This window comes from Polypterus senegalus, chromosome 6 (genome assembly GCF_016835505.1).
Source record: "Polypterus senegalus isolate Bchr_013 chromosome 6, ASM1683550v1, whole genome shotgun sequence".
Lineage (NCBI taxonomy): Eukaryota > Metazoa > Chordata > Cladistia > Polypteriformes > Polypteridae > Polypterus > Polypterus senegalus.
The window spans coordinates 103,375,628-103,447,716 of NC_053159.1; the positions used below are offsets into that span (position 1 = coordinate 103,375,628).

Below are 72,089 nucleotides of genomic sequence, written 5' to 3' on the forward strand. Positions count from 1 at the left end.
GCCCACTATATCCTAACTACAGGGTCACGGGGATCTGCTGGAGCCAATCCCAGCCAGCACAGGGTGCAAGGCAGGAAACAACCCCCGGGCAAGGCGCCAGCCCACCACAACATTACAATTATTACTTTTATTATTTTTCTTCTGTAGGTACTCATGTAAAAAAATACAATAACAACCCAATGTGCAAAGAAGTAGAACTGGCACACGAAAACAAAAACTGAGTTAGTAGGCCATAACAGGAAACTCCTCCTTAATTTAAATGTCTGCAATTATATCTTTGGAAGGTGCGCTAAGGAAACTCAACATAAACCCAGAGCGAATAGAATGTTGTCAGACTCAAACAACTCCTCAGTCTCTTTCTGTGTTGCAGGCCAATTCTCACAATGTTACTCTAGGAGCTACCATGCTGGCTCAAAGTACCGGATCAGAGCAGGAAGTGCTGTAGACATAAAAGATGTTATCACCTGCAGGAGAGTCAGATAAGGCGCCCTGTGGTTGGTGTCTTAACAGACGTTTCATTTGGCCATATCAGTAAGAAAATTTGTCTACGAAAGAAGACTAGCCCATGGACCATACCTTGAGAACCACTTCTGTATCGGACAGGTGGGGTGCGGACCTCCTGCTAAAACTCCCTGCCCGCTTTCTCACTTTGGGTACCAGGTGTGCTGGCACTGGTTGATCCTCCTACCCTCCCCACTACCCACTTCTATCTCTCTCACTCTGTCCCTTATGGGTTTTGCTGGACCCTGTCTCTGTTCCCGTCCTGTGCCAGTACTCCCTGCTAAGCACTGCCTTGTCTACTGGGCAACCAATCACACACTTCTCAGTTGTGTCTTGTGGCAGATGCCTGGGGGGGCAACAGGCCCGAATGCCTTGAAGGACCAGAAGAAGGCGTACGCTCACCTCAGACCACGTGGGGGCGACCACCTGATTGCTATGGGGACCACGGGTACAGAGCTTTGAAGCTCAACCCTGTAGGGGCCTGTGGTTGCCGCCAGGGGGCGCCCCAGTGCCTTGGAGACCCTGGACCTCTGCACTTCCGCCACACGCTGGGGGAAGAGCAGGGACACCTGGAGTGCTTCCGGGGATGCAGCCGGCACTTCCGCCACACTGGGACATGTCGGTGGAAGATTGCCGGGAGACACCTGGAGCACATCCGGGTGCTTATAAATGGGGCCACCTCCCTCCATTCGATGGCTGCAGTCTGGTGGAAGAAAGACAAAGTCTTGGAGGAGAGGAGTGGAGGCGGACCAGAGAACTGAAGGCATTGTGAGAAGGCCTGGACTTAAAGGGGTGATTGGTGCTGCGGCACTGGTTTTGTGCCCTCTATTGTTGAGATTATTGTAAATAAACGTGTGTGGTGCTAAAAACATCATGTCTACCTGTCTGTGTCCAGGCTGTACCCCACAAATCTACAAATCTTGTAATGGCTGCCACCTCTTCTTGGGACTCGGTGTGAAGTCAATTTGTAGTGCCGTATTTCTATTCCGCAGCAGGGAGGTGACTAGAAAGTCTAAGTAGGGGACTTCTATCAAACTATGTTCATTAGCCATCAAAATTTTCAAAAATGAAGGTATACATTAAAATGTCTCTCACCATTCTCCTTTAATGTACAGGCAGTCAGCCATAGAGGGACAAACATAGAAATATGAATGTCAGGTAAGGTGTAAGGCAATTCAACGGCTGACTTTTTCTCTTTGGTCCTGCACAATGATACCGGAGTAGATACCATCTCACAGACTGGACTCAGGCACAGGACATGAAAGTGTGTGCGATTTTACAAAATCTGTGTCAGTGTGAAATATTTGGGATTCAACTGAGATACTCAGCTTTGAAATCCCTTAATCCTTTTTGACAGCCTGAGCTGCTGATCTCTTTTATCTTGGCGGCCTTGTAAACTGAAGTGTAAAAAAAAATGTTATACAAATACAAAGTGCTCTATTTAAATAATTTTACTACAACACATTCACCTTGTAAAAGGCCTGCCGTATTTACTCCTACCCACAAGACACTGCTCTTCAGGGCTGGTTATTGTCAAAACTCATTGTGTTCATTTCCTTGTAACCTTATTCCATGACACAATCTCTCCATCACGTGGGCACAGCCCACAGAAATCCAAATGCTGGTGCCCCCTAGTGGTCTTTGTTAACCTGCACTGTTTTCATCTACTGTAGTTCAGAGTCATCACTGGCTACAAAGCAGGAGCAACTGCTGGATAGACTGCCAGTCCACTGTAGACCAAGGCAGAGCTGCTAATTTTGCTCAGGAACGTGCAAAACATCATGCCAACAATGATTTTAAGTTGAACCCAGTCTGCCTTGACCTGTGAGAGACTAGCACCACTGTGCCACCCCCACCCACAAATGTAAGAAAACCAAACGTCCTTAAAACACTGGGTGTGAGGCAGGACCATACCTGGCAGTCCATCCCAAGGCCAATTTAGCAATGCCAGTTAACTTAACCTGCACAAGCTTGGTATCATGAGAAGAAACCTCACATGCAAGTTTCACACAGAAAGCAACTGGCTGCAGAATATGAATTCAGGAGATTGGATTCATGAAGCTGTAGTGCTAACCACTGTGCCATGGTGCTGCTTTTCATTTTTAATGAAACTGAACCCGGACTTTCCTTTATTCGTTTTTCTTCCTACAAACCTGTCACTTGCAGAAAAGAAGATAAATAAAAAAATAAAGGTGGCTTGAAGAGGAGTGCATTGGTTTATCAGCTTGATATTCTCAACTCTCAACATAATCCACATTAGAACGCAAATGAAAATGAAAAACAGAAAGTAAGTTAAAGGTCAATGGGAGGAGAAGCTTTAAATGTTTAGTAATCTTTCCCGAGGGTCTCCCTGTCAGGCACAACAAGATTTTCAGGATCCAAGCACTCCAAAAATCTGCATTGAACTATAAACACTTGTTTCGTTTATTTTGTGCATTAAGAAAACACAGCAAAGTATTAACAAAGGGTTTCTTTTTAATGAAAATCTGAAACATTGAGAAAATACTTCTGCTAATGCCATTTCAGAGATTTAAAAGTGGCCATGACCCTCATTGATAAACCATTTTATACAGAATCTGAAACAAATTCACTTTTCACATTAAAACAGTCTGATTACAGCTGGGGTTAACTTGAAATCTTGTGAGACATGGTTGGAATTTAAGCACCCAGGTAGCCACAGAGGGGCACCTACCATTTTGCTGCTACATTCACAGAAAAATAGAGAGCAGCCACACTCACACACACAGCATGAACAAGCAGAAGTAAAGGAAAGTGGAAGGCCGGTCCTGCTCATCTATGACTCCAAAGCCCGGTTTTCAGACCTGAACCCAGGTGAGACTAACATCCCCATCAATCTCAAGCACATCGATATCTTGAAGCTGGGAAACCCTGTGATTGAAGGTGATAGCGTGCTTGCCATTGAGCACAATGTTAAAACGGGAACTCTCGCATTGAATCAAGATCTGCAGACAGAGAAGAGAAAACAAAAAAGTCACATTTAGGGTTGTACCAATCATGGATCCTGAAGATTGCTCACTTTGTCCCTGGACCAACATAAACTCATCTGTAAAGAATAAGCCTCAGAATTCCTGGTCCCAGTGTCAATGTGTTCAGTCTGCCTGTGTCCCATTGCAAACTGAAATGGTCCAGACTGAGGATCAACACGCCACCATAAACAGACATAACGTTACCGTGAAGCTTTGGCCGCGCATTAAGGGCATCATCGCGAGGTGTCTCTCCTCTGGACCCCAGCTTTCATTCAAGAAACTGTTCCGCACCACAGCATTCTCATTGAACCTTGGATTTAGATGAAGTGCAATTCCAGAATGGAACCTCAGATTAATATGAAACCTGTGAATGAAGGAAGAAATCTAGATAATATCTAGATAACCCAAAGAGTCCAACAAAGAAAGCCTCCATATGAAAGACACAAGGAGACTTGCATCAAATTCTATAAGAAACTCAAGGCCTTTCAAACACAAGCAAATGGCCAGAGCACTGGGGCAGGAGACTGTGAAACTTTGCCAAAGTGCTCCTTGTGAACTTCACTACTTGCGAAGTTACAGAATTACTGTGTACAGTCATTTATTAATATCTGCATCCTAAGTGTGGACAAAGCAAGCCTGAGGTCTGGGCAGTATGTGCTTCTCTACATATATAGTGACAAATTTTATGCACGATGTTTGCAAGGGTACAAATGTAGGGCAAAAGATACAGTAGATGCAATACAGAGAACAGACAGAATGTTTAGGATGTACCTTCTGCTTTTGCAGTGCCTCAAGACAGAATGAAAAATGTGTGGGATAAGAAAAGAAAAGGGAACAATCGATTAACAATTGTCATGCCTTGTAAATGTAAGAAATATCTAAACCAGCAACTCTTTAAACTGAGCAACAGCCAGGATACAGAGGCCAAGGCAGCCTTCAGCTTTGAGAAAATGGGCAGAATGTGTCGGTCAGGGATACTCAAGCCTCCATTTCTCATACCTTGTTGCATAGTTTGGAATACTGCCGTTGATCATAATCCTCCTTGATGGGTAGCAACCTCCATTAATAATGGTTTTGTACGGTACTGCCTAAAAAAGACCCAAATATTTAAAAGGTTACCCATCTATCTTGTTTGATGTTACAAAATAGTTCTTCATTTTTTGGTTGACTATTTTATAATATAATAAAGCTCTGGCAGAATATGAAATATATCAACCTTAAAAAACAAAAGTGATATGATCTCCTGAGGTGGTAGGAGTATTAATGAAACATTTACTAAGTACAGTAAGATTCTTATTGATAAGCCCAACCAACATGCAACACATCACCACTTTTCGATGCCATGGTTGTTAGTATTACCAATCACCAGCCACAGCATATAGTAAGTAGTTTTAACATTTAATGTTTTACCATTTAATATTTGTCTTGTGCAAGATGTGACTCTACAGTATATAAAGTATTCGTCTCCATTAAGCATTGCCAGATTTTATTATTATACAACACTGAATCACAATTTAGCTTTTTGTTGCCACTTATTACTGTATATACTCATGTACAAGTTGGGTCTTGAAACCTGAAAAATCGATCATAAATTCAGACCCCAACTTATACGCCTGTTCAAAAATGCAACAGTTAAATGTTTTTGCCTCTTCCAATCTCGCATCAGGTTCTCAGATACATCGAATTTTGTTGCAGCAGCGCAGTTACCAATTTCTTTCGCTACTTCAACGACATTTAATTTAAAACCACCTTCATATTTTCTTCTTATCGAACACTCCATTGTAGATAAGGGATGCCCTTACGATAAATGTGTATGAGGATGTGAGATACAAAAAGCACAAAACAGTTCAACCGTTATTTCGGAATAGTTTCGGTATTAACATGTGGTCACGTGGGCACAACAGAGAGCGAGAGAGAGAGGTCAGGAGCACACGCTGATTCAGTGCATTGCTGCACCCACATAGAAAAAAAAGGCCGTGTGCTCCGTGGTTACTCTCTCAGGTGGGCGTTAGCATATCATAATCTCTTGGACCAATAGTGTGAGTTTTCTGCATTAGACTTATACGACCAACATTATAAAATACTAGAAATTAAACGATAAAATCAAGTCACAACTTATCCGTGGGAGAACTTATCCCCGAGTATATATGGTAACCAAAAAGACTCTTTAATGTCAAAGTGAAAACAAATCTCGGCAAAATCGTCTAAATCAATTACTAAAATTAATCTAAAACACAAATTAACTGATCACATAAGTATTCACCCCCTTTAGTATGACACACCTAAATCATAAGTGGTGCGGCTAGCTAGTCCCATTAGTACATTAGTACACCTATCTGTAGTCTGGTGATGGGGTTCCATTTGATTGTTGTCTAAACGTACCTTAACTGTAAGGTCCAGTTTCTGGTGAGTCAGTATCATAGCCTAACCTACACAATCAAGACAAAATGAACACCCCAAGCAACTCCATGAAAAGATGATTGAAAAGCACAAGTCAGAGGATGGAAACAAGAAAATATTCAAATCACTGAATATCCCTTGAAGTCCAGTTAAGTCAATCATTAAGAAATTGGAAGAGTGTGGCACTGCTGGAAATCTGCCTGGAGCAGGCCATCTACAAAAACTGAGATGATTGTGCAAGAAGAGGAGTAGTGAGGGAGGCCACTAACAGACCTCTTGCAGTGAATGAGATTGGAACGACTGTTGTGAGGGAATAAAGGGAACCATCACAGGGCTAACATAGCACTTGTAAATGAAGAGTTTAATGCAACAGTTGGGTAAACGGATAAAATGCCTTAGGTGGTTTAAGTGACTAAGTCTCATGGGCACAGGAAGACTTGCCAGTTGTCATGTACACAGTTTTCCATAAAAGAGATATTTTAAGACAAGAATGTAGTAGAAATAAGACTTTTATTTGGGAGTGTCTATTTGGGTATTTAGCTATTGAACCAATCAGAGTGTATGCAAGCAAGTGAACCAATCAGAGTAAGCATTAATTCAGCACTGTTATGCAAATTCGGTAATCTATCAGAATGATTCTCAATATTTCTTCTGTGACCACTTGCTGACAACCAAATAATTGTCCCTTTTCATGAAAAGAAATAAAAGATGAATGGATATGTTTCGTCGTGCTTGGTTCCTGACTCAAAGAGGTCCTATTCGAGGACAGGATTTCTTTCTTTAATGTATTTCCAATCTGTTTAATATGACTGTTTCTAAGTGCTTCACTAGTTACCAACTCACAGGCGGTTCACGAGTAGCAAAGAGGAAGCTTGTCACAAGGCACACGGGAGACTCTGAAGTCAGCTGGAAGAAGGTTCTATGATCTGATGAGACCAAAATTGAGATTTCTGGCCTTCAGACTAAACACCATGTTTGGCATAAGCCAAGCACTGCACGTTATCATAAACAGCATTATCAAAGCTGTGGTGATGCTTCTCTGCAGAAGGCCCAGGAAGGCAGAGGATAAAACTAATGCAGCAAATTACAGGGAAATCCTGGAGGAAAACCTGATAACAGTCTGCAAGACACCTGGGAGCAAAAAAGTATTATAGCAAGGCAGCAACCCCAATCTAAAAGCCAAAGCTGCTCAGGAATAGCTTAAATAACAAAAATGTTGATGTTCTAGAGCAGCCAAGTCAGAACCCAGATGTCAATCCAATTGAGAATTTGTGACTGGACCTGAAAAAGGCTCTTCACTCTTAGAACACCAAGCACCCTGACAGAGCTTGAGCAATTTTGCAAAGAAGAGTCAAGACTAATGGTAGAGTCTTGATGGGCAAAGCTGATATTATTATTTTTTATTAACTCCACAGGAAATTACTTGGTTTGTCACATACCCCTTGGGGTCAGAGCGCAGGGTCAGCCATTGTACAACGCCCCTGGAGCAATTGAAGGTTAAGAGCCCAGCAGAGTAGCATCTCTTTTTTTTTTTTGGCAGTGACGGGGATTCAAACCAGCAACCTTCGGGATACCAGCACAGATCCTTAGCCTCAGAGCCACCACTCCGCCCTTGATAAAGACCTGTGCTAACAGACTCAAGGCTGTCATGGACACCAAAAGATGCATCTACTAAATATAGGGTGGTCCAGATTTAATTATGCAATTTTCATTATGCTATAACAACGTGCAACGCAGGATGTTGGAGGAATTTGGACAACCTGCAGTGCATAGGAACACGATCTCCCAAATCAACGAAATGTTTGACCGGACTGGTAGTGCCAATCACCCGAAATTGTATTGTTTTCCTGCATTGCATTAAGAGTTGCATAATTAGATCTGGACCACCCTGTACTGAAATGAAGGGGGTGAATATTCATGCGATCAGTTATTTTGTGTTTTATCCTTGGAATTAATTTAGATCACTTTGACATTAAAGAGTCTTTTCTGTTGATCAGTTTCAAAAAAGTCAAATTAGATCCACTGTGATTCACTGTTACATAATAATAAAATGTAACAACTTTTTATAGGCAATGTAATCAACAAAATTCACCCATTTTCCATACCCAGTTTTGTGTAATTTAGGGTGACAGGTAATCTATTGCAGCATCATCAGATATGAACCATGGACAGGATGCCAGTTTCTCCTGGAATATTAAAGGTTAATAAACATTTTCTAACCTCTAACCAAAGATTGCACAGATGTTAAATTTATGTTGACACTATAAATTGTGAATCAAATCAGATAGGACAAACTTCCCTTTGAAGTGATGTCTCAGGTAATCTCCTGCTCATGTAAGCCATTTTATGATACCAATAAGTTACAAATTAACCAAACAGCAGGTGCCTGAACTTGTGGGAAAAAGAAGCCACAAGAATACGGCAAAAACACGTGGGAACCGAATATGGCTGAAAGCAGTGTGAGGTGCCATGCTGCCCGAAGTGCCAATGTGTCTCCCTTTCTTATGCCACTTGTTAAAATTAAGGAGATTCCTGGTGCTTCACTACAGAAAGAAAAAAACAACAGTGTTTGGTTACATGAAGTACTAATCTCATTCTCGCCATTAATGTCTTTCAAATAGAGCTACTGGTAGACTTTATATGATTTATTATACAGTGGTAGTAGATTTTAAGAAGCTAGTCTTTAATACGGACAAACTGGTAAAACTGTAAGGTGGCACAGCGGCTAGCACTGCTGCCTCTCTGATCCAGCGTCCAGTGTTCTAATCTCCTTGAATTGCTGGTGTGGAGTTTGATTGTTCTCTTTGTGTCTGTGTTGGTTTTTCTCCAGCTGCTCCAGTTACCTCCTACATCCACACAAAGATGCAAGGTTAGGTAAGCTGGCAATTCTGTAATTGGTCTTCTAGTGGGGCTGTGAACAGGTGGGCTCTGCAATGGGCTGTGGCCTTCTCCAAGGTTGTTTCTCGTCTTTCACCCACCGCTCTTAGTTTCCCTGGATTGTATTAAGGGGGTTTGAATATATATGTGAAATTACTGAAGAATCTTCATTATCATCTAGACGGGCGTTAGTGAGTTACAAAAGAATTGGACTACAAAAGTGAATGAAGCTTAATACTGCCTACGGTTAACAGTGCAGACAACAATCTAGACTGTAAGCCTGCCATCTTGATAGCTAGTAGTGGTGAACTTAAGCATTTCTACAAGTTTCATTGAATCAAATCTAATGACATGCCCAGTAAATAAAGATCCAGCCTACATTATTACATTTTCATTTAATTTCTTACTAAGCGATTAAAGTGCATTACATTTGAAACCAAATGAGATAATAAACCATCTGGCACACCTAACCTCACACTGCTTCTGTGCCTACCAGTCAGAAAGGCTCTTAATACTTACGTAACTTGGAGCAGGAGAGTATATAGGAGGTGTCTAAAAAATAAAAAAAACAAATAAGAAGTTGCATTAGTAACGCATGTTCTGAAAGACATCCTTTACATTCCTTTAGTTGCATTTTTCTACTACTAATATATGGAGTTGGGCGGCACGGTGGCGCAGTGGTAGCGCTGCTGCCTCGCAGTTAGGAGACCCGGGTTCACTTCCCGGGTCCTCCCTGCGTGGAGTTGCATGTTCTCCCGTGTCTGCGTGGGTTTCCTCCGGGCGCTCCGGTTTCCTCCCACAATCCAAAGACATGCAGGTTAGGTGGATTGGCGATTCTAGATTGGCCCTAGTGTGTGTTTGTGTGTGTCCTGCGGTGGGTTGGCGCCCTGCCCAGGATTGGTTCCTGCCTTGCGCCCTGTGTTGGCTGGGATTGGCTCCAGCAGACCCCCGTGACCCTATTCGGATTCAGCGGGTTAGGTAATGGATGGATATATGGAGTTAGTTGGGTCAAGGATGCTCTGGTCAGGTTTTTTAGGGACGATACCAATCACCGATTCCACGTTACTAGAACTGGCTGATACTGATAACGATTCAAATTTGTTTTCTCTTATCTTTTTCTTTTTCCACTAAGCCCCTTCATAATCAGCCATATAGAAACATTATATTCTACATTAAAGTGGCATTTTTATAATTCAACTGCAGACCACAAGGGTTACCTGTTCATTTTTATTAACAAATTGAAATTCAGTGATCACAAAAAATACTAAAATAAATAAACTCTTTTAAACTAATCTATACTAATAAAAGGCAAAGCCCTCACTCACTCACTCACTCACTCATCACTAATTCTCCAACTTCCCGTGTAGGTAGAAAGCTGAAATTTGGCAGGCTCATTCCTTACAGCTTACTTACAAAAGTTGGGCAGGTTTCATTTTGAAATTCTACGCCTAATGGTCATAACTAGAAGGTATTTTTCTCCATTAACTGTAATGGAGTTGAGCTGGAAAGACGTGGGGGGGCGGAGTTTCATGTGACATCATCACGCCTCCCACGTAATCACGTGAACTGACTGTCAACGCAGTGCGTAGAAAACCAGGAAGACCTCCAAAAAGCGCTTAAGAAAACATGCATTATATAATTGAGAAGGCAGCGAAAAACAATAAGAAGCGAGCGAGTGACATATACTACCATATTCATGAGTGCTGCTACCTCGGAAAGAAAGCAAGGTGTAAACCTAAACTTTAAATTAAGTTCATAGACAGGCTACCGCTGGCGTTTCACATGCCCACAGGTAATGCGGGATACAAGTTTAATGAGAGGACGCAGGATATAAACAAGAGTTTTGATCACTTTGTAACTAAGTTAAAATTGTAGGTGAAGGGTGTGCTTATGCAAATTCCGAGAGACTGTGTTTGTGGGGGATTGACAGTTAAGGCGGGTGGGGGAGTCACGTCATCATCACCCCTCCCATTCACCTCATTTCGCTCTGAGCTGAGCTCTGCGGCTAACGCCGTCTTCCGAAGCAACTTCGTCAGACTGCCACCAAATACTCACAGAAAAATCCACAAGTTAATACACACGCTGTCTGTAGAGTTTCTCCACACTGAATCCTCCAGGCACTACTTACAAAAGGTCACATTGACAATCATGTTACGTTATTTTTAAAATCTTTCCTTTTCTTAGCACAAGCACAGCTGAGAAGCTTCGATGCATGTGCTCCATAACGTTAAAAATAATGCATTTAATCACACTTTGCATTACAAGCAAAGGGGAACTTCTGTCAATGCATGATTTCCTGGTACACCGATTACATTGATCAGCGCATCCCGATTCATTTTACCCTCGCACCACCTTAGTTTGAGAAGAAGTATGAAAAAATATGAGGTTAACACAGAAAAACAGATCACCAATTCAAGCTTTATGAATAATCGATTCGCCATCAATAATTGATTTGGTAAAGCCATCCTCCTTCCATTTTATAATTTTTCCACCACTAGCCGTGATTAAATGAACGGTAAATAAAGTAAGAGCAAAGCGAGGGTGACTTATTTAGGCAGGCATATATATGACAGCAACACTCATGACAATGTCAATCATGTTACGTTATTATTAAAATGTTTCCTTTTCTTTTTTGTACCTTCTTTAACACACGACTTCTCCGCTGCAAAGCACGGGTATTCTGCTAGTAAAACATATAGAAAAACATTTATTTATAATACAAATGTCATACAAGAAAATATAAATTCTTGTTATAATTACAAGTCATAATCCTAATAGAATGTTAAATGTTATCGAGAAGATACAAGGCTAACATGCTGCCTGTTGTAACAGGCTAACAACCCTACTGTTTACTAATCAGTGAGGACAAATTCTTCTTTATCGGTTCTATTTCTAATTAAAAATGTGAGCTGCTGTACCAAACACAAGCTCACTCACCATCCACACTCAGACAAGATGTGACCGCTTTAAGCAGGGGTGGGCAAAGTCAGTCCCGGAGGGCCGCAGTGGCTGCAGGTTTTTGCTCCAACCCAGTTACTTAATTAGAAAACAATCCTTGCCAATAAATTAAATTGCATGGCTTGTTAGTGCTTTAACTCTGCCATTTCAGGCCATTCTCATATCCTAGATTTTTTTTTCCTTTCTAAGGATACTGTATCATCCAAATGATTTGAAGTCTAAAATGGACTCAATCTTTCACTTTTTTTCAAATATTTAATTAAGGCAAATAGTGCATGATAAATACACACAGGTGTAAATGGTAACAAGCTAAAAGGAGAAATGCTGGTTTCTTTTGTCATTTGCATCTTATTGCTAATAAGGAGCCATTAAAAACCAAGAAAACAGCCGCTTAAGACTAAGATAAGCAATAAGGGTACAAAATCTTAATGACCGAGACAACTAAATTGAAGCAGAAGTGTTACTTGAGCAATAAGTGCTTCTTATTAAGCAACTGGGTTGGAACAAAAACCCCCTGCAGCCACTGCGGCCCTCCAGGACTGAATCTGCCCACCCCTGGCTTTAAGTAAAGGACAAAAAAAAAAGGTCTGAACTCATTCTCTTGTAACTTCTGCCTTAGAACTTCCTGTTCTTCTCCATGCCCAGCACAACTCCTCAGATTCCCTTTTCTCATTTTATTACTCCATTTTCTTTAATGTAAAAGCAAATATCCCAGTCTTCACTCTCAATTGGCTTTCTGTTTACAGGATGTTAGGCGAGAAAATGAAACCTGCCATTCCATAGCTACCGTAATACTTCACATAAAGGAGCACCAGTACAACTAAATCACCGTAAAGCTGCGGGTCCTGAAGAAATCATTTTTGAGATCTGCTAATTTACTGATAATTAATTGAGCCATCTGGGGAGAAAATCGTCCAATCTCAATCAGCAGCACTTGTCTGGGTCACAGTTGAAATCAGTGGTGGGGATAAATGTGCTGCCTTATGGTTTCTCGTCCAAAAGCTTATCCACAATGGCACTGTCTACCCGAGTGACCAGTTTTTACCTGGATGAACATGAGAGTGGAGCTCAGCAGGTGACATAATTTCTAGAGATGACCACCTGAGTGAATCAGATTTATGATGGCAATTTAAAGAAATGCTAGGCCGCTCTACACACTAGACAAGTTGATTTCTTTGTTCTTTTTTCATTCTTTAAATTTAATTAAGAATTTGCAATACAATTATTCTTTTCTACTAATGGATACTTCTGACATTCCCAAAGCAGCACTCCTAAATCTAAATGACATACTTTGACTGCTTAGTGGGCTCAGTACTGCACACATTGGCCTCCCATTTCATGTGTCCCCCTCCATTCTCCTCAGGATATCTGCTAGGTTTGATTTGGGTTTGCTTTTTGTTTACCATGTGAGACTTGGCAAACCTGAAAGCAATGACATATTGAACGTTAAAAGTTTAAAATACAAATCAGCACAGGGCAGTTTGAATTTCATTTGACAAGACCAGCTACAGCACAGAAGGGAAACAGCTATTAATTGTGAGAGTGGAGAGAGTTTCAAAGCATCGGTCTCTTACAAGACTTTCTCAGAGAGACACTTTCACGTCCCACGAAACGAGTCTTTGTGCCAAGAGATTTAACCAGACCCGGGGCCAGAAATAAAAGACAAAGAGTAGATGACAACATAGAATGTCGTAAAGAATTCAAAAACGTTGGAAGAGCAGGGTAGAGATAATGAAAATACGAAAATTCGAAAGTCTCAAAAAAAAGGATAGTAAAGATTGCATTAGCACAAACAAACAGAGACTATTACTCTGTGAAATAACGGAACAGCGAAAAGAGATCGAATGTATTGTTCGGATTTAAACTTGTAGATCGTCTAATTTGTGTTGTCATCAAGGAAAAAAAAGAAGTGTTTCTTCCTAATGAAGAGGCATATCTGCAAGAATGAACAGATTTATTGTTTGGTGAAAGTGAAATCCTGCAAGAGAAAAATTTCAAGCCCAGCGAGACAAGAGTTTATGCAAAGAGCTCTGGTAAAGTCCTGCCCACATAACCACGCACACGGTTCAATCATTTCTCATTTGTGTGAATGCTATTGTCAGACACATTTCTTGTAGAGAGAAAGAAATGATATATTTACTCATGGGCAGTTATGCGTTCTGTTGTCACGATGTACTGCAATTCCAAACACGGAATCAAAATTCAATGCGATATTGACATAAAGGTAAAAGCGAAAAGAGATCGAATATATGGACATAGGTGATACGACAGAAGTATGTACATATTGTATATGTAATATATGGACATAGGTGATATATAGAATATATAGAAGTATGTACATATTGAATATGAACATGAATATGAATATGTACATATTGAATATTGAATGTACATATAGAATATATAGAAGTATGTACATATTGTATATGTAATATATGGACATAGGTGATACGACAGAAGTATGTACATATTGTTTTTATTTAAACTTTAAGTCGGAGACTTGTAGATTCTCAAATTCGTGCTGCCATCAGGGAAAAGTAGTGTTTCTTCCCAATGAACAGGCCTATCCGCGAGAATTAAAAGTTTTGTTGTTTGGTGAAAGTGAAATCCACATACGCGAGTGGCAGAGACACAAAGTTGCAGGTGGGGGGTTGGCGAGCGAAGCTGCCTAGTACTTGTAAAGACCAGAGGAACTTAACGTTCTGTAAAAGGAAAGATCATTTGAAATGACGAGTTATATGAAATTAAATTTAGGATGAAACAGAAAGTCAAATTAGAATCCAATTCATAAATATGGTCACAAAACAGAGCCCAAGTCAAAAAGAAAAAAATAAAATCAGCCTGCAAAAGGGAGAGAGCAAAACACAAATCGTCATTGGCTCACCATGAGGAAAATGCTTACCATCATTTGTCCGCATCCCAGATTTGCTGGAGCCTGCAGAGGGATAATAAGACAGCAAGTGAATAATGACGCTGACACCAATGTACAGTACACACCATAGCAGACAACAGTTGGCTGCTAAACAGAACAAACAGACTGAAAAAGAGTGACAACATCTTATTAGTTTAGCACATTACATACCATCATTTGGCCAAATCCCAGCTGAGGTGCAGCCACCTTAAAAGTGGAGAAGCAAAAAAATTGATTAGAATATTTGAGCATTGGACCCAATGACCATCAGTGATGAACACAGAAGTAAATGTAGCGACATGTCCAAGCGCCACACAAACAGCAGAGGTCAGAACCTAAACGTCTACATCCAACTCAAAGCCCGACAGTGTGTCCCCCCCCCAAAGAGTCCTTATATTTCTTGAAAGAAGGCAGGCTGAGATCTTAAAACACAATCGTTATCACTTTACATGTATCAATTGCCACGTGTGTGCTGCGAGACCACTGGGCCTCTCCTAATAAGAAAACAGCGATAACAACAGTAAATTAGCAGCCTGGCAAGTGAAATGAAGACAAAACCAAAGGTGGAAAAAGTACTACTGTAAAAAAAAAAAAAAGCCTAAACAAGTTAAAGTATTACAAAGTAGACAAAATGTTATTCAAGTGAAGGTAAAAGAGGAGACCCGGGTTCACTTCCCGGGTCCTCCCTGTGTGGAGTTTGCATGTTCTCCTTGTGTCTAAGTGGGTTTCCTCCCACAGTCCAAAGACATGCAGGTTAGGTGCATTGGCAATTCTAAATGTTCCCTAGTGTGTGCTTGGTGTGTGGGTGTGTGTGCCCTGCCCGGGGTTTGTTTCCTACCTTGCGCCCTGTGTTGGCTGGGATTGGCTCCAGCAGACCCTCATGACCCTTGTGAAGGACATCCGGGTCCCATGCCCGGCAGGGACGCCCCTGCTGCTTATGTTCCGGGGGAGCCGCCATGGGCAGTCCAATACCTCCCCCGGGACGCTTGGTGGCAGCCTCCCTGGCCGACGGTGATTCCCCAACCACCGCCCGCAGGGCTCCATGGGAGATGGAGTCCTCCACAGCTTGGTTGGGGCCCAGGGTGGCCGCTAGGGGGGGGGGCTGTCTGCTTCCCACAGCCCGGCTGGACGAGTCTTCAGCCCCAGCCGGAAGTGCAATTAGGACCAGGTGGTTAATCACCTGGAACGCTTCCGGGTGGGCTATAAAAGGGCCCAGCCACCACCACTCGAGGAGCCAGAGTTGGGAGGAGGAGGACTACGCTTGTGGAGGAGTGGTGGTAAAGGAAGGAAGGTGGTGTTGCTGTGAGTTGGACTGGTGTTTTGTGGGACTGTGTATTGCCTGTGGGTCACGGGGAAGACGTGCGCCCATGGGTGAAGAAAAATAAAGGTCTTTGTACTTTTTATACGTGTCTCCATGTCCATCTGTGTCGGGTCCGGCGCCTATATAGCGCCTTTGTTACACCCTGTAGTTAGGATATAGTGGGTTGGACAATGGATGGATGGATGGATGGAGGTAAAAGCATCTGACATGGAAACTACTCACGTAAAAGTAAAAACGAAGGCATGCAAATATTACTCAAGTGAAAGTACAACTTAGGTACTCCATAAAAAAATGAAAATGTGTATAAATTTGTCTGCATCTTCAGATATCCATGCCTGTGTCTTTGAAAGTAAAAAGAGGCCGATCACACAAGAATGCAAAAGTGACATCATCTAGGGATGTCACCATGCCAGAATTTCTGTGTTTAATACCAATTACAGGGAAATTTCATGATACCACAGCAAAAACAGACCTCGTGTTCATTTCATTAAAAGTACTTCCATTATTCAAGTGAACAATACGGTGCCTATTCTGTAAAAGAATTTAAAATAAATAAACAGCAACAAGAGCTTTAAAATTGTGGTATATTTTTCAGTAGTTATCCAACTATCACTTATTTAAACTAATATTAGCATTCACTAATATCAAAATACTGTACAACGCCAGGCTTAAATTTAGTTTATGACAGACATGGGGATGATCCCAGCATAACAACAAGTATGGCTGAGTTAGTGAATGACAAAATAATTCAGGATATCCTCGCTTAAACAAACTATTCAAAGATAACTTTATAATAACATGCTTTTAAAATTTGGTTTGTCAGAGATTCACGCTGTTAGGTTTGTAGTATTTACTATTGTAAGGTTTATATTTAGGACAATAACCATTTAAAAAACTTGTTAACGAGTAATAATTAATGAATTAAAGTGAAATTAATTGAATTTCCAAATGGGGCTTTAAGTGTCTAAAGCTGTTTCTTTTTTATATTCGGCCCAACTATAAGTGTGAAATCAAGCTTATCAGCTTCACATTAATGAATTATTTCACAACTTTGGAGGTGTCTTACACGAGTTATACTTTGTGATTTGTACTACGTCCGTGCACAGACCCAGAATTAGAAAACTAACTGACGTTGCTTGTATTCAGTTACTCCTAACTGAGACACTGTGCCAGTGTACCATTCAAATATATGGCATCTGTGCTTTTTCACTAGGTCTGTCACATTTTAGGGATCCATCCATCCATCCATTTTCTAACCCGCTGAATCCGAACACAGGGTCACGGGGGTCTGCTGGAGCCAATCCCAGCCAACACAGGGCACAAGGCAGGAACCAATCCTGGGCAGGGTGCCAACCCACCGCAGGACACACACAAACACACCCACACACCAAGCACACACTAGGGCCAATTTAGAATCACCAATCCACCTAACCTGCATGTCTTTGGACTGTGGGAGGAAACCCACGCAGACACGGGGAGAACATGCAAACCGCAAACAAGCGAACCCGGGTCTCCTAACTGCGAGGCAGCAGCGCTACCACTGCGCCACCGTGCCGCCCCATTTTAGGGATTACAATCATTAGTTTGCCTTCAAAAACCAAAAGATTTACATTAACTTAGCATTTTCAGAGTCATATTTGTATGCTGCTTTGGCAGTCCTGCTAACTGCGTGTCGGTCTCTGCGATTAGGCATTTGTGTTAAAGCAGCACAGGTCACATTAATAGACAGTTGTAATTTGTGATGTAAAGGACTGAATCAATAAATTAATGTTCTTATGATATTAAGAAATGGAGTAGCAAGCTTTGATTTTAACCTGCTAAACTGTTGCTGGCACGGCCAGTGTGTGCTTTCCCTGAACAACCCACAGTCCCACAACTGTATAACAGTCCACGACGGATGCTGGGATAGACATCTGTAGACGTGCATATCACAATCTGCGAAGCCTCCATTCCTTTATCAGAACTGTGTATGACACTGTATCAATAAAAAACGTTTAACACAACATCATTTAATCTCCTAACAGAAATGTGTGACATTAAATGCTTCCATTGCAGGCTAACTGTCACATCAGAGCTCACGCACACATCTATTTATGAGCTAACTACATAAAAATGGCAATCGTAAAAGCCAGCGTGTGAGTGTGTTTTAGTTTTTTGTTTTTTCCCCCCCATAACAGTCCTCCATTCTCCTGCCTCAAACTCAAAGCATTTCCAGATGTGCCTTTTCTTTGACAAGTGTTATTGCAGTGCTGTAGAATCAGCTCTCTGAGCTGTGACTTTCTTTTGTACTCGCGTGTTTTACACATACGCCTTTTCGAGTAATTTGTCTACTCAGTCCCATCTGAGTGCAACACCAATTCAGTACTACAGATGCTGTAAAAATGCCAGTACTGTTACGTTTTTGGTATTATGGCATTGACTTGCTACTGAAGTTACGGTTATTTTGACATCCATAATTTCTTCGACACCCCAGTCCCCACACTTGAAGTGAATGGATGGATGAGTGGATAGACAGAAAATGGTAAGCACAAAAAGTCATTCAGACTGTTGTTCTACTGTTAACTGTCAGGACAAGGATATGCCAGTGGCACCTGCTTGGAGGTTTTTCAGTTCCTTTTTCCAGAGAGATGAATAATTGCCTGCGGTGGGCTGGTGCCCTGCCAAGGGTTTGTTTCCTGCCTTGCGCCCTGTGTTGGCGGGCATTGGCTCCAGCAGACCCCCGCGACCGTGTGTTAGGATATAACGGGTTGGATAATCGATGGATGGATGGATGAATGAATAATTGCTGGTAATCAGATCAGCGATAGTCGTGCTATCAACCACTCAAGGTTAAACAAGGGGCACAAGAATAGACTAAGGAACATCAGTGTTTCAAACCAGGGCTGGCCCTGTAAAAGCCTAATTCCGCAAGCTCCATTTGTGGACCAAACCCAGTTACAGGTTTAACTGTATGGCACCTGGTGCCCCAAGTGGCATAACTGAATTAAAAGTCACGTTCCAGTCAATAAATTGAAATGAAAGTTATATATTCAGTATTCTACAACTTCTAAAGCCATGTGAAATGTGACCATATGTACAGAGCCAGAGACAGCTGCTAACTGATGTTCTAAATACCTCTTTCCCATGATTCAGATGGTGCCCTCGTTCCTGGTGTTAAATGTGCAGCCATAAAAAACTATTACATTCTTTCTGATTTAGCTGTTCTCTTCAAAATTGCAGAAGTTTCTAGAAGGCCTCCCACCACCTCCTCCTCCTCCTCCTCCTCCTCCAGGCACTAGCGGTTCTCAAACTCCAGTAAGGAGTAGCTTTTATTGGAGGAGGGGTACAATGTGCTTTCCAGCTTCACTCTCCACTTCCTGATTAAATGTGTTCACCTCAGCTTGAACTTAACAAATATGTTAGAGGAGGAAGCTGAGTACATAGTCCTGTTATATTTTTATTTTGGTGAATGATAAGCATTTTTCTCAGCTGCACTAAAAACAATCTCATTTACAAAGGGCTCTCCCACCAGCACTTTATTGGTATGCTACTGAACAAGGCACACAGACGTGAGGAGTTTTTATCCAGAAAGTCCAATCCACCTGCCGGGTGTGAGTCCATCAGGGAAAGACACAGTCACACATAATCACAGAATCAGTTATTTACTCAGTTTACCTTTCTGGTGTGTAGAATCACAAAGTATACTGAGACAACTCACAGAGACATGCATTTAACACCGGGAATGAAACTGAGCAGGTTATGTTATACTGTACAAAGGTATCAGCCATCATGTCAACATGCCTATCTGTGTAGGAATTTCAGCAACATATTTACAGACACATGGTATGTAGATTAAAACAGGAACCTTGTGATTTTGACATCACTCCCCTTAGCTAAACATTAACAACACATAAAATCTTGATAACCAAATAAACTCTTAAAGCACTTTGCTTTGAGTTTGTGCTTACAGGATACAACCTCTGGTACTGCCTAGTGATTTAACCTTTGATCTGTGAACAACAAGACAACCAGTTCAATTCTTATGGATTATTTACTGCAATCCGGTAGTCGACTACTGTACATGCAGAACAATTACACCACCATTTTGTAATGGTAAAGAATTTTAAGTAAAGTATTTTAATTAGTCAGATGCAATGAATTGCTGTAGAAATGCTTGATATGAAAGAAGAAGTCTCGTCTCCAAATCTGTCCACCTGATTGCTGAAGTTACCGTATATACTCGTGTATAAGTCAGGTTTTGAAACCCGAAAAATCGATCATAAAATGAGACCCCAACTTATATGCCCATTTAAAAATATGACACTTCATTTTTTTTTTTTTACATCTTTTTGCCTCCTCCATTCTCAGATGCATCGAATTTTGTTGCAGCAGCGCAGATACCAATTTCTTTTGCCACTCCAATGACTTTTAATTTAAAACCAGCTTCAGATTTTCTTCTGATCGAACGCTCCATCATATATACGATAAAGGTATATGAGGGTGTGAGATACAAAAAACACTAAACAGTGCAAAAGTCACTTCGGAATAGTACTCCGTGGTTACTCTCTCAGGTACGGAATCGTATTAGGGCCACGGAGGAGAAAAAAAGATACAAAAGTATACTGTATGTTGAGAATAAAGTCATGGAGAGGAAGAGTTTAAGAAGCATGTACCAAGTAACATGGGTCAGGGAACACTTAACACAAAGCATTTAATGTGCTACATTACTTATGACTGGGTTTGAGAAAATCTAGTAAATTAAACATTGATTTTAAAATGACGTTTACAACGTTCTACTTTAATGACAAATAAAGTCAACATGTCGACTTTAATCTCAACATACACTTTTTTTTTCTTCCACATCGATATTTTTTTTCTTCTCTGTGGCCCTAATACGCTTCCATACTCAGGTGGGTATTAGCATATCATAATCTCTTGGAAAAAATAACATAAGTTTTCCGCATTCGACTTATACGACCGACATTATAAAATACTGGAAAATTATATGGTAAAATCAAGCCCTAACTTAAACGCAAGTATATACGATAATTTCCAACATTAATATTGGGCTTAATGAAGAACATCCTAACAGATTTATCAACTTGACAGAGAGGGGAAGGTTGTTTTTTTTTTACTCTTTATCACAATATTTAAGTTCAGAGTAAATTAATTAATTTTTTTCCAACACTTCATTTTCTTTTCTGTATAAAGTCTTGCAATTAATCATTTTTCTATCATTATGCCTTTTCAAAGGTTCTCAAGGTATTCCTGTTTAGTTATTGGACTTCGTTGTACCCCCAGTAAACGAAACATGGCAATAAAAAAGTCAACCATGTGGCAACGTTGTAATTACTTTACCATAAGCCCACCCTCAAACTAAGCATGCGAGAACTACAGATACTACAATGCATAACTGAACTACTCAGTCTGCAATACTTACAACTGCATTTTGAAATGCAATAGAAGTGATCTGCACATCACCATTCACCGAGAAGTTGTCCACTCTTGAGAAGGGGAGCCTATGCATGTAATGGAGAAAATAGGAGCCGTTCCGCAGCACCTAGAGAGATTCAGGCAACAATGAAAACAAGACATAGACACACACTAATCACAGTTCTCAGGCAGTCCTACTCATTCTGAGTATCATATTCTAGGGCAAGAAGAAATGAGGACGGGCACAGTGAGGTAAAGCACTAGATGAATAATAAGGATGAGGCACAAGATGTTAAGTTCCAGTGGTTGTATTTGAATGTAAATGCTCGAATAATGGCAAGTACAAAAAACTAGAATAGTTTTGACTAAACAAGAAGTGACTACATTGTTGAAATGCAGCCAAATACTGAATTACATTTATTTATTTATTATACAGTAATCTGAGAACTTGTTCTAGAGATCAAAATGGCAGTCTTTTACCTAAATACACTAAAGGACTAATAGAACAAGGCAGACATTGGAAGAGGTGGAACTTAGAGGAAGTAGGATGAAGGCGAATGGCTCACCATATAGGAGTCCTGATTGACCTGGATGGTCATTGTGAACATCGAGCCCTCCTGGACAAAGGCCTCATACTTTCGCTCTTCACTACCCCATGAGTGGTGCTGCTGAGTGTTGCAAACCACATATTTCTGACTCCCCTCATAACGTGGATTGAAATGGAAAGCAATATCCGGACCACATTTGAAATTGATGTCAAACCTACAGCAAGACAAGAAAACAAGGAAAAAAGTGATCTGGTTCTGTGGTAAATCAGTTAATGGGAGGGACACCAGAAGGAAGGCAGAAAGATTTCAGAAAGTTTTGAGTTCAGGCAGAGAATTTGTACATTTCACATCAGGTCATCAATATAGCTCCATTTTCTACAGAATTTAAAATGAGATGAGAACATAGAACCAGATAGTAATAATACAAAGACTAAATTACACAAATTAGGAAAGTATGAATCATAAAGCAGAAGATAGAATTACAGTGTTCTTCTCATAACTGAGAAGCACTGTGACCTGTTGTTTGACCCCAATTTTTTAATTTTTAATTTCCTGGAACAAAGACAATAAAATGTTCCATATAACACACATTTGATAGCTCGTTTTCACCATGAATGTACTTGGGTTTTGAGCAAACCTACAGCCAGCAAAAGTTGGCCTGACTTGTTTAAGCTACTTTATAAATAGTTGGTTGTCTTCAAGGCCACTAGCAGTTTTCACACTTCCTGCAATTCTGACATCCGTCATTGGTCTCGATTTAGCCATTTTTCACGTATGAAAAAGAACGTCTAACACAAATTGGCTTCACGACTTGAGTATTCACAAAAAAAAAGTAAGGCAGGTGGAAACTGAACACATGCTTTAAGCTCACTGCACTCTCTATTTGTTATTTTGTCGCAACAGTAAAAAAAGAAACAGAATTAAGATCAAATAAATTGCTTCAGACCTTCATAGAATCACCACAATTACGAGTTCAAATAACAAGTAAACAGGAAACAACTAGGATTGTCATCAAGGATTGCTTTGTTCTATTTATTTAATGACAAGCGAAACAAAGGTACACATGGAAATCTGAGGAACTAAAATTTTGTAACCTAAGATGCACAATTGTTTAATCGAGAGACTTGCGACAAACCCACTGCCGGTGTTTTATCTTTTCCCTAAACTGATCCTAACTTTAGACATGATGCCTGTATTTTTAAAATGTCTTACAGTATACACAGTATAGCTGGACAAACCGAAACCCTTGGTAGAACCTATGAACTTTGCTGTATCCGTGTCACTCTTAAATATGAGAGTCCGACAAAATCATGAACACTGCTAGAGAACACTTTCATTTTTATTGATGCTGTGACTTTTATTTTACTCATTCTTTTAAAAACATACTAAACAAGATAAAAGATATAAACAGCAAATCTGCAACAGAAAAGAAGGTGCAACTGGGTGAGTCGATGGACAATTAGACAATAAATTCATGCATCCCAATCCCCCAACGTGCAACTGATTTACTGCCAGGGTGAACATTTCAAAAATGAATATATTTTTAATGTTAAAGGAACTAATATTAGGACTGACATGGCTGCTCAGTTTTGGTGTTTATTGTTATTTGCACCTATGTTTGCTCTTTGTTAATGGTTGCTATACAGGAGCAAACACACAAAAAGCAAACTGAAAGATAACAGTGAAATAGACACCTGGATAATAAAACAGAACATGCAAATATAAATCACGCAGAGCAACATCTGTGTCACCACCAAAGGAGAACAGAAAAAGGCCAAACGCTCAAACTCAAAAGTTGAATTAAAAGCAGACCTCGTTAGCTGCCTCCAAATACTGACCAGTAACAAAGGTAGACTAGCATGCAAATAATACTGAATGATGAAGAGTAGTAGTTATTGTATGGCCATTTCCACTTCAGTAGCAAGCAGAAGAAAAAATAGACAGCTAACTCAGTTAATTTTAGTCTAACTTCCTAAATTTCTGTAAACAGTGAATAAATCCTGATGTGACCTTTCACATCGAAACAATAAAATGCATTAGCTAAGAAATAAGAGCATGTTAAATCAAAATGACAGCCCACATAAAATGAGCCATTCACTGGAAGATAAATCTGCAGAACAACCCAACTCTGCTGTCATGTGATTTTTACTATCAAAGTGTAAAATTACTTACCCAAATTTTGTAAAATAAACTTATTGTTTCTAAAATTCTGTGTAAAGTCGCTTGTGTAAAAGCAATCCCTGCATCCATTTTTTTTTAAACTACTTTATCCATTAATGGCCACAGGAAGCTCTCCCAGAAGCACTGAGTGTAAGGGGGGGGCAACATAAAAATGACAGCAGGGCACACTTCCACTTACTCCTATTCACACAGTTTACATGGCAGATCACAAGGCTAGAAGATCCATCCATCCATCCACTGTCAGAATCTGTCTCTTCCTTTGGAGGGCTTCTGGGCAGGATGGAGTCAATGATGTCAGCTAACCTACAATGCAAGGCTTGCAGATATGAGAGGAAACCGGATTATCTTGATCAGACTGTGATCAGGCTGGGCCTCCAACCCAGGTCTCTGGAGGGAAATACTGCAACACTGATCATTATGCCAACATGTGCTCCGAGTTCAATTCAAGAACTAAGTATCCAAATACCTAAACAGCCTGATGAAACTGGGTTGTGAACAGTGGAGAACGACCAGCAGCACCAGTCCACATTGTCAAAAAGACTTTCGTTTTTGAACCTTTTTGAACTCACTGCCAGGCCAGCACAATGAGCACAAAGTCAGAAAATGGCTGGGATGGTGGATGTTATTGTTTTTTATTGTTTTTTGAAGTTTTTTATTGTTTTCTTTTTTTAATCAATTAGGCCTATAGGATCATGTTTAATGTCCTTTATAACCGTGATTCAATTCTTTTCCCACTTGCGACCTCCGCCTTATTCACGTTCTGAACTTCAACAATGTGATAAAATGACATGCCATTTGAAGAGGCAACTAAACAGAAATAAGAAAAGAAAATCTGTTGAACCAAGTCATCACCTCAAGCAGAAGCCTTTAATTGTTACCTCTTTGCCCCTGGCAGCACTCTTCCGATCACTGTGATCTCTTTACCAACATGGAGACCCCCTTGGATAGACCCAATAAAGGGCACTGCCTACAAAAGTAATAAAGACAGGCATTACAAAAGAGACAGCGCAATTCTGCTTCGATTCCAATTCGCCGTCGTTGTAACGGCAGCTGGAAACAATTGACGGAAAGTGAAACTACACACTGCCATTGCTAGAAATAGCTGCTATGTTAACCAGTAACTTTACTTACAGATTCAGTTATGGATAGCACATGTCCCCAGATTAATACAATTTCCGTTCGAGTCAAATAAACCTCAGGTACTCACCGGATTGTAGATGATCTGTGGGCTGGAGTAAGCCATTGCGAAGATCTCTCAGACGCGCCTGAACCCAATTTGTACCCCAGAGAACTGGAAGAAAGGAGGTGGAGTGCTGAGTAGAAGCCAACTGGGGCTGCGGAAGGGCGCTCGCTCTCTCTCGCTCTCTCTCTCTCTCTCTCTCTCTCTCGCTCGCCCGCTCGCGCTGCTTTCGTTTTTCAGAAAGTGAATCTTACTGACGAGTCGCGGGAAGCGGAGGGGCACCCGTCCTGTGGAGCAAGGGGGACTGGCATAATATTAACCCTTGTATGGTGTTCGCATTGAGGTTTTAAAACGATAAAACCATAAACGTTTATGTTAAAGTCAACAGTTTATCTCAGTTACAAACGATATAGACAGCAAATACTGTATGTTTACTATTTACTTTTGCTAGATCACATTTAGCAGTGGACGAATTATTCGATGAAATGTGATTTTTTTTTTTTGTGTAGAAATCAATAGCCAATCGTCAATACCATTAATAGGTCCTATTGATCTTGAACAATTACAAATGAGACACGGTTTCCACAGCTGTTGATGAAATAGAAAGGACAAAGTTAGCACGCGGTGTTATACTGAAATGATATGATGAGCCCGGTTGAAAAAAAGTTCATAGCACCCACAGACCACATGAAAGAAGTGAGTTTTATTGGGCGTGCGTTGCAAATGTAGCCTATGCTTTGCACTTGATTTATGCGAACGGTATCTTCCTGTCCTCCTTGGGTTCACAACGTTTCCTCTTGCCTTCTATTGGCAGCAGGTTGGTTAGCTGTAAAAGTCTACTAACACACCTCTAAGTGGCTCTGTTCTTCACATACATATACTGTACGCTGTGTATACAGGCAACATGAACACAAGGCACACTTACAGTAATTCAGCTCCTCTATCCTTTTGTACTCATCAGCTGAGGTGGGTGCTTAGGCTTGTTTTCTTTTTCTTTTTTTCTATTGCTCCTATCATTGTCAGCTTTGTCTTCAGGAATTTCTGCCCCAAATTGTGCAAAGTAAAAAGTGTCACCTATGATGTTGGGATCACAGAGTCCCTTGGTGTTTCTCAGTTGTGTTTGCTTCCCAGAATACAGTATACTTGCATGCTCCATACATATGATGAAGCAGCATCACAGGCAGTGCAAATCTTGATGGCAGGTGTAGACAGCATGTATTGAGTTAAGGGACAGCAGCCCCTAAATCAACAGTAACATTGGGCACAGGGGTAGGCGTTCCACCCACTTGTACCACACTGACCTGACTGCAGCTAGCTTGTCTTGCTGTCCTCAAGCTGCGCTCATGTCCCATTTATCAAAGCAGATAACTCTGGACATATTGTTAAAGATCTGTAGAGATATTGTTACACTGAAAAGTTCTCAGTCAGTTTCTGTATTCCACAAGGATTCGGTGGACTCCCCATTGGATCTATAAACACCAGCAAGTATAAGAAGTCCAAAGTATGCCTGTAAATTGATTCAGTCCATTTCCTTCCACTTCTTTCCAAAAACACACAGCCCCTTCACATTAGTACAGTCCAGTAAGATGTTCTGGATGCTGTCTGGAATAAAAAATTAAGAAGACCTCATGTCTTATATGTGATTAACTGCCATAAATTGTGTCCCTTGTTGCATCATTATGACATTGGCAGCAAGGTAGGGTGACTCCTTCCTTGATCAAGAATATCATTCAAGTATATCATTTTTTTTTTTTACATCAATATTTCTCTTCCTGTCTGGGAGTCAATCTTATCCTCTTCTTCAACTCACTGCCAGACTCTGAAATGACAGAAACTTGTCCCTTGGGCACTCCTTCCATGTTGGCTTCTCTCTTTTCTGCATAAATTTCTAAGGCCATCTGAGCAGACATTTTCTCTGCTGTACTGGTTGTTTTTTGGAAAGGACCCACATACTATATGTGGCACTAAGCCATTAAAATGATTGATTGATCTGATGGGATTTGGTATTGTGTGTGAAAGGGAATGGTACTGTTGGAGATTGGATGGGTTTGGAGGAGCTAATGGAGGTGCTCAGGGTTGATAGTGATATAAATGATTGGTGTGATGGGATTAGGTTTTGAGTATTTAAAAATGTCTCTAAAGTGGTGATATTGTTGTTTTATAGACAGTTTCCATACCTGCATTGCTCTCGGGTATAGTAAACCCAAAGACCACTGATGGAATGTAAAAGGGGGGTCACAGTACATACTCGATTAAAAATTGTACTTTAACATCTTGTTAAAAAAAAATGAGCCATCTCATTGTATCTTTTTTTTTTTTTTTTTTTTTTTTTGTTTTTTGAAAATGGGTCTCACAGACCTGAACGCTACCCAAGGTTTAAACATGTCAAGGGTGTATTCAGGCTCTGAATGGATCTGTGCAAAAATAACTCTCATTAGCTAATATTGTGTTGTGTAACACAAGAACTCTAACTGGCAAAGAATTTGGTGCTATCAGAATTCATTACAGATTCCAACCTTGATATGCTATGCTTAATACAACCTTGGCAAAAACCAAACAACTTTACACCAATCATAGAGGTGACACCATCCGCATAACGATTACTTCACATAGGCTCAAGACAAGGTGGAGAGGTTGCAATAATCAAAAAAATTCCTGTTGACTGTCCATTGTCTTTCGAATGTCTAGCTCTTAAACTAATAACAAAATCAATCCTATTTTACTTATTATTCTCTATCATCCCCCTAAATGCAATGGGTCTTTCTTATCTGATCTGACTCAAGCATTAACCCACTTAAGTTCCCTTTCTCAGGGAGTTGTTCTTCTTGGCAATTTCACCATCCATATTGACACTTCCACGTGTAAACTGAGAATTGAGTCCCTGTCCTTACTGGATGGTTTTCACTTGGTGCAACATGTTGATTTTCCTGCCTTCTCTGGTGGTCATATATGGGACTTGATCTGCACATCTGGCTTATCTGTCTGCAATACTTACAGCAGTGATTTGGGACTCTCTGATCATAAAGCAGTACTTTTCATTGTCTCATTACTTCTCCCTCCTCTTACCTGTAAACATAAGATTTCATTCAGGAACCTTAAATATATATGTTCTTCTGTCCTTGCTGCATCAGTCATTCTTTCAGCAGTAGATAAAACAGCTTCTTTAAAGTATAAAGAGATTTCCTTTAAGCACTCAGCTCCATGGTACAATTCAGAGTCTTCTATGAAAGTAGCTAGCCGATGCCTTGAGAGAATGTCACCTAAGACTGCCCTCATTGAGCATTTCCAGACTTTCTCTGGCCATCAAAGGGCTTACAGAGAAGCAGTAACTGTAGCTGGCAGAATAAAAGAAAGTGGCGATGATAACCCAAGGGTTTCATTCTCTGTAGTTAATAAACTACTTCAATCTGCATCTGGCCTAGTTAATTCTACTACTGACATTTTTGAAAAATTACTCCACTTTTCCCGTAATAAAATTAGAAATCTAAATAATTCAAATAACACAAATCCATCATCCGTTTATATCTTTCCTGTCTTCCCACTCCATCCTGCTCCTTTTCTAAATTTTCAGCAGTCACATCTGCATTTGTTGATGACCTGCTTTGTAAGATAAGGCTGACTACCTGTGTATCGGACCCCATCCCCAGCACATGTCTTAAATCCTGCCTTCATGCTGTAATCCCAACTGTTAATGACTATAATAAATACAATCCCTTGACACTGGCTTTGTGCCAGCCACTTTAAAAATCGCTTCTGTAACCCTAATGTTAAAGTCTGGTCTTGATGTTCTCAATCTCTCACTTAGCTTTTCTGTCAAAACTTCTTGAGCATGTTGTAGCCTCCCAGTTCCCTAATTACTCAAGTAATTTGATGGAATTTTTTCTGTCTGGATTCAGAGCGCAGCAGAGCTGTGAAACTGCCCTGCCTCGGTAACTAATGATTTACTTATGGCAGGAGACTCAGGACAAACCAGCACATTAATTCTGTTAGACCTCAGAGTAGCATTCAATGCTGTCAGACATGACATTCTACTGTCCAGAATGGAGAACATTCTGGGGATCTCTGATACTGCCCTCCAGTGGTTTAAGTCCTATCTGACTGACAGGCAAGAGATTGTTAGACTTGTCGACAGGAGATCCAGCTGAGTGCCAGTCACACATGGGGTTCCTCAGGGCTCTGTCCTTGGCCCTCTGCTCTTCTGTGTCTATATGCTGATTCTTGGCCATACTACCCGTAGCTATGGACTGGGTTATCATTTTTATGCAGATGATACTCAACTCTATTTCAAGGTTAAAAGTGAAACTTCATCAGGGCTTTCTCAGCTGACAACTTAACTCAGTGAAATTAATACCTGGATGGAGCAGAACTCTTAAAGTTAAATTGCAACAAAACGAATCTCCTGCAAATTGGCACTAAAGCACAACTAACACGCTCACTCTTGACAGTGATCTCATCAGACCTTCTTCTAATGCAAGGAATCCTGATGTCATTTTTGATTCCTCCCTTTCTTACTCTATCCACATAAACCACATTAAGAAACTTTCTTGCTTCCACCTCTGTAACATATCCTGTGTTCACTAATTCCTTTTCTTTTCTAATGCTGAGGAACTTGTCCATGGTTTTATCACATCCTTCGTTGATTATTGTAACTCCCTACTGACAGGTGTCACTTCTAATCTAATATCACAACTCCAGTTGATTCAGAACTCTGCCGCAAGAGTCCTAACACAAACCAGCAACAACAAGCACATCACACCCATGCTACTTCGCCTCCACTGACTCCCTGTGTCTTACAGGATTGAATATAAAATTCTGTTATTCACCTACAAAGCTTTAAATGGCCTTGCACCAGACTACATAAGTGACCTTCTCCATTGCTATGCTACGGTTTGCCCAGTAAGGTCCTCTGATTCTGACAGGGTCTTCAGCTGTATAGAACCCAGACTTTGGAATGACCTCCCAAAATTAATTAGATGAGCTGACTCTATTCATTCTTTTAAATAACAACTGAAAACTTATCTGTTGAGGATGACGTTTAACTTAACTTGACATTCTGCCCCCTCTTTCAGTTTACTTCTCTGTCCTGAAGGTCCAGATAATTTGTGTGTGTGTTATATCACAAATAATGTTATTTGTTCTGGCTTTCTTTTAGTATTGAATTTAGTATTATATTTTGGTTTATTGTCTTTTATTCTTTTTAATACTTTTATATATTCTGTATATACTATCTGTTTTAGTGCTCTATACGCAGAAATATTTGTACCCATTGTTATATATGCCCTGCTATTCTTTCTCAGACTCTGTGAAGCGTCTTGAGCATGGAAACGTGCTATATAAATAAATTGTATTATTATTATTATTATTAATATTATTTTTATTAAAATTACAGAGGTTGTAAGGGAAGCAGGGATTGCAGACATAATGGTGTGCGCACTCCTTTTACAGTCAGCCCTTTTTGCAGACTGGGAACACTAAGCCCCATTACAATTTTTATGCCAAAAATGCTACATATTGCTTTCCTACAAACATTTTATTATCAACAAGTCTCTTCTCTTTTGACTTTGTGTGTGCTTTCAGGCCTAATATTCTTAATACTCCTAAAAATAAAAGCCAAACTGGTTCTTCAGAGTGATGCCATTGGGGAACCGATTTTGGTTCCTGAAAGATCTGTCCACATGAAGATTTATGAAAGAACCTTGATTTATTTAAATATGTAACAGGTTTCATAAATAGGTGATAACAGATTTGTGAAATACCAGTGAGCTCATGATTTGAAAAAGGCCTTTTCAAATACCTTTTTTACCTTTTTTAAATATCCGGTATGGTTTTCAGCACAACAAGGCTTTTTGTTTCTATGACTTTTCCTTTCTGCTGTACCACTGGGGTTGTTCTTTTGAATGACCATACATGTGGACGTATTCTCGTTTAGCGCCTCTGTGAAATACCGTGGCAAGCTGGCACACGCTTGACCTGCACGTTGTTAAAGGCTGCTAACGTTAGTCCACATGTGAAGTGCTCTGAGTGCTGGTGTACTGAGGACATGTTTGTGAATTTCACCGACACAGAGGCTGTCCTGCTTACTATTAAGCTATGGATGAATTGTGGAAAAGCGCCATGCAAACAACTTTGGCATACAAAATTAGAAAAATGAGATCAGATAAACTTCGACTGTTGGTTAATTTTATTGGTAGTTAACATTACTGAGTTAGTTAATGCCTTATTGCTATGTGCTGTCATTGGAAGGACAAAATGAAGTTTAGATAAATTCATAAGTGTAGCGAGATTACATAGGTTTGGAAATGTGCAGAGGAGAGCTGCTGGATATATTGGGAGAAGGCTGCTAAGGGTAGAGCTGCCAGGGAAGAGAAAAAAAGGAAAGACTAAGAGAACATTTATGGATGCAGGTGATGGATGTAACAGAACAAGACGCAGAGGACAGAAAGATATGGAAGAAGATGATCCGCTGTGGCGACCCCTAACGGGAGCAGCTGAAAGAACAAGAAGAAGAAGGTGATACATTCACATGTTCATTTTCTAAATATGACCCTGTATTTACTGCTTTAAGTAAGTTTATTAAGCATGTTCAGTAGTAGTTTTTTTAGTTTATTATTATTTTTAGTTAATAGTATTTTATATATTATTGTTATCCATCCATCCATTTTCCAACCCGCTGAATCCGAACACAGGGGTCTGCTGGAGCCAATCCCAGCCAACACAGGGCAGAGTGCCAACCCACCGCAGGACACACACAAACACACCCACACACACACACACACACACACACACACACTAGGGCCAATTTAGAATTGCTAATCCACCTAACCGGCATGTCTTTGGACTGTGGGAGGAAACCCACGCAGACACGGGGAGAACATGCAAACTCCACGCAGAGAGGACCCGGAAAGCAAACTCGGGTCTCCTAACTGCGAGGCAGCAGCGCTACCACTTATTGTTATTATTTGTAGTAATAGTAGCAATTATATTTTATATTATTATTATTATCACTGTTATTAATAATAATAGTAGTAGTAATTATTATGTTTTGTAGTAATAGTTATATTTTCTTTTTTATATTATTATTATTATTTGAAGCTGTAATAGTATTTGTCACAAAAGCCACAAAGAGCCATAGCAAGGTTTGGGGCAGCCACCTGTATATTTGGTTTCCTGGCTGCAAATCGTCTTTTAAATGATAGGCACTGCTGTGCACAAAACTGAGTCCAATACAGAACTGAGGGAATAGGGAAAAGGTGGAGGCTTTTAAAGGGGAAGACAGGAAGTGAAGTCAAAGGGGTCGGGCCTCTGAGGGTCTTCAGCCATTGGTTCGAGCCCAGACGTGATATCACAGGGGCCGGAGCCGGCAAGGACTTCTTCCATAGGCTCAGTCCTGGAAGTGACGTCAAGAGGGCCAGGTGGGATCTCGTGTGAATGGTCTGCAGGCAAGGAAGAAAAAGAGTCAGTGCACTCTGTCACATCCTGGTATGTCTCGGAACTGCCTTCACTCAAGCCCTTTAGCTGCCTCCCATGCGCACGTGTGTGACATATTAAAGTTGTTGTTTTTATTGTTGTATCACATGTTATCTGTGATTACATTGACTACTTCAAGTAGCATTGATACTCTGAACCATTATTATTATTAATAAGGCCTTCATTTATAAAGTTTATTTTTTTATATCTTGTTTAAATGAAAGCTGTTATAAGAAATGCTAATATAGTGGAGAAGCAGGTTAGAGAGTTTCAGGTCTATTGGTGGTGGGTGGGGGTGTCAAGGAGAAGATTAGGACCCCAGGTTGGTCAGGGATGGCACTGTTTGGGATCATTTTTAAATTCAAGCTGCTTGAGGGAAATCTTCAGTTATTTTTGTTTGGGAGTCCTGCTTGGTAGTTTTAGTTTCACAAGGCTCTTACTTTGTTTTTTGTCCTCTAAATTTTCCTTCACGTTTTGTTCTTTTGATGTTTGCTATTGTTTGCGTCACTCTGGTGTTTTTAAACTCCGGCTCAACTTGTCACTACAAATTCCGCTTCCCCTCTTGGACCCTGTGATCATCAGAGGAGACTGTGTGCAGAGGGTGCAGACCTATAAATATCTGGGAGTGCAGCTGGATGACAAATTGGACTGGACTGCCAATACTGATACTCTATGTAAGAAAGGGCAGAGTTGACTATACTTTCTTAGAAGGTTGGCACCCTTCAACATCTGCAATAAGATGCTGCAGATGTTCTACCAGACGGTTGTGGCGAGTGCCCTCTTCTACACGGTGGTGGGCTGGGGTGGCAGCATAAAGAAGAAGGACGTCTCACACCTGGACAAACTTGTTAGGAAGGCAGGCTGTATTGTAGGAATAAAGCTGGACAGTTTAACATCTGTGGCAGAGTGAGGGGCGTTGAGCAAACTCCTGTCAATCATGAAGAATCCACTGCATCCACTGAACAGTGTCATCTCCAGGCAGAGGAGTAGCTTCAGTGACAGACTGAGGAGATCGTTCCCCCCCTACACTATGTGACTCTTCAATTCCACCCGGGGGAGTAAATACTAACATTACTCAAAGTTATTGTGTTTTTACATGAATTTTTATTACTATTTAATTTAATATTGTTTTTTTGTATCAGTATACTGCTGCTGGATTATGTGAATTTCCCCTTGGGATTAATAAAGTATCTATCTATCTATCTATCTATCTATCTATCTATCTATCTATCTATCTATCTATCTATCTATCTATCTAAAACACTGCAATTTCACTTTAACTGGCTCATACCGATGCAGCTTTCTAGTTTAAACAGGATACAAAGTCCTACAGAGACAGAGACATAAGCAGAGCAAAGTGAAATCTTACAGGAAGCTACCAGAGATCTCCTCTCGCTGGTGAGTGCTCTCCCTGCTAGTGAGTCGACATGTGCTCAGTTCTTTGTTTCTTCTAATAAGAAGTCTAGTAAGATGAAGCATTAAATAAAACATCGATACAGATATTATATTGACACAATTGTCTAAAACTAACTCAGAGGAAGTTTAGAGAGTAACATGTGTGATGGTGGGGTTGATGAATGAGGGAACTGCAGACAGCAATGGGCTGGAGAAATGGCCCAGAAAGGCTATGTGAAAGACAGGAGGAGGTGCACTCACAGAGATAACACATGTTGACATGCTAGTGCCAAAAGAAGGGCAGGGAACTTTATGCACTGAAGACACACTAGATGGCCCAGAAGAGCTGCAAGTAGGAGAGGGAAGGAGTGAAAGAAAGGCAACCTGGGATGAAATGAGTGAGGCTGTCTGAGAACACTGGAGGGCATTCAATCCAGCAGAACACAAATGAAGCTCTGGAGTACTGGGGAAAGCTTTGTGGCAGAAGGACGCACATATTCCTAGGCTGGGGGAACACGAATGAGGTGCCCCCTTTAAGTGACAAAGCAGCAAGAGGGCTGGCCAGAAGTTGGGCCTACTCTGAAAGTTACTAAAACCACAAGGGTGCCAGGAGAACTTCTAGCCTGGTTTCTTTATTGTAGAAGGTGCACTGAGAAATTGTACTTTGGCAGGGAAATGAATGAGCTAATCCACCTGAGAGGAAGGGGCCAAAAGCCTGTATATTTTGGACTAGAAAGGCTTTTGTGTTTCTTGTTTTCTCAGTTTATTTCATATTTGAGATCCTACCTGTATTCATCGGTTCCTTATGTTGCTCTTTTAAATAAGTTATACACAATGGCATCTCCTCTTTGATGTGACAACAGAGTGCAGCATTTAGGACTTATCATTTCTTGTAATGGAAAGGCTCTACCTTGACCTCTCCTCCCACACCCTGCTTGTGCCTGACTGTGCCCATCTGATTATATTGTTTGCCAACACCTACCAGTGGCTATGACATAATGAAGGAGAAGGCAAATCAATAAGGAGGCACACCCTCAGAGTGCCTTCTTGATTTTCAGATCCAGTATTTGTCATCCAAATGGGGCCATGCTGAGTAGTAAACTCCACCACAGGGCTGTGACGATGCGGGTTCCACTCCATGCTCCCATATGGCTTCTGGGAGCTCTTGAACCCGACACCATCGGTAATGTCACCAATGAGCTGGACAGTGAGGCACAACAGAGCAAGGGGATGGTGCAAAAAGTGCAAAGTGCTTTTATTAAAAACAACAAAATCAAACAGTATTCAAATAAATAGTGCAGTGCTTCAAAAATCAATATAAATAATCCAATAAAAAGCTGTGGATTGTGGAGGTTAAAATCCAATAGAAAAGAAAATCCTTAAAAAAACAATGAGGCTAAAACAATGGCTGGAAGCAGTCTCTTTAAAACAAAGCCCGGAGTCTTTTACTGGTGACTCCCTTGTTTCTCCCATCCAGGCTATGCACCAGGGGAGTCACCCTACAATCCAGCTGACCTTCTTCACCGTACTGGTCTGGTGGCTTTTCTGATCTCTCGCTCCGGTTCTGTTCACTCAGACCAAGACTTGGGCTCCCCAGTGACCAGGATGCTCACGCTGGGGCTTCCACTTCCCAAGTCCCCAACTCCTGCTGCCTTCGCTGTGGCAAGCCAACCTTCTCCCGGTCACTCCTGCTCCAAACCAGCGCTCAGCAGGAGTGACCACTACCGTTGGCCCTCGGGTGCCAGCCAAACACCCCACTCGGGCTCACCTCTCCCAGCTGCTTGCAACATCGCAAGTTTGCGCTCGCTCACTCGCTTTCTCTTTCTCACCGGCTTCCTGCCATCTTCTCCACCATTAACTTCTCGTTCATTTTTCTTCCTTCCTAGCCACCTCGTACTTCTATTATTTATCACGTGGATCAGGTGTGGCAATTAGCAGCTCCCGGCATCAATTAGTGATGTGGACAACTCCTCACCTGTGCACTTAAGCGAGGACTGCCCACATCACGAATTCACCTGGGAATCACTCCGGCCACACCACCCTCTTGATTATTTATTTAAAAAGTGGCCTTTTTTTACACCACAAGGGCCTGTTTGGAGACTGCAAGCAAGGCAGAGGCCAGTTCTTCACAATAGAAGACAAACCTCAAAAGTGAAGACGGTGTAACCAGATTTCAAAAATGCTCTTACATTTAACATGCAGGCCTACATTTCTGCAGATCTGAAAATATGAGGATTGTAAAAAGAGACCTTAAAGCACTTTAGTGATTGCAGATTAATGAAAGAATGTGCCATACTGAGAGCCGAATCCATTGTAAATGCTTGAACGGAGGGACTGACATCCCAACTGGGACAGAGTGTGAAATCTTATCCAGCTGGGAGGCCATAGTGGAGGTGCGACCCAGCTGAGGTAGCTCTAAGTTCCTATCTTAGTCAGGGCAATCATATAATGGATGGATAGGGGGAGACTGGTTATCAGGGACAGTTTATCCCCCAGTGTGAAAGGTGGCAGTGCCTGTTTGGACTCTTGCAGGGTTTTTATGGGAGACGCAGTTCGGAAGGGAAACCCTGTTGGAATCCCTGGGTGAAACACTGAGTGTGCTGCCAGGAGAAGGTTTTCCCTACTTTGGAGAGTTTTCGCATATCCCAGGAGTGCTTCTGCCATGCTATGTCATGACATCGGAAGTATTCCCAGGTCCAACATCGTCTCACTTAGGTTATCGAGGGTACGACACTCACCGAAGGAGTGAAAGGAGAGAAAGGAAACTTTAATCAATTGTGGTTGTAGCTGTGTTTACCCAAAATTACCAATGTTCTGGAGTTTTAGTTTGCTTCATGGGATTCCAGCAATAGCTTGACACATTGAAATGATACCACATATCCAAATATCTTTGTTTTTAAATGCTTTAGTAAGATTAAAAAAAAAAAGTTCACACAAAAACTCTTGTTTAAGAAAAGTTCTGTTTAAAGCTTATATATCTTGTTTCATTTCTTTAAGTTTACTTATACAGTTGAACCATTTCCTAACGATCAGAAAATTTTGTGCCTATCCCATTTACAAACTGCAGATGGGTCTATCAGTCCATGTTAGCGATGAGACTAATTCCAAACACACTGTATTACTGATATAGCAAGAAAGTTCATCTCATATTAACTTACAGGGGGTGAAAGGCTATACAATAATCTATAACTAGATCTATAAAGAAAATTATATTCTGTTCTACTAAAGCAAACACTAATATGAGTTTAACTTAAAGCTTTATCCTTCTAGGATTGGCTCTTACAGTAGTGATTACATTTTGGACTGTGATTGTCTGTTTAATGAAGGTACTGTGCAAATAATCAATCTTTAGCTCAACCCATGACTGTGTTAGTTGTAATTGTGCCTGATGTTCGGGGCTTAGTGGCATCTCTTTGGTGTCACACTATATATAGCACTGGTCAGCAGAACATGGAAATGGCTCACTGAATGTGCTGTGGAAAGTCTGGGCATAAAGCCTGCCAGTGTTTCATTAGGTTCGAAGCCACCTTGTAGGGATGGAACCTGTACCTAAAAGAACTGCCTACAAACTCCTCCAAAGATGGGCACTCAATCTTTAAAAATCCCACTGAAGAAATGTACGACAGTGGTATTTTTCCATGGCTTTCTCTTGCCTTAAGATTTCTACCATAGTTACAGTGCATCCAGAAAGTATTCTTATAAATCTGGAGGATTCCAAAAGGTGGCAGTGTGAGATGTCATCACAATGAGAAAACAACGTCTGTTTTCACTGTGTTGTAATTTGATGTTGAAGATAAAAATTCTTTGCATTCTGATGCTATTGCGAAGGAGCAAAACAAGATGGCAATAGCAATGGGAAATATGCAATGCTTGTATTGCCAATGTGAGAAACAACACAAATACTTTCATATGTCAGCATTTAAGTTTGATGATTTGCTTCACCACATCAAACCATTCATCAAACATTGAAGTACGCACATTGATCCTGTTGGAGCTGCAATGCGGCTTACCATCACATTGTGTTGTCTTGCAACAACCAAATCCCCACTTCTTTTCTTGGACATTTTCCGCTTTGCACATACATATCTGTCTCGAATTTGTTTCCATTTGATGCCAGCTGTTCTGACAGGCATGTTTGTAACTATTGAGATTATGATAATAAACAATGATGCTGACCTCATGTACCAAAACTTGAACAAACACAACACCCAGTTTTTTGCTGGTACTGCAACTCACGTGTGAGCATCGCATTAATTTCTGACAATGTGCTCAGAGGTCAACACTCTCTCCACAGACAGACACACTGTTGATGGCTGTGCCCGAGAGGTCATTAAATGCCTGGATCTTGTTTTTTTTCCAGGACACTCACAAGCCTAGACACTCAGACTCCTCGCTTAGTCTCTCGAGAGCCCCGATCAGAGCCTCCGTTGACTCCACAAACATCACAGCATCATCATCAAAGTCAAGATCAGTGAATCTTTCTTCTCCAACAGATGCCCCACAACCACTGGACCCACCGACCTTGCCCAACACCCAGTCCATACAAGCACTGAACAGAGTAGGAGCAAGAACACACCCCTGACGAACCCCAGAATCAACTGAGAAAAACACGAAGTTTCTGCCTCTGCTCTGCACAGCACTCACAGTACCAGTGTAGAGGCCGGCCATGATATCCAACAACTTCAGGAGGATCCTGTTAAGTCTCAGGATGTCACACAGGGCAGCTTGAACAACTGAGTCAAGCGCTTTACAGAAAAATTGACAAAGGCTGAAAAGAAACTCTGCCGATATTCGTCTTTGTACACCATTAGAACACTCAGTGCCAGGATGTGGTTGATGGTAGACTTCTTGGGCGTAAAACCAGACTGTTCCGGTCGCTGGTAGGTGAGCCAATGATCACAGATCCTATTGAGGACGACCCTAGAAAGGACTTTACCTGGCACCGAGAGCAGTGTTATCCCTGTGTAGTTGCCTGCAATCCAGGCAATCACCCTTCCCTTTCCAGATTGGAATGACAAATCCTGTTTTCCAGTCATTTGGGATAATGTCTGTAGAAGCAAAGATTTCCAACCAGAATCCTGAGCTGTTTTGTTGTGTGGTGGGTGCGGCAACGTGCTATATAACCTAACCTTCTAATGGCCTTCTTGTCCAGGGATTGTTGCTGCCTTGGACCTGATTCTTGTTGAGATATGCTTCAGCTTTCCCACAACCCTGCTTAGGATAAGCAGGTTTAGGAAATGAATGGATGTATGGAATGCTTTTCGGACACTGTCTTGATGTAAATAGTCCACCATGACTCCTAGGTCTTTCTCATAAGGGATATATTCAAGTATCAAACCTCCCATTGTGCATTCCAATCTAACATTTCTCCTTCCTCATGTAACACCATATATTTACATACTGTACTTTATATGTGTCACACAGAATGGTCAAAAATCACTTTTGGCTTATTCATTGCATCTAAAGCAGAACCAAATGACAAAGAAGGAACTTCTGCCTGTAGTGACTTCTGTTAACCTCTTCAACGGTATCTGTCAGACAGAGAGTCTGGTCTGAGGGCTGACCACAGTAGTTTGTGGTGGCTACACACTTTTATCCAACAAGGACAGTAAGTTTTTTGGGCAAAGGGCATATTTCCTGGACAATTACCCTGGACAGTTTCACAATAACACTGATGTAGTGTTCACTGGTCTAAGACAGTCAAGACGTCCAGCCTTTTGACATCTTGAAGAACTCATAGGCCTAAAATGAGTGAAGACAAGTGATACAAAGTTACAATTGCTATATCACTGAAAGGAGGGCGAGGAAAAGGTCCTCTCCAGATAAAGAGTCATCATACTTGGAGGACATGATCTGGTACAGAAGACATTTCAAGGTAAGTGATGGGTACCTGAATAGGGAGTATAATGGGCATGAGAGGTTGGTCTGCCTAAAGCAGTAGCTTGCCTTCTGAGGTTACCAAGAAACTTTGGGAAATATTGCTGCTCTGAAGTGATTAATGATGTAACATGACATTAATATTCTGTAATTCATTTAATGCAATTCAGCCCCGGAGAGGGCATCAGTCCATTGCCGAGCCCACTCAAAGTCCATTTGGAGGTGGCAGTTAACCTAACTAGCATGTTTTGTTGATGTTGGAAGACAACCCACATCAACCCGGACAGAACACAGACTGCAATCAACCATGGGCTTTGAACCCAGAATGTTGGACTCATAAAGCGCAAGCAGCACTTCCTGCTGTGCTAACATGCTGCTCAGTTCTACTTAAATTGTAATGTTTGTTCCTTCCTTAAAAGTTCAGGTTTTTGTTGGCGTCCTAGGCAGTTAAGGCGTATTGGGCTGATGCCCATGAATATTGTACACTTTGTCTATATGGTGTGATGTGAGTCTCTGTCTTGCACCCTAAAACACAAGTCTCAGTACTTCAGCAAAACCAGCTTTTGTTCAGCTTGAAACAGGAACAGCATGGTTATTTATTGTATTGTATTGTTATTTATTTATCTACCGCTCTCCTATACACAGACACAGCAGTCAGGCAGGGTCGTGCCCAGGTTAGTGGCCAATTAATACTGTTCCCTGCATCACCCATTGACGACATGTGCTTATAACACGACGGTGGTCAGCTCGGATTTGCTTTTGTGGTGAGCCGCTGCAGCACTAGGAGCCTGTGTTTGCCCCGGCGACAGAAACTCTCTTCCACAGACACAGTGATCACGCTCTTTGGCTTGTGGTCCCGTTGGGGGGAGTCCCAAAAGAGTTTAAAAACCACACAATGGGTTTAAAAGATGGATGGATGGTGAACTGCATTTTAGTTACTACAGTTAGGTCCATAAATATTTGGACAGAGACAACTTTTTTCTAATTTTGGTTCTGTACATTACCACAATGAATTTTAAATGAAACAACTCAGATGCTGTTGAATTGCAGACTTTCAGCTTTAATTCAGTGGGGTGAACATTTTTTTAACACAATCCCTTCATTTCAGGGGCTCAAAAGTAATTGGGCAATTGACTCAAAGGCCATTTCATGGGCAGGTGTGGGCAAGTCTGTCGTTATGTCATTATCAATTAAGCAGATAAAAGGCCTGGAGTTGATTTGAGGTGTGGTGCTTACACGTGGAAGATATTGCTGTGAAGAGACAACATGCGGTCAAAGGAGCTCTCCATGCAGGTGAAAGAAGCCATACTTATCTGCGAAAACAGAAAAAACCCATCCGAGAAATTGCTACAATATTACAAGCGGCGAAATCTACAGTTTGAGAAAGAAAGCAAGCACTGGTGATCTCAGCAACGCAAAAAGACCTGGACGTTCACGGAAGACAACAGTGGTGGATGATCGCAGAATCATTTCCATGGTGAAGAGAAACCCCTTCACAACAGCCAATCAAGTGAACAACACTCTCCAGGGGGTAGGCGTATCGATATCCAAGTCTACCATAAAGAGAACACTGCTTGAAAGTAAATACAGAGGGTGCACTGCAAGGTGCAAGCCACTCATAAGCCTCAAGAATAGAAAGGCTATATTGGACTTTGCTAAAGAACATCTAAAAAAGCCAGCACAGTTCTGGAAAAACATTCTTTGGACAGATGAAACCAAGATCAACCTCAACCAAAATGATGTGTGACAGATTGGGGGCAGTATCGCTCTTTTGAACCCTTGTCCAAGACACCGGACACCAGGAAAAAGCCCAATAGTTGACTTTATTACTTCTGCACAGTGCACAAAGCACCCTCTCCTCCGCAATATTCATTAACCACTCCCAGACGTGTTGCCACCTTTCCACCCAGCTCAGCTTGCCATCTGGGAGGTCCCACAGTCCTTTTATATACCCTGACCCGAAAGTGTTCCCAATTCCCAGTCCATGTGTTTCTCTATCACTTCCGGGTCAGGTACAAGTCCTTCTTCTCACCCTGGAAGCACGTCACTCCTGTTGTAGCTCTTCCTGTGACGCACTTCCGGGTTATAGGGCACAAATGATTCTTCGGTCCTCCCTGCAGCTCCCTCTTGCAGCCCCTGTGGTATCCAGCAGGGTCTTGTATAAAAACTACATAGTCCATGACTCCCTGCTGGTCTTCGGGGCACCTCCATACTGCAGGGAGGACTCCATCTGGCAGCCTGGGGGTATTGGCCGGGATAACAAGCCGGCCATATACCACAGATGGCAAGAAAAAAGTATGGAGATGGCGTGGAACATCCAAAGCATGCCACATCATCTGTAAAACACGGTGGAGGCAGTGTGATGGCTTGGGCATGCATGGCTGCCAGTGGCACTGGGACACTAGTGTTTATTGATGATGTGACACAGGACAGAAGCAGCCAAATGAATTCTGAGGTGTTCAGAGACATACTGTCTGCTCAAATCCAGCTAAATGCAGTCAAATTGATTGGGCAGCGGTTCATGATACAGATGGACAATGGCCCAAAACATACAGCCAAAGCAACCCAGGAGTTTATTAAAGCAAAGAAGTGGAAAATTCTTGAATGGCCAAGTCAGTCACCTGATCTTAACCCAATTGGGCATGCATTTCACTTGTTGAAGACTAAACTTTGGACAGAAAGGCCCACAAACAAACAGTAACTGAAAGCCGCTGCAGTAAAGGCCTGGCAGAGCATTAAAAAGGAGGAAACCCAGCATCTGGTGATGTCCATGAGTTCAAGACTTCAGGCTGTCACTGCCAGCAAAGGGTTTTCAACCAAGTATTAGGAATGAACATTTTATTTCCAGTTATTTAATTTGTCCAATTACTTTTGAGCCCCTGAAATGAAGGGATTGTGTTAAAAAATACTTTAGTTGCCTCACATTTTTATGCAATCTTTTTGTTCAACCCGCTGAATTAAAGCCGAATGTCTGCACTTCAACTGCATCTGAGTTGTTTAATTTAAAATTCATTGTGGTAATTTACAGGACCAAAATTAGAAAAAAGTTGTCTCTGAACAAATATTTATGGACCCAACTGTTGTCAGAGGTGGCTGGGGTGGCGACTCGGCCGAGAAGCCCAGGGCGACCGCCCTAGTCCCTTTGGGGGCCACGGGTACAGAGCTTTGAAGCTCCACCCTGTAGGGGCCCGTGGTCGCCACCAGGGGGCGCCCCCATGCCTTTGGAGCCCTGGGCCTCAGCACTTCCGCCACACCAGGAAGTGCTGGGGGGGAAGAGGAGCAGGGACATCCGGAGTGCTTCTGGGGATACAGCCGGCACTTCCGCCACACAGGGGCGTGTCAGTTGGAGATTGCCAGGAAGCACCTGGAACACATCCGGGTGTGGATAAAAGGGGCCGCCTCCCTTCATTTGAGGCGAGAGTCGGGAGCGGAGTGGACTGAGCTGGAAGAAAGGAGGCAAGGAGGCGGCCTGAAGGAAGTAAGGCATTGTGTGGCCAGGACTTTGGGGACTTTGAGGGTTTGTGGTGCACTTATGGACATTATATTACTGTAAATAAACGTGTGGTGGGAAAATGAACGTGTCTGCCTGTCTGTGTCTGGGCCAGCTGCCACACTGTATTGGCTGTTTTTATAGTGAATTGCAGCAATTCTAGTTCCAAATTAAAAGTCTTACATGTCAAACAGGATTGAAGTTCAAAATGTTTATTTCCTCTTAACAGAGTTCTATGGAACATTCATGCTGGTCATGAAGTATCTTGTTCATTTATGAATAAAGAGGATTTTAGGTTGCTGCAAATTAATGGAGATATGCTTTAATGCAACATTAGATATATTGACTTCTGCCTTTTCTTTGAGATTCTTTGTCACTAGGTAGGGTAGCTCAGTGGTTAGGGAATTCGGGCCACATGTGTCCTCCTCCCAGTCTCCAAAGACCTGCAGGTTAACTTAAATTAGTGGCTCCAAACTGAACCAGAGTTGATGTGTGCCTTGTGTTCAATGCTGTCAAGATGTGCCGCAGGCCCCTGCTAATCTCTAGAGGAAGGAAGGAAGGAAGGATAAGGAATGCTGGCAAGTGGAATGGTGGCATTCCCCAGCAAGTTCATTTCTATGAACATGAGCAAGAAAGGAAGTGCTAGGCAAGAGAGACTGAGAAGGATAAGAATACCAAGAAAAGGTGGAGGAGGAAAGCTGAGGGTACATGTAGGAAAAGAGAAGTTGAGACACACAAACATATTGACACAAGGCTCAGGGCCAGACATTTGAAAAGGTGGGCATATTACCTAACTCAGCCAGTGCTTGCACATCGCCAGCTGTATATTTGACTCTATCAGGAATCAAGAGAAGAAAATATGTGAAGATGATGATAGCCGACTAGGAAAGGAATCTTATGTATAAACATTTACGCATGAAAGTGTGTGTGTTTGTCTGGCCCGGAAGTGAGAGAGCCCTTACCACAACTCCACCTCCAAGGAAACAGAAAACTCACTTAGCCGCTAATAACACAAACGAGGCAAGCACATCAGCAAAACGAAACCTCAGATGTAAGACAAAGTCGCATAGCCGCTAACATCGGCAAAACTGTATCCAGTTTACATTTCCTCACGCCGCTGATGCACAAGAGATACGAGCCTGTCAGCAAAACAAACCCTCCTAGGAGAGAGATGCCCAGAGTAGCTCCTTTCAATTACCTGACATCTCTACATTTCAATTTTTTTTTCCTAAGGATTTCAGGGCTTACATAGCTAGTAGTGATATAAGCAGCATAGTGTGCAGACAGGTCCTATGGAGTTGGAAGTGGAACAGGTAGAGGACATGGCAGCAGTAGATTCTGGTGCCATTTTGTTACAGTTACATGTTGATTAGTGTGATATACACTGTTCAGAAAAATGAAAGGGGCAATTAAATCACACAACAGATCTCGACAAACAAAATATTCAAGTGGAAAATCTTTACTAAGTAATAGTGTGCAATTCATTAAGAACAAAATGATGTAACAATGTTCAATGGAAACCAAAATCACCAACCTATTTAGGACTGGGTTCAACATCACGCTGAAAATTAGATTCAAAAATTGAAATCTCAGGTTGATCCAACTTGTGTGAATTTCATCACAGCAACTCATAATGTGAGTCAGTAGTGTGTGAGGCCCCCACATGCCTGTAGGCACTCCCAACGACCTCTGAGCATGCTGCTGATGAGATGGTGAATGGTGTCCTGGGGGATCTCCTCCCAGACCTGAATTAGGGCATCAGTGAGCTCCTGGACAGTCTGTGGCGCTATTTGGCAGTGTCGGATGCATAGATATATAACAGCCCAGAGGTTCTCAATTGGATTCAGGTCTGGGGAATGTGCAAACTAAAAATGGCATCAAGGAACTACCTACATAGTGCCTCTGGCCACATGCTTCTGGGCATTTCCTGCACCAGGAGGAACCCAGGGCCCACTGCACCAGCGCAAGATCTGACAATGGCTCTAAGGATTTCATCTTGGTATCTAACAGCAGTCAGGGTACTATTGCCTAGCACATGGACCCTCCAAGGATGTGCCTCCCCAGACCATCACTGACCATCCGCCAAACAGGCCATACTTGATGATAATGTAGGCTGCATAACGTTCGCCACAACGTCTCCAGACTCTTTCTCGTCTGTCACTTGTGCTCACTCTGAACCTGCTCTCATCTGTGAAGAGAACAGGGCGTCAGTTTCTTTGTTACATTCATTTTTATAAACCAGTTCGTTGTAATTGGGAGATGCCAGTTATGTAGTAGTGTCAGTCCATTGTCAATCCTATAATGTACATATCTTTATTGTAGCTATTTTTTAAAATAAGAGTGGATGTGCCATCAACTAGATCCTGTGCGAATAACAAAAGTGTATGCAGTCATTACATTGCAGGCGTAATGGTGACCTCACAAAGTGAATACTCTCACAGATGAGGTGTTTATTCATCTCAGTGTTTCTAAAGTACAAACCCCCAATTTGCTCTTGCTTGGCAATTTTCTCAAAATATTCTGGAACTCAAGTCAAGGCAATGAGTTCAGCATACTGTACATGCTGCTTTGTTTGATGCATTCATTTCCATAGTATCACTGCTATTGATGGGCATTTTACAGGTAGGCAGTGTGGCAGAGAGTCTTATGAGGCATGTTGGTTGAATCCACACCTCTGATGCACGGTGTGACACTCCACAAGTCACTTCACATTAGCTTCAATTAAAAAAAATACACATATCGTATATACTCACCTAAAGGATTATTAGGACCACCATACTAATACGGTGTTTGACCCCCTTTCGCCTTCAGAACTGCCTTAATTCTACGTGGCATTGATTCAACAAGGTGCTGAAAGCATTCTTTAGAAATGTTGGCCCATATTGATAGGATAGAATCTTGCAGTTGATGGAGATTTGTGGGATGCACATCCAGGGCACGAAGCTCCCGTTCCACCACATCCCAAAGATGCTCTATTGGGTTGAGATCTGGTGACTGTGGGGGCCATTTTAGTACAGTGAACTCATTGTCATGTTCAAGAAACCAATTTGAAATGATTCGAGCTTTGTGACATGGTGCATTATCCTGCTGGAAGTAGCCATCAGAGGATGGGTACATGGTGGTCATGAAGGGATGGACATGGTCAGAAACAATGCTCAGGTAGCCCGTGGCATTTAAACGATGCCCAATTGGCACTAAGGGGCCTAACGTGTGCCAAGAAAACATCCCCCACACCATTACACCACCACCACCAGCCTGCACAGTGGTAACAAGGCATGATGGATCCATGTTCTCATTCTGTCTACACCAAATTCTGACTCTACCATTTGAATGTCTCAACAGAAATCGAGACTCATCAGACCAGGCAACATTTTTCCAGTCTTCAACTGTCCAATTGTGATGAACTTGTGCAAATTGTAGCCTCTTTTTCCTATTTGTAGTGGAGATGAGTGGTACCCGGTGGGGTCTTCTGCTGTTGTAGCCCATCCACCTCAAGGTTGTGCGTGTTGTGGCTTCACAAATGCTTTGCTCCATACCTCGGTTGTAACGAGTGGTTATTTCAATCAAAGTTGCTCTTCTATCAGCTTGAATCAGTCGGCCCATTCTCCTCTGACCTCTAGCATCAACAAGGCATTTTTGCCCACAGGACTGCCGCATACTGGATGTTTTTCCCTTTTCACACCATTCTTTGTAAACCCTAGAAATGGTTGTGCGTGAAAATCCCAGTAACTGAGCAGATTGTGAAATACTCAGACCGGCCCGCCTGGCACCAACAACCATGCCACGCTCAAAATTGCTTAAATCACCTTTCTTTCCCATTCTGACATTCAGTTTGGAGTTCAGGAGATTGCCTTGACCAGGACCACACCCCTAAATGCATTGAAGCAACTGCCATGTGATTGGTTGATTAGATAATTGCATTAATGAGAAATTGAACAGGTGTTCCTAATAATCCTTTAGGTGAGTGTATACTCATGTATAAGTCGGGTCTTGAAACCTGAAAATTGATGACAAAATCAGACCCCAACTTATACGCCCGTTCAAAAATACGACACTTAATTTTTTTTTTTACATCTTCTTGCCTCCTCCACGCACCAGTTTCTCAGATGCAGTGAATTTTGTTTGTTTGTTTTCCGCCACTTCAACGACTTTTAATTTAAAACCAGTTTCATATTTTCTTCGATTGAACGTTCCATTGTAGATAAGGGATGCCCTTATGATAAAGGTGTATGAGGGTGTGAGATACAAAAAACACAAAACAGTTCAAAAGTTATTTCGGAATAGTTTGGGTATTAACATGTGGTCACGTAGGCACAACAGAGAGCGAGAGAGAGAGAGGTTAGGAGCACGCGCTGATACAGTTCATTGCTGTACCCACATAGAAAGAAAAGGCAGTGTGCTCTGTGGTTACTCTCTCAGGTGGGCGTTAGCATATCATAATCTCTTGGACCAATAGCGTGAGTTTTCCGCATTTGACTTATACGACCGTCATTATAAAATACCAGAAATTATACAGTAAAATCAACTCCTTACTTATCTGCGGAAGAACTTATCTGCAAGTATATACAGTAATCAAATATTTAACAGGTCAGCACTGTAAAGTGCCTTAGTAAGCATTATCGATAGATAGAAATTAATTTGTCCACATGGGGGAATTCAGCTTTTTACAGAAGCTCAACAAATACAGTAAATAAATAATATTATTATATTATGACAAACAACAACCCCTTTTTTATACATATCCTCTGTGTTATAAGACCCATCCAGTCAATCACTAATGTGGACCCCCAAATATCTGCAGCAGTGTACCACCTCTACATTCACTCCGTGAATAGTGGCTGATGTGGTTTTGCTGATGTTAAGTTGCAGGCAATTCTCTCTGCTCCAAGAAACAAACGTTTCCACATGACTCCTATACTTTGTCTCATTCCCCTTATCAATACACCCCAAGAGCTCAGAATCATCTGAGAATTTCTGTAATTGACATGACCTGGGGCCTCATGTATAAATGGTGCGTACGCAAGAAATGTTGCTTACACTTGTTTCCACGCTCACCCCGAGATGTATAAAAACTAAACTTGGCGATAAAACCACACACATTTTCACGGTAGCCTCTCACCATGCGTATGAAGGTTTCTGCCCGGTTTTGCAAACTGTCAGCACCCAGTGTCAAAGCATTGTTATTGTGGTTTCCCTTTCTTGTTTAGACTTATATCCATGACAAGGCCTTTATCAAATACACCAAAATTAATTGCATATTGTTTACAAATTTAAGAAACTTGATGGTAATGATTCTGTAACAATATAATGGTGCACAGAATGGTCAGACTATTCCCAATATCACAGGTGCTTTAGTGTTGTTACTCTTAGTGCACCATGATTGTATCTGGGTGTGTGGTATCACAACTGCATATCAGCTGATTGGAAAACTCTATGGCAGCTTGTGTCAAAAGAGTAGAGGATTATTGGGATACAGCTATCAGTCCTGGGGGACATTTAGAGCACACACTGCACCCTCAAGGAAGGCCACCAGCATCTACCTGGATTCCAATCACCCAAGCCACAGTCTATTTGAACTTCTCCAATCCGGCAAACACTTCAGAGCCTTTCCTGCACAGACCTCGAGGCTCAGAAACAGTTTCACCCCAGAGCTATAAACCCACTAGGTCAGTCCATCAAGTGCTTCTGATAGAACTGTTTGTACTTATAATTACCTCACTGTAAACTTGCACTACAACTGCAATATTGCACAACCTGAGCCTCTTTATGAACCATTTGCACTATCGGCACTTGTTGTATAAGGAGTATATTGTACTTATGCTTTCATATTGTATATTTTACATTTTTTTTATCATACTATTATTATTTTTTATCATTTTATAGAAAAATAAGTTTATGGAGGAGTTGCATATTGAATCTCATTGTACATACAATAACAATAAAGGAATTCATTTCAATTCAACAGAAGTGAGCATGTATTGTGGCAGTAGGGGGCGCTAGTGCTCCCTTGAACCCTCAAGTACCATGCTAGACACCGGATAAAAGTCCAAGACTTCTTTATTAAATGATAACGTGCACAAAGCACCCTCCACACTACTCAAACTGAATAAACCCAATAATCTTCTCTCCTCTTCGCCCAGACACTTCGCCCTCCTACCTCCCAGCTCAGCTCAGTGTCTGGACTGGCCCAGAGTCCTTTTATACACCCTGACCCGGAGGTGTTCCTGCCCAATCAGACCACAGTTCCTTATTCCTTCCGGGTCAGGGTAAACAGTCCTTTACTTCAACCCGGGAGCACGTCGTTCCTTCCTGTCACGTGACCGTGATGTACTCCCGGGTTATAGGGCACACAAGCGCCCACGAGCCCCCCCTACAGCGACTCCCGGTGGCCCCCAGGGTATCCAGCAGGGCTGTGTATAAATACTACATAGTTCATGAGGCCCTGCTGGAACTCGGGGCACGATCCTGCTGTCGGGAGAGCTCCTCCTGGCGGCCTGGGGTTGAGGGCCGGAGCACGCACCGTTGCAGGCAGGATTCTCAGAAGGACACGTACCTCCCTCAACTGGTTTTACATTTATTAGACGCTTATTGTGAGGTGATTAATTACAAGGAAAAAGAAAACAAAAGAAAAAGAATTGGGGGTTTGTATGTTTAATACAGGACACAGTATAGCTGCAAAAAATTATTCCATTATCCCTCATCGCTACCGCTGCACCACTGTGCCCCCACATGTTTAATACACACTTTAATGCATTTCATCATGAAAATGAAATCAAGTATACATCTTAGTATTCTAGAATGTTCAGAGATCTGTAATATATTCTGCATGGCAATCACTGCCTGCACGCTCCTGTTGGTATAAGAGAAAGCCCGTTTAACAAACACATATCAATTAATGACTGGGTCAGGGAACACTTAAAATATGACACATTTAACATGCTACTTTAGTTACAATGGGGTTTGAGAAACTCTAGTAAATTAAACATCAGTTATGAAGCGATGAAGATGAAGTTTACAACGTCCTACTTTAATTACAAAGTAAACTACAAGATTAAAGTGGAAATTTTGAGATTGAAGTCAACATTTTTACTTTAATCTCGACATAGACCTTTTTCTTCAGTGTCCCAAATACGTTTCCGTATGACACTCAGACACTTGTCTTATCAAGTTGACTTTGACAACTGACCACTTCTATTTTATTTCGGGCACTGTGCGACTTTCTGAACATGAACTTTTGAGTGCCACTCCATCAACTGGCTTTTGCTGCTCATACCACTGCCTGAGCCACCAAATAGATACAGATAAGCCTTAATACATCATGTGACACTGACCTGGGCTTTACAGCACTGACGATTCATTTTGTTTACCATTCCCTTCAGTTACTTTAATTCAGCAAGACGCTACTTTTGGATGCTTTTGATGTTGTTTGTTCATTCATTCAGCTGTCAAGCAGTGCTGTTTAGTTCATGTGAGATTTGTTACTCTGAGTCAACTTGCTGCAGCCATTGAATGTTTCGCAGTCAGATTATTTAAAGCAATCTAAGACTACATTTTATAATGGCGGCAGATGGCAATAAGAAAAAAAATGAAGGAAAAGCAGAAAGAATTACTTATACTGCAGGTATTGAAAGTGGTGCTGGACACGGCATTCAAATAACTTGTTATAACTAATGACAATGAGCATAGAAAAGATGACACCTCCATGTGAAGAGGCCATTTTCAAAATTCACACAGTCACCAGTGCCATTTTTTGTTGAGAAACTTTTGCAATTTTGTATTTAATGAAGTGATACTATGCAGATGGAGTGACCTTTAACTTCTGCTTTATATTGTACAGATATGGTATGTTATAAATAACCAAATATTTGGAAATATGGGAAATATGCAATTTACTTAATAGAATAACTGAGAACTTCAGAGCAGGTTGGACCAGCAGCTCCACACAAGAGTGAGAAGTGACTTCTGTCCAAAAGCAACAGTGAGAATTTGCCACAGCTGACAACAAAGTCAACATGTATTTTAAGTAGATCTTTTTATGCAATAACTGAAACCTCTTTTAATCTATCCTGGATGTTTGGAGAAAACACTTGATTCTCTTCTTTGTGCTCAAACTGCTGTAATCTCTAAATGACTGCTGTGACAGGCAAGACAGCCAGACAAGGCTTAAAGCACAGACCTCTGCTTTCAAGATATTTTTTTCTCTCCCTCCTTTTGGTGCTCGAGGAGGATTATTCGGGAGCAGGTAGAGAGGGGCCCTGGTATCATCTGGCACAAGGTGGGAGACCACCGTGCCCGGAAATCGATCCTACTTACAAATTACTTGTACTGGAAAATACAGTTGTCATTTTTAAAACTGCAGTTCGCTTATATTCAATTTTAATCTTGCTCAACTACAGGAGAATTCATTTGCAAAGGGATTCAAATGACTAACTAATGTACACAAGCAATTTCTGTTGAAAGCATCCTCTCTGGAGACAGTAAGAGATGCAAATGAGTGTAATGTCTCATGGTTCAGATCCCCACATGTATTTTTGACATAAATAATGGCCTGCTCGAGGGACCAACACAGGATGTGACATCAGAGGCCAAGATACATCACAAAGAGAAAGGGAGAGACCATTTGGCAAAGGTAAACTTTATACATCACCCTGAATCAAATAGCCATTCAGGACAACATTAACCATTCCGGACAACATTAACCCTTGGCATTGCTGATTTTCAGTCTATAAACCTCATTTTGCTAGTCAACTATTAAAGAATATGTCATATTACACTACTTTTTCAGTGTTTTTTCTGTCTCAGACTTTATTTATGCAGTCTTTGAGAGTCAGACATTCACAGTATGCTCCAATGACCTCATGTCATGTAGTGACTCGGTCCAACCAGTCGGCTACTCACCCTTATCTTTAGCCAACTCAGGAACTCAGTAAACCACAAGAGGAAGGCTGAAAGAAGAGAGCACAATGTCATTCACTGCTACCTCCATTTCTTGATTATCATCAAAGTTCCCTTCTTCATTACTTTGGTTCACCTGTGTGACAGAGAAAAGCCAACTATGATGTGTGTGAATGGTAGATATATCTGCTTAACAGCGTCCCATGTGTGCAGCTTAACCTGCCTTACTAGCCTGGCACGAGCAGTCCACTCAGACTTGAGCCCCACTCGACACCTGTGGAACGATACGATGGATAGATTAGATAGATAGATTGAAAGTTCAGCCAAAGATAAATAAAAATCTATCTAAGTAGCAACTTCTTTTAATATATGACATGCCTTATGGAAACAGGAGTATTTCAGCAATGACATTAAGTTTATTGGATTAACAGAAAATATGCAATATGCATCATAACAAAATTAGACAGGTGCATAAATTTGGGCACCCCAACAGAGATATTACATCAATACTTATTAGAGCCTCCTTTTGCAAATATAACAGCCTCTAGACACCTCCAATAGACTTTAATGAGTGTCTGGATTCTGGATGGAGGTATTTTTGACCATTCTTCCACACAAAACCTCTCCAGTTCAGTTAAATTTGATGGCTGCCAAGCATGGACAGCCTGCTTCAAATCATCCCATAGATTTTTGATGATATTCAAGTCAGGGGACTGTGACGGCCATTCCAGAACATTGTACTTCTCTCTCCCTCTGCATGAATGCCTTTGTAGATTTTGAACTATGTTTTGGGTCATTGTCTTGTTGGAGTATCCAACCCCTGCGTAACTTGAACTTTGTGACTGATGCTTGAACATTATCCTGAAGAATTTGTTGATATTGGGTTGAATTCATCCGACCCTCGACTTTAAAAAGGGCCCCAGTACCTGAACTAGCCACATAGCCCCACAGCATGATGGAACCTCCACCAAACTTGGCAGTAGGTAGCAGGTGTTTTTCTTGGAATGCAGTGTTCTTCTTCCGCCATGCAAAGTGCTTTTTGTTATGACCAAATACCTCAATTTTTGTCTCATCAGTCCAAAGCACTTTGTTCCAAAATGAACCTGGCTCGTCTAAATGAGCATTTGCATACAACAAGCCACTCTGTTTGTGGCGTGAGTGCAGAAAGGGCTTCTTTCTCATCACCCTGCCATACAGATGTTCTTTGTGCAAATTTGCTGAATTTTAGAATGATGTACAGATACAGTACATCATCTGCAGCAAGATGTTCTTGCAGGTCTTTAGAGGTGATCTGTGGGTTGTCTGTAACCAATTCTCACAATCCTGGGCATATGCCGCTCCTGTATTTTTCTTGGCCTGCCAGACCTGGGTTTAACAGCTACTGTGCCTGTGGCCTTTCATTTCCTGATTACATTCCTTACAGTTGAAACTGACAGTTTAAACCTCTGAGATAGCTTTTTGTAGCCTTCCCCTAAACCATGATACTGAACAATCTTTGGTTTCAGATCTTTTGGGAGTTGCTTTGAGGATCCCATGCTGTCACTCTTCAGAGGAGAGTCGAAGGGAAGCACAACTTGCAATTGACCTCCTTAAATACCTTTTCTCATGATTGGACACACCTGTCTGTGAAGTTCAAGGCTTAACAAGCTAATCCAACCAATTTGGTGTTGCAAGTAATCAGCATTGAGCAGTTACAGGCATTCAAATTAGCAAAATTACAAGGGGACCCACATTTTTGCACAGCCAGTTTTTCTAATTTGATTTAATTGCATACAACTAAATACTGCTTCACTAAAAATCTTTGTTCGGAAAACACCCCAGTACTCAGATGTTCCTAGGAAATGAAAGACATACCACTGTTATCTTTTTTGTTGAAAGTAAATTATTATGCAGGCTGAGAGGGGTTCCCAAACTTCATATGACTGTACAACCGCAAAGCACAACATGTCACTAAAAATTCATTTACTGTGTTCACACTTGGACTTCTTCCCTGCATATCTTGGTTTTACTAGGACACTGCAATGAGAGAAAAGTGGTACCAGTGGAATTCATGAATGCTGGCAGTCTATTGGTGAACACTGAAATGAGAAGCATCAGATGCCGAGTACAAACGAAATTTGGCAGCAAAACCTTTTCAGCTCAAGTAATGCACTGTGTCTGCATAATTAAGTGATTAAACATGCTAAACCTAATTAAAGTTAATTTCACATTTCTCCAAATTCCTGCATGATTAAATCAATCAGAAACTCTAGTTCTTTAGGTTAAAGCTGGCCATCAATGATCACCAAATATTGTCAGGAAGCAAAACTTTTCAAAAATGTGTTTGTTGATGACAAGTCATTTCAATAAACAGCTATTTTTCATAGGTAAAGGAAATAGCATGTATCTTGAAGATTAGTGAGTGTGCTCTGATGGACTCCAGTGTGAAATTTAAAAACATTTAAATGCCACCAGGACTGAATTTGGATCCCCAAGACCCTTCAGTGGAAACAGTGATTGATATGAAAATTTATTGAACAAAACTTTGAAATTGTCCCCAGCAAGGCTGTTTTTGAGGCAGAAGAAAGAAAGAGTAATAAAAATGTGCACTTCTACATTTCCACTGTTACACCTTGCAATTTGGGTGGCTCAAGGATTAGTACAGCTAGTACCCTGTTACCAAGACTTAATGGTAAATCCAAGCCCAGTCACTGCCTGTCAAGTCTGAGCTAATCCTTATCCTTTCCACGGTTTTGTCCAGATCTCCTCTTTCTGTCCAAGCATATGCCTCTTAGGTTGACTGCTAACGGGGTGTCTGCCTGATGTTGCCCTGCTGTGTACAGGTCTCTCATTCAAGGTTGGGTCAGGTCCTTCTCCCAACACCATAGTATATTAGAAAATGGTTGGATTCATCTTTGCATATTTAATTCATTTTTTCTGGTAGTTTGGATTTCTGATGGTTTTGATGGTTACTAGTGGTTACTTTTTTACTTCAGGGAAAAAGTTAGAATTAATTATCATTATGTTTTTTTGACAACTGTGATGCCATCTTGTTTTTCCTGTGCCATTTTGTGGCTTGTTGCTACAATGTGACAAGCTGTTTCTAGGGGCATGGCCAGTATGACATTGTTAATGCAACACTTTGTAGGCTGGCACCAGCTGTGAAACAGCATTCAGATATATGCTACATGTGAATACTTAGTGTTTCAGATTAACAAATTTGTGCTTTTGCTTCTACAGTTAAGTTTGTTGCTTTTTGTGCTGGGTTTTGAATCACATTTCTTTTTGCCTTTATGTTCTGTTCCTTTTATTGATTTTGTTTCTCCTTCCGATTGTCTCTTCTTGCTTTTCGGCCTGCCAACTACCATCTAATCGCTGAACACTACACTCTAATGATAATCAGTCACGCTTTCCTAATATACAGCATATGGGCCCTGGACAAAGCTATTCTGCAACTATTTGTATTTTTTGTCTTTATCCTTTACTCCTGAAAGAAAAAATATAACTCTGTGAAATGTAATTCTGGAACACGATAAGGCCTTTAACCTCCTTAATGTTTAGCCCCAGAAAAACAACCCAAAAACACAAGAAAAAATGCTGTGTGTAACAGAAACATGTAAATACCAAAGGGTCAACTTACATACAGTAGGAAAGGTATATCTAGTGTCTACTGCTGTACTTGATGCAGATTTAGTATACTTCCTTTGTGTTATATGTTTTGAAACAGTTACCAACATACAGCCCAACCTCACAATTGAAAAAGTAGTAGAGTGTTTCTTTGCAAACATTGCTTATATTTTTTCTGTTGCTTGAGCATAACAGGATAGAATACCAGTGCCTGATCCACATGGTGGACATGCCCACTGTGTTATTGTAGGCTACCACTGGATTGGTGACTTCCACATTTCCCCTGACATGAACACTGACAGTTTCTATATTATGAATAGTGCTTAGGGGGCTGACATCTTTCTTGTCCTTCTACTTCATTTTGTTTTTTTCGCCAAATAGATGCTGCACCCTGTTGCAGAGTTACACAGCTGGCATCAAAAGGCACATCACAGCAGTTTAGTCATACAGTGTTGTATACATCAGTTTCATTATTCGTGTCAACATCTGATTAGCTGTTCACAATGTTATCACTATTGTTTGAGTCAACTATTGATTCAGTTTCACTTTGTTCTAAAACTGGCTTTACAACTTCTTGTGTGTTTCGGCTGAAGGCTCCACGCTACTTATGAATACTAATGAGTTACCATAAAGTGGCAAAACACACAGAATATTTAGAATTTTTTTTTGCAGCATGATGTTATTTTATCCACTTCATAGCAACAGAATACTGTCCTGAGAGTTATTTGGTCTTAACTCTTTATATCAGAGCATAACAGTTTAATCCAAGAAACACTCATCGAATTCTGAGCCCGAGAGAAACTGAGGGTTAACGCCAAGCAGGTTAATTACAAATGATATCTAATGATGGGGTCTGAATGTACAGTAGAGCACTATTGTGCACAGAAATAAGGTAACAGCAAAATAGATAGTAAAAGAAAAAGACATTCTAGAAATATTTCTAAATTGTAGCCTGTATTAGAAGAAGAAAAAGGGCACACACAATTCTGTACCTATTCATGACGACTGTTATCTTGCTTACTTAAAAAAAAAAAAACCTCCTAGCGAAATAAAAATGAGATGCAGACACAAGGTAAATATCAAGTGGCAAATTTTATTGGTGAAGTGGATGGACAAAAAGAGAATTTATTTTCCACAGAAAAATCGACAAGCCCATGGTTGTGTATATAGTACATCTGAAACTGGTGCACTAACCAACAGAGAACCTCTTTCAATATTAAATCTTATATAAATGAATCCTTACTGATATCTGGAAGACAAACTCCAGTTTGTTTTGTATAAAATATATATATATATATATATATTTATATATATGTATAAATCTTACACTGTACAAATTTTACATCACATTCCAACAGAAAAAGTCTTTTACATGTGTAAATGGTCATTGTTAAGTAGACTCCTAAAACATCATACAGAAAAATGCTTTTTAACTTCACATTAAACCCAAGAGCCTGAAGGTGTTAGCGCCTCCTCAGCTCAGTTCTAAAACAAGTACTTTAACAATATCATTCAAGCACGAATGGCAGCTCTGAAGGTTGTACAGATGTGTGTGTGTGTGTTTGTGATGGAGTCTGAAAAGAGGAGAGGAACAATAAAAAATTGCATTTCTGAATCTAGTATTCAAGTGCTCAAGAGAATGTCCAAAATATGAAAGACAATCTGCCTAACATCCAAATGTTAATGGACAAAAGAAGCAATTATCTACACTGTTTGCCACCCAATATGACACTCATTTACATCTCACCAGAGTATGTTTCATATACACCTATACACACATGTACACACTGTATTTCCCATCACTCAGCCAGATAAATTCTAGAAGCTGATACAGTAATTAAGGCCATAATGAATCTGCTACCCTTGCAACAGCACAGCAATTGGGTCTCAACTGGAAGTTTCCCAGTGTTCACATTGCTTTTTTAGTGTGTTAGTTTGCATTATTCGATCAGTATTGAACATGTGCATGTCTGTTCAGCCTGGTCTTTTCCGTGTGCCAATTTGAATTAATTTCTATCATAAAAGTTAAAAAAAGAAACACTTTTCAAAAAGATATTAAAAAAAATGCTTTAAAAAATGATCAAGTACCAAAAATGCTACAACCTAGCTATAAACAAACAATTTGCATTTATACATTCATAACATTTTTACGGCTGCATTTAAATAAAACATCTTACGAAAAAAAATATCCTCCAATTATACCTCTGTTATTGCAGAAATAACAGCTTAAACACTACATTCAATCAGATAGCTCAAGCAGCAATAAGCAGCAATTTAAGGATGACAACATCCAAAAGGTAGGCTGCATGCAGATTGTAATCAGAATTGGAACAGCAATGTAACAGCAGATATAGGGTTAGTTTGAAGAAAGATGGCAGGTATATAAAAGCACTTTCCTCCCAGCTATATGCTTCTGATAACTTAGAAGAGTTTAGGTGACCAAAATCAGGAAACAAAAAAAAACACACAAACATACACTGAAAGGACACCAGCTTCATCTGGATTTTATTATTTAATTCCTACCACTCAACTGTTAAATTAACATGTGTCACTCAACTCTACGGCTTCAAGGAGTACCCATCATCAGAGGTGGACAAAAGTCGGCCTCAAATGCAGCTTTTCATTGTAACTGTTCTAATATATAAATCAAAAAGACAACAAACAATTGGACTCCAAAAGGACATTCTTAATAAAATCTCTAGTTTGTCTATCTTGATTTTTAAACATCTATATTGATTCTCAAGAGAAATGGCTTAGAATAGACATGAATATGTACTACACACTGTTATCACTTATGAACTGGTTAAACATAAGTAGTTTTACTCTGAAATGCTACATAGATCTATAAGTATGAAAGCCCGTGGCTCTTGAGGACCTGACTTTCCCATCATAATAGTGTGGGTATTTCCTTTGCTGATTTACTATATATATATATATATATATATATATAATTTAATGCTTTCAAAAAGAAACCATACTGCAGGAATCATTTCAAATTTGAACCCTGCTTATTGCAATTCACTCCCCAATTCCAAAAAATGTATTGGTGCTTCTAAACATTTTATGTTATTTTTACTGTGAAAGGCACTATAGTGGTGACAACAACACTATACTTTATAAAGAAGCAGCTAATAAAGGAACATTTCACTGTTTGCCTGTTTATCACATTTGTGTGATTAATTTGTGAATTATTAAATGATTAGAAAGAATTAAAACAGAACTTTTCCCATAATTAAAAAACTCTCTAGACAACCTTCCTTAATCAATAAACTTACTGAATGAAAAAGCATTCAGTCTCTGACCTTTAAGATAAACTAGCAACACTATTAACCCGAAGAGCTAGAGTGGCTACAACATACCCAAAATGAATCCTGTGTCATACCATATCTCATTTTGTCTGAAAAGGAGAAGACACAATGCACAGAAGGAAGACTTTAGCATTATTAGCAAAAACTATTTTCTTAAACTAACATTTCCTCCCAACTATTACATTTTCAAATAGTATTTACAAGCATTTATAAGTAATCTGTAATCATCCCAGATATCCTTTGCTAATAAAGTTAAAAATGGGGAAACTTCCTTTTAGTATCATAACATTTTGTATCTTATCATTTTGATAGCATTACAAACTACTACTACTATATGTTAAATATATTTTAAAAGTACCCAAAACAAGGCATATTACATCTACAGCGGTTGTCCATGAATGACTGCAGAGCACAAATGTGCAATGAACAAAATAGTAAAAGCAGCAGTGCCGTTTCTCCTTTGTAGGTTTGAAACTAATTAAAAAAAAATAACTTAAAACTGCTAATAATCATTAACATTAGAGGGGCATAGATCACTGCTATTTAGCATTACTAGTAAGGCATGACAAAATTTTCAACTTATAGCTCATACAGAAAACAAAACCAAATTTAAAGAATGTTTACTGCTTACTCATTGTATATACATTTTATGTACAGTGTGTGTGTATGTATGCATGTATGTATGTATACTTACATACAGTACATGCATATGTGTATATGTTTTCCCCTTCAAGGTTATAACAATTAAAAATATTCCTGGCCTGGTTAAAATGAGTTCACATTTTACTTAAATGGGAACTACACCTTAATAAATACATTTACACAAGTTTTTAATCTTTATCCAGTGACAGTATGCCATTTTCCTCCTACATGTCAAAGATGGCCAGGGAATGTTGACTGGAGACTAGGTTTGTGCATGAGCAGGCTCTATGACAACATGGCCCCCTCTTTGTCAAATGAACTCGATCGCCCTGTATTACAATACGTTCATAATAAAGTAAAATATAAGGGCATTTTAGTGTGTAAATTATCACAGCTTCAAATGATATTTCAGTATATACATGCTTTGTTTGATGGTCTCTTTCCTTAAGAATGTATGTAAAGGGACACTCTGGCAGTCATTCACAGAAAAATCCTACGTTGTTGGGTAAATGTTTCACAATGTATGCAGATCCTTTCTGTTGTTGCTATTATTTTGCTCTCAGAACAAGAGCATTTCAACACTAGCAGACATAATTTTGATTAGGAAAGTTATGGTAGTTTTGAAAAATTCCTAAAAACAAAATAAAGGATTGTCCAATGGGCAAACCATAATTTACTGACTACATCTGTGTCAGTAAGTTTTGCATCCTTACAAAAGAAATACAGTAGCCTGTAAACAAAGGCTACTCTTCAACAGAAAGAATGAAAAAGTAAGTTTGCAAATTGCTATAAAAAAACAAGATCAGCTCTTTAAAGAAGATGGATGAGGAAAATTAAAATGTGACCCCTTAGTATTTATAGTAAGTCAGTATTCTTAAATATTAAACCAGTTTACTTATTAACAAACAGCAATATGCAGCAGAAACAGACTCTAATCCTGGGCAGCAGACTCCAAGATGCGTTTTGCAAATCCTATTGAAGCCTGATTGAACTGCCATCATTAGCAATGAGGGTCTCAAAACACCGAGAAACTGAGTGAAAGGAGAGATGCTTCACTGCAGGCTTGACAGAAGAGGCTGACTGGTCCTTCCTGAAATTTTTTTTCTGGTTGGGGAAAGAGGGAGAAGAGAAGCTCCTTTCCATATATACATATACACGTAAAGGGTTTTCTTTCACAGTGTTTGTGCAAAATTAAAGCACAATCAGACCTTATTTGTAACCAGTTTTTTGCTGCTAATATTTGTAGCTCTTTAAACATAGATCCATCAGCATGTGACATGGTTATGTAACAGTTAAGAGCTCATACATGCTTCTGCAGTTTGCTTCAGAATGACAAATCCATGGCTAACACTATTTTCTCAATTAATGAGAAATCTTTGGCCAGTATGGTACCAGAGATCCACACTTCAAAATGACCAAAACCACAAGGACATCTGGCAATTACTGGTGGCAACAGCAGGCAGTTTTTCTGGTGTGCACTTGAAATTTTTTACTATCACAGAAGCAATAGCCACCTATTGCAAAGATGCAGTTAAGAATAAAGAAAAACAAAAAAATAATGCATGCAGGCAGGCCCACAAAGTGTATGGACAGCTACAACCTACAGAAAAAGAAAGACAAAGAGTGGGACGAGCAGTTAGTTGAAGCAGGTCAAACTGAACTTTCAACAGGAATACGATGTGTGTGAAATACACAGATCTACCAGACCCATATTCCTATAAAATACACACAAATTCAATTAAAACACTAGAAAGGGAAAGAGAGATTAAGCAGAGTCTTGTTAGTGTTGAACATTGTCACTCTTTCCCATCACTTATATAAAAAAAATATTCCTTAGGAAACAAGACTATTCTTGCTGTGCATTCAGACAAATATCAATTGAATATTTTAAAGAAAATGTAAACAATTTAGGATGTACACCTAAATTCTATTTCTAAAAATAAAGACCAGGTAAAATCTATGAACAGTGAACACATGACTCCCAAAGACAAAACTTAAAGCATCTAAAATGCTGTAAAATGTTTGCACTGTCAAAAGTATATCATACAATATATTTGTATGGTGATGCAAGTTATGAAAGTCGTTGAGATGTGAAAGAATATGACAGCATTCAGGAGACAGATGTCAAGAAAACAGGGGTATTGTGAATGTTTAAAACTTAGACACAACACTTGATACAACATGATGGAATGGGAAATGTACATCATACAGTAAGAGTAATAGACCAAAACAAAGAAGAATATTAGTAACCATTTTAATAATAGCAAAGCCCACTGACATTACAAAGTGAAGGACCACTTATAGTATTTATTCAGTATAGTCAGTGCACTATCAATTTTTTAATCTTTTTAGTTGTATTTGGTGTAAAACATTTATTTTTTATGATGGTAATCCTTGCAACTTCCAAATGAACAAAAGCACTTAAAAATAGATTTTAAAAAACAATATTTATTCCCCCGACCAAGCCTTTATAGAATTTAGCAGCAGTTACTGGAATTCAAAAGCCAATAAATAAACTACCAACACTATTACTGTATGTTGAAAAATTCCCAAATTGCATCTAATGATCATAAAAATTGTTCATGCATCTAAAATGATACATTAGCTTATAAAGATTGTGTTGTGTAACACAATTATTAACTAAAATGAAAGATGTTTAGACACCAGTCCTTGGAAAAGGATGTAACATAAATGGATGTGGATGTTTCTAAGAAGAAGGGTGGTGCAGCACCCAATCCTCTGTGACAGCAAAAGGAACAAAGAAAAATAAAAAATGTCTAGGTAGGTAATAAAAGACGACATGGTTAAATCTAGCTGTATTAAGGACTTAACAGTTTTAAACAAATGGAAACATCCAGTATCATTTTTATATCTTTTAACAATAAATTAACCCATTATTTCTTTTGTGTGTGTGTGTCTGTATACATACACACACACACACACACACACATACATATCTCTCACAGACACACACAAATACACACAAACATGTATATATACATACATATATGGTGACATTTTTTAAAATGATACAAGAGACATGATGCACAATACTGAACCAAATATTACAAGACTTGTTTTATGACACATACTCGGCTGATTTCCAGAAGTGACCTGGATGTGAAAGGCGTCTGTTGAGTTTTGGCAGTTTTTCAAGCAAATCAGCTAATAGAATGAAAGTAGGTCGATCTGGTGGATGGTAAGACCAACATGCTGATAAAATTTCCTTAAATAAGGGAGAAGAGAAGACAAAATGTTAGGGATAGCTTATACAAGATTGTTATGCCAGTTGGCAGAAGCTTTATGACACCTTTGAAAAATATTAAATAAGTTTTGTAACATTACCCTTTACATATAGTGATGGTATTAAATTTCTACTTTTAGCTTTTATTGTGATTTATTGAAAAACTATTTTTTGAAAACAAAGACTGACAATCTAGTGCTTCACACTACTATTCATTATTCTAAATTAAGATGAAGACTTAAATAATAGCCAATTTAAGATTAAAGTACCAACTTTAAATGTTCACCTATTTTTCCATCCATAATCTTAAAACATATTTATCCTTATCTATAATTATCACTTAAACAGGCAGGGTGGTGTAGTAGCATTGGACATCAAACTGCAAGGTTGCAAGTTCAATTGCTGCCTTTTACCATACTATGTGACCCTACGCAAGTCACTTAACCTGCCAGCAGTTAAAACAAAAAAAAAAAAAAAAAAAGAATGTAGACGTAAGAAGACTTGATGCTGTAAATCGCAAAGTACAGTATAGGGGTGCCAACATAAAGACAAATGTAGACCAAATCACATTTTTAGAACTATTCACACATTCTTTGTGGTAGATTTATAGATTTGAAATAAGCAGAACAATGCTGCCCAACTTACTACTCACACCCTCTACAAAATTAATTGCAGCTTATAATATTTAATGAATGTTAGATTTAATTTTATCATCGTTAGAACTACAAGTAGTGTAGTACTGGTACATAACAGTGCAAAATGTGTGCCAGTTACTGCCAGTATCTTCTGTTCTTTGCTTTTGCTTTATTTATTTCTAAACACATCCATATTTTTTGTGTGTGAGCTTAACAGAGAGCAAGAGACAAAATGAAAATAAATAACCTTGAAAAAAATATGAATATATTTTTATTATATGTTTTTAATCATTTTTCATTGTATACAAATATTAGATATTTTCCATTTGAACTTCAATGATGTGCAAGGCTTTCTAGTTCACCAATGAAAAAATCTTACTTTTATATCTGAGACAACAATATGTAAAAAAGGGTGTTAAGGCTGAATGTTTTTTAAATAAGCTGAAAGCTTATGATTATCTTTACCATAAGTTTTCACAAATGATTACAGTACTTTGTTTTGTAAAGATAGCTTTTTTAAATAGTATAATTTTCTGTCTGTAAGAGAAGCAGTATTGGAACATATGGCACAACTGATTTAAGCGTTTAATCTTTTTTGCTTTAAACAGCTCAAATTTTCAGTTCTAAAGCAAAGAAACATTTGATTTTAACATAACCTTTGTGAGTTAAGTAAAATGCATATTAAAATATTTGTTTAGAAAATCATAATAGAAGAAATACAGCACTTGATCATTGTTGTTCAGCAGCTATTTATCCTTTCCATTTTTAGTGAATAACAGTAATACAATTCTAAGAGAAACAAACAGAACAAATCATACATAATATGACTATTTGCCTTAGAGAGCTTTGCACCCAAAATTAAATATTACATTTTGAGAGTACAACTGCAAAATGAATGTACCTATTTACAAATGCTCACTGGTATTTCAATACAGTAATCTATGCCTTGAAATTCTGCCTCAAATTAATTATAAAACTCAAAAAATTACTGTGGATGATAAACATATTGTATAATTAATGGGATTTTATGTTCTTGAAGTAATTTTGTTTAAATCTGAAAATGCAAATGCAAAAAACTGACAATTAAAAAAAGCATCAGAATTAAACCATTGTGCTAATTGTAATTAGTTCAGCATTCTTACCGTAACTTCCTTTCCTAGGCTGGCTTGTGCCAAGACATTTTTGATACCCTCACCACTGCCAACCTGCCAGATTATTGCTTCTGCTGGCTGATTTTTGAAAGGCCAATCACGTGCTTGCAGTTCATACCAAACTGTCCTGTGGTGTGGGGAAAAGAATATTTCAGATCAAAAATTATAGCTTGAAATAGTAGATGGGCAATTTGAAAATTCTATGTGGTTAAGCACATTCCTTTATAATTAAGTTTAAGGAAATAATGTACTTTTTTCATATTATATTTTAATTTTGTTTTATTTTACTTAGAATCTGTAGACTTTAACCTAATACTGAAATAAACATGTAAGAACAATTAACTCCTCTTGTCAAAAAAAAAAAAAGGGAGGAATAAATCTTTTGTAAAATGGTGAAAAATACAATTTTACGAATATATCCTGAAACTGCTCTATTTGAATGTAAAAAAGAAACATGTTTTATAAGAAATTCATTTAAATGTACTGTATTAATTAAATATTATGTAGGGCTTAATTACAGAACATTTATTTAACACATGAAACAACTAAATTACTAGAATTACCCAACAACAATTAAAAAGTTATAACTCTATTGACAATAGCCCCACTGTTAATATTAATAAAATACTTCATTGCTATGACATTAAACTTTTTATAAAATATGAACATTGAAGACCAAAAATGTCTTCCTGTTGTCCAAAATATATTTCTTATTAAAAAAGTTATTGTGCACTTCTCAGATATTAAAAACTGATATAAATAGAAATGATTAGTGTAACTGTACAACAGGATATTCAGAAGGGCTGTTGAAGGGTGCAGAACACATGACTACTCCCACAGTATTAAAAAAACAGCTGTTCTCCCTCTGAAGAAAGCTTTATAGTTATAATAATGTACATACCCAAAAGCATATACGTCTGCTGCTTTTGAGAAGGGCAGCTGGTCCTCATCTCTCCCTGGTGCCATCTCTCGAACTATCTCTGGTGCCAAATAACACAGCCAGCCATGTGGGAGCTTGAGTTGATTCTCTCGCCTGCAAATGCAAAAAGTTAGGTCTTAAAAACAGAACAAAAAAAAATGATCAGGAAGCACTTAGAGAATTATAACTTTACATACAAAGCAGAATTGAGTAAAACTACTTTATATTGTATATTTTCTTTAATATATTCATTTTGATGGATTGTGTAAGCATATCCATTAATACTAATGGAAACACCAGAGTATACTAATGTCTTCTTGAGACATGTAACTAAACCATATTTCTAAAGCACAAATGGGAGGGGCTATTATGTTGTATTTACAGTCTCAAACTGTGAACTTTTTCTAGGTAAAATTCAAAAAGCATCCTTGGGAATTTGTGTCTGATATACAGCTTCATTTTACAGTGATACTACTATTGTGTCTTTTTAATAGTTTTGTGGGCAGTGCACATTACAAAGTAATGCTATTAGAAAGATATGCATTATAAGCCAACACAAAGGATTACTTTGACAAAGCATGTACAAAACAATGTATTAACTGACCCAGAAGTCTAAATTGATGGTAGCCTGGCATTTTCTGGTTCCCTTTAGATGTTTCATTTTAATAACATATGCAATATAGTTTAGTGGCAAGGTCACTGGACTTTAAAATTCAAAGCTGGTAGTTCTGTTCCTACCTATAACCCACAATGTGACCCTAAGCAAATAACTGAACTATTTGCAGGATAATTTCAATTTAAGTAGTCTAAAATATTTGCTGATGACAACTAGTGATGTCATCTATAACAGAATACCTAGCATGAGTTGTACTACAATCTGTAAAAGTACATAATGAATTTTCTCAAAACTAAGTGGCTCCTAAGAAAGCTGATAACAATTTTCTCTTTATTTATTATGGTGATATATATATTTTTTTCTTTCAAGATTCAGAGATTGTACAACAACATCAATCAGCATTAGTAATGCTTTACGTTGAAATGAATTTTTGGTGAATTAATGCCATTTATAATATTGAAGAGAAACAAAAAACATCAAACACATTCAATTTTTAATCCTAAAGATAACAAACAATTATATTTATAACTGGAGCTGTGCTTGAAATAACCAAATCCAAATTTCAAAGATTTCTACTATACTTTGCAACCACAAAGATATCAGTTAACCTGCCATTTGCCCTTCTATAGCAGATCCATGTACTGTACTGTTAATGTAGCATGCCAGGCTACAATAAATATAAATCAAATATAAAACATACTGTATTTCAAAGCCAATGATCTTCAAAATCTGACAATTCACTTAAATCAGTTATTACCTTCCTTCCTGAACCACACCAGATATTCCAAAAAGTCCAAAGTCTGTAATCACAACTTTGTTGTTGTCATAAAAAACATTCCTTGATTTGAGATCCTTGTGAACAATGCCCTTGGCGTGGAGATAACCCATACCCTGAAGGGAAGAGACACTTAGGTTTAGGGAACAAAGGAGTGCTACAAAATGTTTCTGATTACCCATTTTGCCAAAACCCAACCCAACCAATACCTTTACTATTTCCTGTGCGATTTGTCTTGTTTTGTTGATATCCAGTGCATTTTTTGTGTCTCTAACAATTGAACAAAGAGTACGGCCTTTGCAAAAGCTGAAACAAAGAAAAAAATTTTATTGTTTTATTCAGCAGATACATTTTATAGTACATTTAAGTCCTTCTCAAGTGCTTCACCTAACCTGCTTTTGTCTTAATTTTAGAGACATAAACCCATACTTTAACGTTAAAGGATAATTCTGTGACCTTGAGATGTTCTAATAATGTGGAAATCAAAGTCACAAGGCATGCAGAAAACCTTAACACTGCTTTAGGATTTTAAACATGTTTAATCTCTTTACTGTTGACTGGAATAATAATTCAATTTCTTTTAACTTAAAAGCATTTCATAAGGAGCCATAGCATATCTGTGGTACCAGTTCATTGGAAATTCCACCAACACACACACCCACTTACACAGGGCCAGTTTGAAAGTTGCCATGTAAACTACCTCGCTGCACACAAATCCTGTTTAGCAACAGATTAATAACCACTGATAAAGATTTTCTTGCTCCAGACAAGCAGTCTAAAAGAAAGTCATATTAATCACAATCCTCAAATTAAGTCTAAGTGATTAAACACAGAAGCAAAAATTAGCATTTTATCTCATCTAAAACTAAAAGTTCCTCCATAATGATTACATGGGAATTTGGTGATGTTAAAATGACACTAGTGTATGTGTGTGCTTTTATTTGGGATGAGCTGATGCCCTGTCCAGGGATTGTTTGTGCCTCGTGTCCAATGCAGGCTGGAACAGGCGCGTCCCTGGATTGATGGATGTATTCATTAAACATCCATCCTTTTCAGAATATTGTGGCAACGTGTCCTGGGAATGTAATGGATATTTCAGACAATTCACTACACAGTGATGCCAAACATTGTTTTCTCACAGTGATGATATCACCCATTGCCACGTTGTGGAATCTACCAGATTTGTGTAAAGTATGCGCAAAAGTATTAACAGTACACCACTTGCATAGCAGAAGCATCTGCAAGAACATGTGTCATGTCACGTGAAGTATATATTTAATGTACAGTGGTGTGAAAAACTATTTGCCCCCTTCCTGATTTCTTATTCTTTTGCATGTTTGTCACACAAAATGTTTCTGATCATCAAACACATTTAACCATTAGTCAAATATAACACAAGTAAACACAAAATGCAGTTTTTAAATGATGGTTTTTATTATTTAGGGAGAAACAAAAATCCAAACCTACATGGCCCTGTGTGAAAAAGTAATTGCCCCCTGAACCTAATAACTGGTTGGGACACCCTTAGCAGCAATAACTGCAATCAAGCGTTTGCAATAACTTGCAATGAGTCTTTTACAGCGCTCTGGAGGAATTTTGGCCCACTCATCTTTGCAGAATTGTTGTAATTCAGCTTTATTTGAGGGTTTTCTAGCATGAAGCGCCTTTTTAAGGTCATGCCATAGCATCTCAATTGGATTCAGGTCAGGACTTTGACTAGGCCACTCCAAAGTCTTCATTTTGTTTTTCTTCGGCCATTCAGAGGTGGATTTGCTGGTGTGTTTTGGGTCATTGTCCTGTTGCAGCACCCAAGATCGCTTCAGCTTGAGTTGACGAACAGATGGCCAGACATTCTCCTTCAGGATTTTTTGGTAGACAATAGAATTCATGGTTCCATCTATCACAGCAAGCCTTCCAGGTCCTGAAGCAGCAAAACAACCCCAGACCATCACACTACCACCACCATATTTTACTGTTGGTATTATGTTCTTTTTCTAAAATGCTGTGTTCCTTTTACGCCAGATGTACCGGTACATTTGCCTTCCAAAAAGTTCAACTTTTGTCTCATCAGTCCACAAGGTATTTTCCCAAAAGGCAATCATTGAGATGTTTCTTAGCAGAATTGAGACGAGCCCTAATGTTCTTTTTGCTTAACAGTGGTTTGCGTCTTGGAAATCTGCCATGCAGGCCGTTTTTGCCCAGTCTCTTTCTTATGGTGGAGTCGTGAACACTGACCTTAATTGAGGCAAGTGAGGCCTGCAGTTCTTTAGACGTTGTCCTGGGGTCTTTTGTGACCTCTCGGATGAGTCGTCTCTGCGCTCTTGGGGTAATTTTGGTCGGCCGGCCACTCCTGGGAAGGTTCACCACTGTTCCATGTTTTTGTCATTTGTGGATAATGGCTCTCACTGTGGTTCGCTGGAGTCCCAAAGCTTTAGAAATGGCTTTATAACCTTTACCAGACTGATAGATCTCAATTACTTCTGTTCTTATTTGTTCCTGAATTTCTTTGGATCTTGGCATGATGTCTAGCTTTTCAGGTGCTTTTGGTCTACTTCTCTGTGTCAGGCAGCTCCTATTTAAGTGATTTCTTGATTGAAACAGGTGTGGCAGTAATCAGGCCTGGGGGTGGCTACGGAAATTGAACTCAGGTGTGATACACCACAGTTAGGTTATTTTTTAACACGGGGGCAATTACTTTTTCACACAGGGCCATGTAGGTTTGGATTTTTTTTTCTCCATAAATAATAAAAACCATCATTTAAAAACTGCATTTTGTGTTTACTTGTGTTATATTTGACTAATGGTTAAATGTGTTTGATGATCAGAAACATTTTGAGTGACAAACATGCAAAAGAATAAGAAATCAGGAAGAGGGCAAATAGTTTTTCACACCACTGTATTACTTTCTTTTTTTATTTATTCTTCAACCTCCATCCCTAATACAGGCAGTCCCTGGGTTACATACGAGATAGGGACTGTAGGTTTGTACTTAAGCTGAATTTGTATGTAAGTCGGAACAGGTACATTATTTTAATAAATGCTATTGTTGACCCACTGTAACTAAGTGCTTTGCCAATGAATGATAGAGTTTCACCTCTCTCTGACCTTTTTATATTTCTACTTTAATTTCAATGGTGATGATTTTTGTCATCTTTACTGTATCACCAGCACTTGCATCAGATTTGTGTTTCAGAGACATTGTTGAAGGGTGAAGACAAAAGGTTAAAATGAGCTCTTCAGCACAGCACTGTACACGCTATCACAGTAGGAAGGCACCCGTCGTCAAAACGTCCAATGTACTGACAAGAGACAACTTCCTGGAATGTGCGTAACAGTACTAGCAGGCTTGCTATTGAGAATGAATGGGGGCAGCGAGGGGCAATTCACCAGTCGCCCACCACACAGTCATCTCCACTACAATATGCTGCCTGCAGTGTCCGCCCACCGAGAATGAACACATTGCGGCCAAAGGCGGGTAATGAATTGCCCACCACCGCCCCCATTCAACAGGCAGCCACCCGAGGCACACTACAATGCGGTCCCTTCGTAAGTTGTAGGTCGGATGTTTGTAACCTGGGGACTACCTGTATTGCATTTTGGGATTTAGCAAATGATTACTAATAGTTTTTTGTGGTGTGGGTGTTTTTTTTTAATATTTTGTTTATGTAAGACAAATGATTTTTTAATATGTAAGTTTATGTAAGAACTATAGTGTGATGTTACTTGGAATAAAAAATAAAAAGCCTAAAATTTTCATGCTTTTATTTACAAAGGGTATCACATGTGAATTCAGATCAAAAGAATTATTTAAAAGTTACATACTACTTCATATAAAAAAAAGAAAAATAACTCAGAGTCAATGTGATGGCTTAGTCTGCTTTCTGGCTACACAATTCTACTTCTAGGTTCTCTAGGCTCCTATTTTTTAAGGAAGGATGAAGGTTCCTAAACATTGAAAAAGAAAATCTTTCCACTGTTGATTAATATTAGTAGACATTAAAATAAGTGTTAGATATGTTTATTTTATATTTAAAAATTAACATTCATGTTTGTTCCTGATTGTATATTGTTCTGCATTAATCTGACAAATTCTGCAAATATTATAAAAATGATGGTACACTAAGAACGTTTATCAGAACTAGACATATTGTAATTTTGATGGATTGGACAAAGCACAAACATCATAAAGAGATAAGGAGCAAAAGGATGGGGTTATGTCTGACCCAATGTAACCAGAAGGAGACTTTGAATAGGTAGTGGACATGGAAGAGGAGAACAAGGTGAGGTGGGAAAGACAAAAGTGAAGTCTAGTAGTGGAACCACCGTAAGACAGAGCAGAGCAGTGGAACTGAAGAAAAGCTGAATCATTTGCTTGTTCTTTTAAGGGACACTTTTTAGCTCTGTGTGTGTGTGTAAGTGTGTGTGTGTGTGTTCTCTCCTGTATCAACTGAGAGCTGCTTGCATATCACACAGCTTGTGAACCCACAGCTCTAATCAATAACTACACTGATATGGGACTACTTTAAAACAACAATTGAAGAACAATTTGAGTTATACTTATTTTAAAATTGTGTGAGGTAACAAAGACAATTTTTAAAGTTTGGATTCCGATTTTTTTATTTGAACATCAACCTCAGAAGGGCTACAGGTTTGAATAATTTACAGTATAATGTATACTTCATACTGTATAAGCAATGTAACAGTATAATGTATACTTCATACTGTATAAGCAATGTATTTATAAATAAACCCAAAGCAAGTAATCATTGTCAGCACACAGTGGGACCCAAGAA

The 72,089-nt window shown here is 39.7% G+C and overlaps 2 protein-coding genes across 3 annotated transcripts in view; both read right to left on the reverse strand.

Moving 5' to 3' along the window:
- Positions 1-2,956: 2,956 nt before the first annotated feature.
- Positions 2,957-25,449, reverse strand: LOC120531346 (galectin-9-like). Its single transcript, XM_039756659.1, has 10 exons — positions 25,304-25,449; positions 24,975-25,063; positions 21,934-22,129; positions 21,375-21,494; positions 14,806-14,841; positions 14,626-14,658; positions 9,285-9,317; positions 4,488-4,576; positions 3,693-3,852; positions 2,957-3,464 (listed from the first exon to the last, which is right to left on the reverse strand). The coding sequence occupies exons 1-10, from the start codon at positions 25,337-25,339 to the stop codon at positions 3,318-3,320; spliced, it is 939 nt and encodes a 312-aa protein (XP_039612593.1). The 5' UTR covers positions 25,340-25,449; the 3' UTR covers positions 2,957-3,317.
- Positions 25,450-52,402: 26,953 nt separating this feature from the next.
- LOC120531347 (kinase suppressor of Ras 1-like) overlaps positions 52,403-72,089 on the reverse strand; it is a 205,869-nt gene continuing 186,182 nt past the window's right edge. Inside the window, exons 14-20 of one of the 2 annotated variants that reach the window (XM_039756660.1) lie at positions 67,506-67,602; positions 67,279-67,412; positions 65,888-66,019; positions 64,978-65,113; positions 63,049-63,182; positions 52,537-52,674; positions 52,403-52,450 (exon numbers count right to left, since the gene is read on the reverse strand). In XM_039756660.1, the coding sequence (XP_039612594.1) occupies positions 52,429-52,450; positions 52,537-52,674; positions 63,049-63,182; positions 64,978-65,113; positions 65,888-66,019; positions 67,279-67,412; positions 67,506-67,602 (793 nt within the window). In that variant the 3' untranslated portion in view covers positions 52,403-52,428. Of the gene's footprint in view, positions 52,451-52,536; positions 52,675-57,079; positions 61,557-63,048; positions 63,183-64,977; positions 65,114-65,887; positions 66,020-67,278; positions 67,413-67,505; positions 67,603-72,089 lie in introns of those variants that run through there. The other variant, XM_039756661.1, reaches the window with a different exon arrangement.

Excerpts from the sequence above, each read along its gene's own strand:
- LOC120531346 (XM_039756659.1), bottom strand. The coding sequence starts at position 25,339 with ATGGCTTACTCCAGCCCACAGATCATCTACAATCCG. Across the intron at positions 21,495-21,933 it reads TCAATCAGGACTCCTATATG|GTGCTGCGGAACGGCTCCTA; the intron begins GTGAGCCATTCG and ends GAATCTCTCTAG. Across the intron at positions 14,842-21,374 it reads TTGCATTTCAAAATGCAGTT|GTGGCTGCACCTCAGCTGGG; the intron begins GTAAGTATTGCA and ends TCCACTTTTAAG.